Here is a 72,089-nt window from a genome sequence, read left to right as displayed (position 1 = left end):
CTGTCCGTCCACCGCACGGGCGACGGTCGCGCCGTGCGCGGGTCCGCCACATCCACGGCTTCTCCCGCGCCGCTGGCCGTACTGGGGGGGCATACAAGGCGTTGTACGCCATGGGGGTGGCGGCCACATTCTTGGATGGTCTTGTCCTCACTCCCGTGGGAGGATGGGAGCGAGGACATTTTCGCGCGCTGAGGCAGCCGCCGTACACCGGTGCGGAGGTGGCCGCTGCCGTCGGTGCTGAGGTGGTCACCGCCGCTGGTGAGGCTGCCCATTGCAGAGGTGGTTGCCTCCGCTGGCGAGACCATCTGAGCCACCTGCCGCTGAGTCTCCCGACTCTTTGGCTTTAATGGCCTCGTTGTCGCCCCCCGTAGGAGAATGGGGGCGAGGACCTTTTTGCAGTGGCGCTCACCCTGAGGTGGTCGCTGCTGCTGGCAAGGCGCTTGGAGCGGAGGTCGTTGTCGCTGCTGGCGCAGAGGTGGTCGCCGCCACTGGTGAGGCTGCCCGGAGCCAGCTTCCAGCGCGACTCCTGCTGGTGTAGCGTAGTCCATTCCTGCAGAAATGGAGCTAGGGCCCCGCTTGTAAGGGAATGTAATAACATATGTTTGCTTGAAAGCAGAATGTAATAACATATGTATGCAGGATTTTAGTCTGGGAAGCCAAGTTGTGTGTCCGGACCCCCTGGATGGTGGCTTCAAGTACTAAGACGCCTACCGCAGGGTGGTGGAGTGTGCAGGCTCACGATACGGGACCAGGCTGAGCGGCTACACGGTTTCCGGACCCCCCCAAGAGACAAGTGCCCGTTCTTTAGAGTCGGACCTCCAGGTTGTTGGACGCACAGGACTATAGTTCCAAATACTAGGGCACCCGTCATGGAGTGGTGGAGTGTGCAGGGTTTGGGTACGGAACCAGGCTAACCGGCCACACAGGCTCCGGACCACCCTATGGAACGGGTAACCGTTTTTAGAACCGGCCCCAAGCTTTTTCCTGTTTTTGTAAGGTGCTACTGAGTACTATTTATTAAGCAGTATTTAACACTTATTTGTGTATTGCTCATTCCTGCTGTGTGAGATGTTACGTTGTTGACTCCCCCTGGTACCTGACCCCTCGCTTGGGATGCAGGCTTGATGTGTCGAGATTGGATACCAGCGTGTCTGAAAGGGTTGTCAACAATTCTCGGGAGGCAGCCTCGCCGAGACCTGGATCTATATACAACTTTAGCTAAGGAGCGTTAGTAGTACACCCGTACGACTCGTCATCTGACACTAGACATCCTTTGATACACGCTCGGGACTTGCAGGGTCTAGTCTGGGGGAGCCAAGTTGTGCGTCCGGACCCCCTGGATGGTGGTTCTAGGTACTAGGACACCCGCCACAGAGTGGTGGAGCATGCAGGCCCACGGTACGGGACCAGGCTGAGCGACTACATGGCTTCGGACCACCCCAGGAGACAAGTGTCTCTTCTCTAGTTCCGGACCCCAGGTTGTCGGACCCACAGGACTTATAGTTCCAAGTATTAGGGTACCCGTCACAGAGCGGTGGAGTGTGCGGGCTTTCCAGTATGGGACCAGGCTAAGCGGCCACACAGGCTCCGGACTGCCCCATGGAATGGGTTCCCATTCTTTAGAACCGGTCCCCAGGCTGTCGGGCCCTCCTGCTTTCGCAAGGAGGTCCTAACCTGTAAGCCTGGCTGTCCAATTCGGATGTCATTATGCCTGATGGAAAGGGAACTGTTCGGGTGGGTTAGATAAAATAACATCCAGAAGTCTGCAAGGTAAGACCATGGAGCAGTAGGATAACACTATCATAGAGGCACATCTGAGAGGGTAGTTTTCCTTTGTAACTTATCATGCATGGGTGCGGACCAACAGGCCGGGTTTATGGGGACAGACCCCACCGGATTGGCGTACACGTATGCGTTACCTAGTTACAAAACGGAAACACTTCGACCCCTTAGACTTGCTCTATAGATAAAACTTACAGAGATGTTCCGGCACCGGGGGAGGCACTCCTTCAGTCGTAGCTAGACAGTTGCCCTCGGGTCGGAGTATTCCCGTTACCTTGAAGGGTCCTTCCTAGCTGGGGGAGTGTTGCAGAGCCCTAATTTGGTTTGGTACTTCCGTAAGGTTAGGTCCCGACCCCGGGTTTCCATCTGCGTTTGACGAAGGAGCCCCCGTCTTTGGCTGCAGTCATTCCTGGATGAACCTGTCAGAAGTCTAGACCCGTGGGGAATCTAGAAGGGTTTCCAGAGGAAGGCAGGCTTCAGCTCCGTAGGCCGGGGGACATGGGGTCCCGCCGGTGGTCCGTCTAGTCGTCGCCATCAGAGTGGGAGTCCCTAGTGAAGACGTCCTTTAGGTCCCCTTCAGGTGACTGATACCCAAGGTCTCGCTCAGCCGCGGCTACCTCGCCGTCGTCGACCTTTTCCTTGCCATGACGGCGACGAGGTGGGGAGCCGTCCTTGGAAGACTGCTCACGCCACTCGCTGATGCGTTCGCTGACGCGTTTCGCGAGATCAATGATCTCGCGACAATCCGCGGCGCTGTGGTGACTAATGGGGTATACAGGGCACGAGCCGCTGTTACCCCTTTGCGGGCGTGGGCATTTGTTGCGGTCGCCCCGGCCCCCGGTCGTAGCTGCAACGACTAGGGCGGTGGATCGCGGCTTTTGGTAGCCGCGATCCTCCTTCTTTTTCTTCTTTTCATCCCGGGGGACGGCACCCGAGCCGCCCAGCTGGGCAGCCCCGGCTTGTGGAGCCGAGTGCCATGCACGACCCTCGACGGCTCTAGCGCACTTGTTAGCCAGAGCAAAGAGCGTGGGGACAGTTTCCACGTCATGTGTGGCCAGCTTCTCCAACATTTTCTTGTCACGTACCCCCTGTTGGAAGGCCGTGATGATGGAGGCATCAGAAATACGAGGTATAGTGCCTCGTACCTTGGTGAAGCGGGAGATAAACGTCTGGAGGGTCTCTCTGGGTTCATGCCTCACTGCATGGAGGTGGGCCTCCACACCATGCTGTTGGTAAGCGCTGGCGAAGTTCGCAATGAACCGTGTGCAGAGCTCTTCCCAGGTGTAGATTGACCCTGGGGCGAGGTTCATGAGCCAAGTCCGGGCAGGTCCAGACAAGGCGACATGAAAATACGTCGCCATCACAGCGGTGTTTCCTCCTGCTGCCGTGATGGCGGTGACGTACACATGCAGGAACTTCGACGGGTTTGATGTCCCATCGTATTTTTCCGGCAGGTGCGGCCGGAACTTGGGCGGCCATGACGCCGCGCAAAGATGGTCCGCGAGGGCGGCGCAGCCCACGCCGGCCAAGGGGACACCCGTTTGGGGGTCCGGGTGCCCATTGGTGTCTGCGGTGCTGTCGCAGCAAAATCTTGATCGAGGTTGCGGCCCTCGATGTTTTGGCAGCGTTCGCGCACGCTTTCCAAAGAGATCCGGGCGTCCTCTCCCGTACGCCTGCGGTTGAGTTCTGCTTGGAGGTCGTCAGTCTGTGCACCCCTTACGGAGGGTAAGCGTATAGACGTCGTCGCCTCGCGTTGACACCGGGATGACCGTGGCCTAGACCTGGTTGAGATAGAATGCGCCATGCCGAGTAACCGGTCAACGTCGTCACGCCACTGCTTCATGGCCCCCGGTGAAGCCGTGGAGCTAGGAGGGTGGCGTAGCAACTCCCTGGCCGCAGACAACGCCGTAGGCGCTGCCCTCGACGAAGTCCGGGACACCTGTGCTGGCGTGTGCTGCTGCACGGCGTGTACAGTAGCAGCCCTAGACTTAGGGCGGTCGGGTACCCGCGGCACGGAGGATGCAGCTTCTTGCTCCATCACCAGATCTTCCGAAGTTTTGGCGCGGTGCTCGATGATCCGCACCATCATGCTAAGCGAGAAAACAAGCAAAACCTTCAAGCCTAGCCCCTACCTGGTGCGCCAAATGTCGGAGAGGAAATCTCTCCGGCCGGGTGGCGGATTGCACCCACCCTAAATCCTAAGAAGAGGAGGGGCCTAAGCGTTTTGCTTGTTACGAGATTGGTGGATGGACACACGAGAGCACGCGAGGGTTTAGAGTGGTTCGGGCCGTCGGAGCGTAATACCCTACTCCACTGTGTGATGTATTGCTTGAGAGCTTGTATGAACTTGTGAGTGTCTGAGTGAGCCTAAGATTGGCTCCCCCTTGTAACGTTGCATGCCTCCCCTTTTATAGCCGAAGGGGGGCATGTACAAAGGCACTGGGCCCTGACATGTGGCCCAGGGACATAAAGAATATATCACTTGGAGCTACAAATGTTTGCTGTTGGGGCAAGCTTCTCGTGCCCTGATGCCCGAGATCTCCGTATCCTCGGCGTACAGGGGAAGCTTCTTGTAGAAGGGATGATGAGCACAGTGCGCCGCTCGGCACGGGCGCACTGTTTGCCAACGGACTGGACAGGCGCGCCATCTGCTGGGTGACCCTGACGCCGCCTGCCAGCGGATTGGACAGGGCACATTAAATGCTGAGAGGGTACGTCGCTCGTCAGCGTGGTGGCAGGCGGTGCGTCCTCTCCGCAATAAATGCAGAGACTGCGCGGCGTTATGGGCCTCACGTCAGGCCCATCTCGTTGGCTCACGTCACGGGCCACTAGCCACGCGGCAGCAGTGGGTCTCTACCGTGAGCGGGGAGCATAGGGCAAGGCCTGGACACGTGTCAGCACCGGACCCTTGCATGCGCTAGGGTCCTCTCCATCCCAGGACCTTGCTAAGGCCCGAACCTTACTCGGAGGGACCTGGGGCCCTCCCGAGGGACCCGACATGTCTTCTTGGGAGCTCCGGACTCGTACGCACAGGGGTCCGGTGTCTTACTGTGGAGGTCTGGACCCAGTAATACATCCTGGGATGTATTACCTTTCCTTGCCACGCGGTGCCTTTATACCTGCCCATGTGGTGGGGTCGGGTGCCGTTCTCCGCGTGACCTGGAGACGTCGTATATGTACAGCACCTTCATACTGTAGAAGAGGGTACCCCTGATTCAGGGTACCGACAGCATGTTAGATCAATCCATAGCTCCAGTCAGAATGATGACAAAGGGAGCTAGTTTTAGAGGCCACAGCACAGCTCACAGTCTTCAGAACAGCAGCAAAGCTCCTTCAGGCCACCAGCTCCAAGGGGCAGAGGCAGCAGGGGCTTCGAAGGAAGGTATAGGGATCAGCCCAGAAAAATCTATTGCTTATTATGTGGTGAGGACAAGGGCCACATGACAAGAACGTGTCAGGTTACCATTCAGAAACAAAAAAAGATTGCCGAAGCAGAAGCCCTGCAGAATCAGCCGAAGCATGTTTTACATACTGCTTCGTGCCACTCTCTCTCTACACACCAGAATATGTGGGCAATCAACCTGCAGCTTCTGTTGCTTCGGCAAGCCATTCACAAGCTTCCTGGCCTCAGCTCCCACCACCACCACCATTGCAACCTACTTATACCCGAAGCCAGCAGCCAGAAGGGCGCCAGCACCCCCAACAACAACGTGACTTCAGGGAGGAGTCTGAAGCTCGTACAGTCAACAGCACTGTACTAGAATCAAAGCACATATACTGAGCAATATCCTACTTCTGAAATACTTTTACCTTTTACGCCATTTTACTTTTTGTATGAGGAACAAGTAATGAAAAACTTAGTTTTAATTTCTTGTAATGATTCTGCCTGCACCAGAATGAAATATATCTTCTTCACAGATTCACGAAGCTCAAAGGTCGTCATAAGGGAATGCAGAACCAAAATAAACGAAGTTATAAAAGCCGTTCCTAAGGGAGCGCAGCGTATGTTTTTTGCTCAAAAGTCATTCCTAAGGGAATGCAGAGCCAAAATTGACGAAGCTACCAAAAGTCGTTCCAAAGGGAGCGCAGTGTAAGTTTTCTGCTCAAAAGTCGTTTAAAGGGAATGCAGAGCCAAATACCGCCGAAATAGAAGGCGAAGAAGTTCAAAAGTCGTTCCTAAGGGGATGTAGAACTTATACTGCCGAAATATAAGGCGAAGAAGTTCAAAAGTCGTTCCTAAGGGGATGCAAAACTTATACCACCGAAATAGAAGGTGAAGAAGCTCAAAAGTCGTTCCTAAGGGGATGCAGAGCTTAGACTCAAAAGATGTTCCTAAGGGGATGCAGAGTCTTGTGTATTCCAGTGTGGGCGTGTGGGTGTGTGTGTCTTCGGCATCCTCATCATTTAGCATCATATCATCACATCATTTCGCATAACATTACATCATACATCATATTGCATTGACGACACAAGAATCGAATACGAAGCCAAGCTTCGGCAAATGCTTCATCAAAATGAAAATGTGCTAAGGCACGAAGTAAGCTTAGGGAAATACAGTTTTATAAGACTTGCCATAAGAAGGGATTTTTTTCTTTACGAAGCATGAAAAGAAGGGAAGGTGTTTTTTTGCCGAAGGCTCAAAAACGGTATGTATGTAAATTTCATGCATCGTAAAGGAATATATTAAGGTAATTTACATATCAATTGCTTCATACACCAAAGGTCACAATGTATTTTTACAATAAAGTTACAAAAATATTATTACAATAGAATCTATTCTTCTCTAAGGACTTTTTCTGCAACTTCGTTCAAAAGTTTATCAACGACTTCGTCAATAATGGAATCCGCCATGCTTATAATATCCAGTGCTTCCTTCATTTCTGGATCACCTAGGGGATCGTATGGCTCTGGTGGTGGGGATAGTTCAGCTGAAGTAGGTAAATTGATTAGTTTGAAGCCACAAAGCAAGTAACGAAGCTAAAAAAATCAAAAAAACAATACCTATACGCCTTTCGCGTTCAACAGCCTCTTCAGCTCGTTTTGCTTCTGCCCGGTGTCGTGGGTGTCTTTTTCATTCTTTTTTATAATTTTGCTGGCCAGCTCTCAGCCACCATTCACCCAGACATCAGAATAAAACTTCCACCTATTAAGGTCGCTTCGGCTGAAGGATCCTTCGTATAGTCTGTGGAGAAGGCAGCTTCGGCCTGGGCTATAGCCTTAACATGATCACATCCGGCCTTCTCCAGAATAGCTGCGATTCCCCGAGCGCCGGAGAAGGCACAAATATCCCCGCGATCACTTAATATTTCCTCGAAGGCTTCAGCTTCTCCACTTATCCATTCAACAACGCCCTTGGGGTCGCCTCGTATGAAATTTTCTTCAGAAGAGTAGGCGCCCACTTAGTTTTTAATTTCTTCACGTAATCCAAGGATTTCTCAAAGCACCTTTCCTTGGATTTGTGAAGTTCTTCAACATTTTTCTCTAGCTTATTTTTCCAGTATTCACTGATCTCTTGGTTAGCCTGTGCGAGCGCGCACCTCTCATTAGCTTCGGCCAGTTGTCTCTGAAGGTCTTCAACCTCATCTTCTTGGGCTTCGGCTTCAGCTTTGTATTGAGCTTCGTCTTCTTTTATTTTATTTACCAATGAAATCAAAATCTTGTCTTTCTCTAGACCTTCATTTCTTAGCTGAATCACCTCTGAGCGAAGGTTGTTAAGGCTATTGTACAGCCTTCGTCTTCGACGTTTTTCTGTGCCCTCAAGGCATTACTAAGAATTAAACCCTGCAAAGAAGAAGAAAGAATTGAGCATGACAAGTAAAATACTTCATTCCCAACTTCAAGGTTAACTTCCATACCTTTATACTGTTGTATGCCAGGCTATCAGCAAGATCATCCTTCGACATAACCGAAAGGCCTTCTTCAAGTTTCGGAAATCCCATACTTTTAGCTATCTCCCGGCAAACGGATATTTCTTTGTTGTCCGGGAGACAGTACAGGAAATTATCTTCGTTACTGTCGTTAAACACTAAGGCTCCTTTCGGATATTTCAGTTTTCGAGCATAATGTCTTGCTTCCACGATTTCTTTTTCGGATAATTTTTTCCCCGAAGCATGTTGAAAAATGTAATCAATATCTTCAACTAGGGCTTCGGGGATAGAAGGTTTTGCTTTTTCTGCCATGTCTTGCCTTGCTGCCATGCCGATATCTGCAGTTTGTTGATCAACTTTATCTTCAGGCGCGACAGCCTTTGTCCTAACGGGCGCTGAAGGCCCAGCTTCGGCCTCGTCTAGGACTTTGGCAGCTTCAGCATTTTTCTTAATAGGTCCAGGGCTCAAGGCCTTCGTAGTTTCCAAGACAGCGTCCAGCACGCTGGCCATTCTCCTCCTCTTGGGAGTTGCGGCATGAGCTTTTTGCACCTTTGGCAATTTTGCCTCAGCTGGTGGGCTCAGAATTTCAGGCATTTTCTCTATTTTCTCCACCTATGGCTCTTCGGCCTTATTATTCTTAGCTTCGGTTGGCCCGACTGTAGGTACCTTTGGCACTAAAGTCGGCTCTTCAACGCTCCGCACAATCAGAGCAGCTTGTCTTGCTTCGGTAGTTGAAGAGGCACCTTCGCCAAATTTAGGCACTACGGTCGGTTCAATATACCGCGGCCGGTGGGTCAGAACCTTCACTTTTTTGCCCTTCGGCACATCAGTGGTGGCCGAAGCAACAACTTTTCTCTTTTTCCCTTGCCTTCGCAGCGGGTAGTGATAATCAGGGTGTACGAAGCCGATTGCATCGAATACCCTGTTCAAACTTTTTTCCCCGACCCCCGAAGGCTACGGACAAGGCTTCATCTCTGGCCTTGGAATATGTTCCAAGCAGCTCGTCACTGGTAGCTTCAATACATTTCAACCAGTCATTATCTGGCTCATCAAACTTCTCCCTAAATCTGAAGGTATACTTCAATCGGACTAGACCACCTTCACTGGATTCGGCAGTAGTCTCCTTCGGCATATCCCAGCTCTCCACAAGTGGCCACACCCTGAAGGCTATGTGTTCTTGAATTAAATCCCTCATGCCAATGAAGGCACAAATAGTACTAAAGATCTTCTGACATGCTTCAACATCACTATCAATGTCCACCTTCGGCCTTCGGAGGCTGAAGCGAGACCAGATGGGGCGCTGGATAATCTCCTTGATGTCTTCCCTTTTAATCAGATCATTTTAACATAAAACCACTCCTCCATCCAGGCTCCGGGCCATCTTTTCCGGTATGTCGGCACCGGGTAGCTTGCATTAGAGCGGGCAATGAACCCGTAGCATCCGAAGTTATTATGGTATTGTTCTTTGCCAATAGCCTCTGTCTCGTATAAAAGCTCGTGCATACTACAGAAGCACTTCGCGCTTGGCTCCAGCCCCTGGCTTCTTACAGCCTAGACAAACATCCCCATCCTAATTATAGCTTCGGGGGTAATCTGATGGAGAAAAATCTGAAAAATCTTTAGTACCTCAATCACAAACTTTCTCAGTGGGAACCGGAGACCTGCTTTTAGGAAGCTTCGGTAAATAACAACTTTGTTTTCCTCAGGAGTAGGGGCAGTGTTGTCTCCTCCAACCCTCACAATGGACATATCACGGAAATATCTCCCCCTCATGGTGTCAATATGACTTTGTTTGATGCTCGATTTCCCGAAGATTGTATGGCTTGGCCGCCAGGGCCGATCCTCAAAATCTTCATCCTCACTCTCCACATCATAACTATCACTGTCATCAGAATGTTCAGACAAGCCCTCGATTATCTCCTTAGTAATTTTCTCTGTATTTGTCTTCGCCATAGATTCATAAAATCCAGCAATGAAAGGATCTGCAACTTTCTTTTCTTCATACAGCTTCTTCTCCTCAGTTGTCTTCTCCTCAGCCATCTTCTTATCCTCAGACATGGGTCAAACGTCTTTAAACCGAAGCTCGAAAAGCTCAAAAATCAGACAAGGGTTAGTGAGCAAAAGCTAAAAATTTGAGAAAATAACGCAAACAACAGAAATGGCGCATCAAATACTGCCGCTATGGGTTCATATTTATACGCCTAGTGCCCTACAACTCGGCGGGCCCCATCTGTCATTGACTTTCGCTATTCTAGCGAAGGGAAGGTGTTTTTTCGGACCTTCGGCTTAAGGCCTTCGTTCATGTCGCAGTCTGAATTTATTGTTATAACAAATTAATACTGCGAGGGGCTACTATTGGGGGCCTTCGTCTTCCGAAGGTCCTCAAAAACACTACTAACATGCTTTCCAAGTATAATATATGTACAGGAGCCTTCGGACATGGGATGAAATCGCACATAATATGAAGAGTGTGGTTTGGGAGAAGGATGAACCAGTGCCGAAGCTACCCGTGAAAAAGCTTTAGCTCAGCGATGGAAAGTGAAACCGACTTAAAGGAGAAAAGGTTGTCTAGTCCTCGATAGATTATCCTTAAGTCAATAGTAAATGTCAAGGGCATGAATGTAATTCTACACAGGTTGCGTCTTGTGTCTATAAATAGATGAACAGTGACACAGTACTGTTCACGCTGACTTGTATTCACTCACACATCACACTCGAATTTCTGCCTTCTGTCAAGCCGAAGGTATAAATGTAATTCGATATTGTTCATATTCATTGATAATACTATAATAAAGATATACAAATGATATTATATGATTATTCATGATACTTCTCATGTTTCGTATGCTTCTACTTCCATTATTATACACTGTGATGATGAAGGTACGTCCTTCACCACCTTCGTCCGAAGATCATTATATTCTAAGGGAGATAATGCTTCGAAGGACAAAGGACTTCATCCCTTAATGTTTTGTGTTGCATTGTTCTTGACTCATAGCATTTGAGAACAAGTCCCCAACAACATATAAAAAATAAGGAATATTACATCTAGATACCAAAGCATGGTTGGGAAATTTAGGTTTATAATTTTCACTAACACACTTGGCAATCTAGTATGATGTACCCCATGGTATACATACCCTTTTCAAGTCTCCAAATTCCCTAAAGTCTATTGGACTTCTCACTTCCCTCTCAGGACCCAAACCTTTTTGGTGCTCTTCATATTTGAAATAATATCCTTCGACATCCAAATCTGTTTGGACCTTTTTCATCTGTTGGCTTGCTTGTTGACCTTGATGACTATCACATTGTTGTTTTTCTTCTTGAGAAAGTATTGTGTGGTAGCCTTTTTGTCCACCTTGTTGGTATAGGTGTTGGAGACCTTGCTTGTTTCCTTTTTCTTTTCTCCCCTGGTCTTCACCATGCATTGATAAGACTTGTCACCTTCCTTGTGGCATAACTAACAAACCATGGTTTCTCCCTCATTCGTCTTCTTCACTCCCATAGTGGTGTTATCTTGATGAGGTTGGGTTTATTTGGCCTTGCCTTTCTTTTTATACAAGGTCTTACTTAGACGAGCCACTTCTTGCTTTAATTGCTCATTCTCCCTTGAAATTTCTTTTGTGTATATTTCTACAATTACATTCTTAACCAAAACTTGTTTGAAAGGGTTCAAGTTAGTACTAAATAAATCCAAGTAAGAAGTAGATGCATCCTTTTGAATAATTTTAGGGGCTTCAATGTTAGGTGCTCGGGGGTGCTATTGATGTTTTCTAGCTTTGTAGTTAACTCTTTATTATGTATAATAAACATTTTCATTTTTCTTAGCAAGTTGTCTATAGAATTTTCTAAGATAACTAATTTAGCCTTTAATTTTTCATTTTTTAATTATGTGTTCAATGGTAGTTGGGGTGGTGCACTAACTTCTAATTGCTCGATTTTAGTTGTTAGCTCAACATTCAAACTTGCAAAGGATTCAAATGTTTCAAACAATTTTTTGTAGTCATCATGTGAAATAATCAAATTTGAATTAAGCAACTTTAATTTAGCCTTTTGTTTAGTAAACCTCCTAAAAAATTGGATGATATGCACAAGTTCTTCTGTGGAGGGTTTTCATCATCACTATCATACTCACTTGATGATGAATTGTTTGTCTTACCTTGTGCTATAAGGCATTTGTGGATATGAACGTGATGAAGAGCGATGATGGTCATGGCTCCTTGGTGGGGCTTCAACATCACTTGATGAACCATCATGTGTCTTGATTGAAGTGAGCACTTGGCCTTTTCTCCTCTTCTTGGGTGCGGTCTTGTTTGGGAAATTATCCCTAAAGTGACCCTTCTTAGCACAAGTGAAGCATCCCATTTTTCTTTGTTCTTTCCTATTAATGTTAAAAAGAATATCTTCTATTGCAAGAGTATGCCCATGAGTTTAATCTTATGAATAATCGTATTACATTTCTGACTCGTTAGGTTGTATCATCACCCTTAGAGTATGATGTGGATGGTTGATCATCATCTTCTTCTTCATATTCCTCTTGTTCACTTGAGGAACTTGAGCTTTCAACCTTTTTATTTCCCTTCATCCTTTTATGTTCTTCTCATGTGAAAGAAAATGTTCTCGATGAAGCGGTTTCTTCATCTCAAATGCCACAATCTTGTCAATTAAGAGTTATAAGGTCATTTGGCTCAATTCCTCCATATTATGAAGGATGATGATGATGCTCCCATATTTTTGTTGTGGTAATAGGAAGATGATCTTCTTCACAATGCTCACAACCTTATTTATGCTAATAGAATTTAGCTTATTAATAATAAGATTTAATCGTGAAAATATATATTTAACAAGCCTATTATCTTTCATTGTAAAAGAATTATATTCATTTAAATCTAAGCAATGTTTTTCTCACGGACATTACTTGTGCCATCATGGAGCTCATGTAATTCTAGAGAAATCTCATAGTAGGTTTCAATGTAAATATTTGATTAAATATATCCATGCTAACAAATTCATACAAGTAATTTTTAGCTTGAGTATTAAAATGATCTCTTCACTCGTGATGAGCTTTTTGGGATTTCTAGGGGGTTTATCCCATCGCGACGGACTCTCCAAACACCTAGATCAACAACCTCTAGCACTATAATAGGGAAAGTTAGTGCTGCCAAAATGAGGTGGTCTATGGGTATCCATTTGTCCCACCCTTAATTTTGTTGGCTCCAACGGTGGGTTCTTAATGATCCACTGGCTCTAATACCAATTGAAAAGAACATAGATGGCTAAGAGGGGTTGAATTAGTACTTCTATTTTTTGCTCTAAATTAGGGCTCTAATTTTTATCTTGTTAAACAAAATCTATGCTAATAACCTAGCAAGCTAGTGCAATTAAGGTATTGTCTGAGTGTTGCTATCTCTACTACAAAAATGGGGTTATGCAACCTAGGTTCCGGTCCTACCAACCAGTCCATAATCTAAGCTAGGAAAGGTAAAGCACTCAAAAAAAGAAAGCAGTATATAAATAGAAGTTTAAGTATGATAGAGATGCAAACTTCCTATGATGCGCTAGTATTTTCACCAAGGTATCAAGAATCGTGCAAGGTTCTTACTAATCCTTTTTGGTACTCCTATGCAAAGGGAAGCCCACACAAGGGACAAGCATCCGATCAAGTAACTCCATAGAAAGTCGTTGGTCTTGTCCACGCGCTAGTGGTGCGTCACTTTTAGCCTCTCTTGGATGTTCCCCATCATCTTCACTATCGACCTTTCAGCTAAAATGTCGTGAGCCTCGTTTCCTCCAGTATATGGTGGCGGCCACACCACAAATATGGTTGATGTGATCTCGCAAGACTGTTGCCCCACTCTGTACAAATACAACAACACACACAAGCGTCGAGGGCTCCCCATCATCTTCACTATCGACCTTTCAGCTAAAATGTCGTGAGCCTCGTTTCCTCCAGTATATAGTGGCGGCCACACCACAAATGCGGTTGATGTGATCTCGCAAGACTGTTGCCCCACTCTGTACAAATACAACAACACACGCAAGCGTCGAGGGGTTTGAGGGTGTCTAACCTCACTATAATCAACTATGAGTAAACATATGTCAAGTGTTATGCATCGATCTAACTAACATAAGCACTTCACATAGCACCTAGCTAATCACTGACTCATTCTATTAAGCACTTGGGAGCTATGGAATGAAGCCTCAACTTCTTTCTAATGTTGTTGAGCTCCCACACATGATAATGGTTGGTTGGGTTGGTGTTTATAGCCCTCACATTTAGAAGAGTCATTTGAAAGTAGTAGGCTTTTCTACGTACCATCGGACATGCCTGGTGCACCACCTATGTCGCACCAGACATGTCCAGTGCCTTCCACGTGGACTAGCCATTGCCGACTATTTAGCCTTGTCGGTATCCAGTGTGCCACCGGTGATACACCAAACATGTCTGGTGCCTCATACCTAGCTCGATCACATTTTGCCAGCTCTCTGAGTGTCGTATTCAGTGCGGTATACGGTGCACCACTGGACATGTTTGGTGCATTGTAGTCGGTTGTGCCCCTAATGCAAACCTCTTTGTAAATCGTATTTGATGTCACCGATCCAGTGTACATGTGGGGTCTGGGGCACTCAGTCTTTAGCCCTTTCTTTACCATAGGCAACAAACATATCTAGTGTGATGTCCAGTGTGCCACCGGACACATTCGGTGCACTAAATTTTTTGTGTCTTCGCATTTCTTCGTTTGGGCTTCTTTTGTCTCGTGCCTTGGACTCTTGCATGATCTAGATAAGTCTTCAAAGAATCTTCTAAAGTATTCCTTTGATGTGTTGATCCCTTTGATCATCTCATTGCCTTTGTCCAAGTCCATGCTGCATCCTTTAAACTATAAACATAAAATCTGGCAAAACACATTATTCCAAATGGTTATGCTCATCATCAAACACCAAAACCTTTTAATCAAATGGGTTGAGGTCTATTTTCCTTACAGACGTTTCATCCACGTGGCTATATGTTCAAGTTGTGTGCAATGCATTGTGACAAGCTTGTAGGACAAAGTGTGAGTGCATTTGGCTCAGTTAGGTGGTCGAACGCTCACGTGGTGGCCAAGTGGCCATGATGTTGATCGGCTAGCAATGGATGTGGTCGTGTGGCCATGGTATGTTGCCATTAATCAACATAACACTTGATGTCCTAGATGCTTTATACCCAATGATTGACATTAGTCTTGTAGTTCACCTACATGCAAGGAAGATCAAGCTTAATGTTTAGGCACTCAAACTTGATGGAGCCCACAACCTTCTCAACCAAAGAATTAGGAACATAAATGTTTTAGATCTATTCTTGTTTTGTAGGACTAAAAATATGCTCTTGACTTTGCCACTAGCATTGTCTCTTATCAAGTAATGTGTATTGTAAGCAAATGGTCTAGCATGCTTGAGCAATGGGGTTAGTGGTGTAGGATTACAATTATGAGAAAAAGTGTCATTTTGCATACTCGAAGCATCTCTTTTACTTAGGTGTTTTTTGCTTGTTTTGTTGTTGAGCTTTCTTCTCTTTGAAAGTTTGATAACCAATACCACTATAATCCAATTTTATGATGGTGTTCATGAGCAATTCATATTGAAAGCTTGATAACCAATACAATTCTTTTCTTACTTAAACTTCTTATTTTCTTCCCTGAGCTTTTTCATTCTCAAGAACCATATCAATGACTTCCATTTATATGACAATCCTGTTTTTGGTTGCTACCACTTCAAATTATTTTCCAAGCTTCAAAATTTCTTTGTTTATGTTCTAAGTCTCATCAAGAAGCTTGTTATCTTCCACTTGCTTGCTTTTACTTTTAGTTTCCTGCTCAATTCTTTCAATCAAGTCATCACATGGCATTCCTACATCAATCTTAACAATTTGGTTAGTAGTGCCATGTGTTTCACCAAACAAGAGCTCTTAAGAAATTGCAAGATTATCATGATTAATCTTAACATGAGTATAGTCTTCTTCTAAAGAGCTAAGGGTCTATTTGGTTGGGGGAAAAGTTCTTGTGGGCTTTAAGATGTGAAAAACGTTGTTGTGGGCTGTGAGCTGTAAAAAACTAAAAACCATTTGGTAGAAGCTTCTAAAAGCCACTAAAAGTTCTTCCATATATATTACAATGTTCTTCCATTTGTAAGAAGCTAAAAGCAGGTTTAGAGTGTGGCAGAACCTCCCAAGGTATTAGGCCCACCTACAGATGTCCTTGTCCTAAGGACCTCGGACAACCATGTAGATGCACATAATCACTCGACAAGTTCAGTCATTTGTATCATCATCATATCTCCCAAGAGTGCATCACCCATCACGCAGACATTACACACATAGCCGGAGTATGGAAATAGCGAAAGTGGATTACAATAATATAATTTACATTAATAAAATATATAGAGAGTATTATTATAGTAGCGGGTGTTGTGAGTGCATAACTTATTAGACTGTCCGTGTCGGTGTTTTGGGTCCGACCGCACACCCGGGGTTGCCCCTCAAGGTGTTTTTAGGAGTAGGACGGTGTCGACGACTGTAGCAAAATGGTTCGTGCCGATCGCACGAGGGACAATGGACAAGATTTACAGGTTCGGGCCGCTTAGAAGTGCGTAACACCCTACGTCCTGGTGAGTTTACGAGCGTGGTTACAAGAGAATTCTCTGGATAGAGGGCACAGAGAGTTTTTTGTGGGTGGCTAAGTAGAACAGGGTCGATCGATCTGAAGGGGTGCCCCCTAGGCCTTATATACTCGGCCGTGGAGCAGTACATGTGATATGATAACAACAAGTAGCTAAAAGTTAGTGAACCTCTTGAGTTTATCCCTACGTAATCTTCGCCGACTTATCCTCGCATGGCTCTGTTGCATGAGGGCTTCAGCGCGGGAAAGTCGGGTCTCTGTTATGATCCATTCGTTCGACGTTGTGGGCCGCCTGTGTTTGCACTAACCAGTCTCACGTCTCCTTTGTTGGTTGTCTTTTCCTAGGCCCACGAAAGAATGACCTTATGAATTATTGGGCCCTTGGGCCGTTCGTGAGGCCTTTTACTTCTTTAGTGGACCCAGGGGATATCTATCCCCCACAAGCCCCCGATCTTTGGGTTGATTTAGAGGTAATCAACTCAAAGATCCAAGGTCCAAAAAATGATTCCCTGCTGTCTTCTCTGGTTTTGATCACTTGTCCGACCAAAGTTTGGCTTTATGCTTGTGCCTTAGAGGTCGGCATTTTGGATTGTAAGACTCCGGAATTCATTGGGTGCACCGGAGGTGCACCCAATGGGTGTAGCCCCCGACCTTTGAGTAGATTTTAGAAGATAATTTACTCGAAGGTCTTCTTCCAAAGGTTATCTCCATTCGCACTCCTGCATCTCGGTTGAGAATTAGTCTTTTCAATCTTGCTCTACGCCTTAGAAGTCGGCGCTATACCGGTTTAGAATAATATTCCATGGGGTGCACCGGAGGTGCACCCAATGGGTGTAGTCCCCGACCTTCAAATGGATTTTTTAAGGATAATCCATTCGAAGGTTCTCCTTTCACTTGCGGAAACTGGCATGAGGCTATTTTGCATTATGCTTTGGAGGTCAGCAGTATGTCATCCATATTTTGCTGCCCAGGTCAGCGTATATTTTGTCTTTAGCAGCCGAGTTTGCAATCCATCCATATCTTGCTAGGTAGTGCAATTTATTTGCTTCTGCGATTGATTGGACGTTTGACGGACGTTCTCTGTCTAGTTCTCACGTCGCTTCTGTCGGCCATATCTTGTACTTTGCTGGTTATATTTGGCTTTCCTCTGATCCTTACTGATATCTCATTTTTGTCTTGAGGTATTCACTGCATGCCCTGCACGGATGTGACCGTTTGAAAAATATACTGATAATTCCTGGGCGTCCCCCCCAATGGGTGTGGGCAAGGGACGGCTTGGTACGCTGAGTGTTTTAGCCGGTTGCCTCTGAGTAGTAATGCGATGGGACGGCTAGTGTGATCATATCCTTTGCGCTGTTGACTGGAGTCCCAATGGGTGTAGTGTTGCATGAAACGGCGTCCGCCGTCTGACGTGTCTTCGGGTGGGTGGAAGTGCTTATTGAATGCCTTGCGACTGTTCAGTGACCGCGGTTAGAAGTGAGCGGTTGCCTTTCCCTTCTATAAATAACCCCTTTGCTTCTCTGGTTTCTTCACATCTCTTCGCTGCTCCTTACTGCCTCTTCCCTTTCTTCTCTCCCAAAGCTTTAACCATGGGCAAGAACAACAAGCGCAAGCGTGAGCCGACTCCTCCATCGGAGGAGTTTGGTGACTCAGAATACTCGGAGGAGGAGTTCTCCTCCGAGCCCGAGGGGTCTCCGGCTCCCGTCTCTCCCCCGGCGTCGTCCGATGACTCGGACGACTCCCAGGGGATAGCCGCGGAGGTCTGGACATATATCCGGGCCGTCGAGCGCGCCGGGCTCGAAGGCTCGGATGAGTCGGAGTACTCCTCGGATGAGGAGGACTCGGACGGCGGCGACGAGGGTGAAGACGACGACGACGACGACGATGACGACGACGACGACGGCGACGGCAGTGGCAGAGGCGGCGACGACGGTAGCAGGGACAGCACCAAGGGCGGCAGCAGCAGGGACAACACCAAGGGCAGCAGCAGGGGCAGCACCAAGGGCGGCGGCGGCGGCAGGGGCAGGGCCAGTGGCTAGACGCCACTGGTCTTCTTAGATATTAGTATAGTTTAGTATAGCTAGAATAATGTAGTAGTAATTAGTTTAATTTAGTAGCAGTAGTAATGTAGAGTAGTATATTGTAGTTTAGTAGTAGTAGTAATGTAGAGTAGAATTAGGGAAGTACCAACTCGTAAAGAGTTGGTTTGTAAACTCGTTAACTTCCCTTTAATGAAGTGTGTCGTTTATCCCCTCTTTTTGATGACTTGCCATTGCTTTTGCTGAATGTTGAACTGATTCTTTTGATTTGGTAGAAACAACGCCGAGCGATGTGAAGATTGACATCGGCGTTTTAGAGGTAACCCTGAGCAATCGAACACAAGACCAGCGTTTTAGGGGCGATGCCGAATGATAGAAGGTCGGCATCGGCATTTTAGAAGTAATGCCAAGCGACAAAATACGGGGCTGGCATTTTAGAGACAACGCCGAGTGATTAAATGTCGGCATCAGCATTTTAGAAGTAATGCTGAGCGTTTGAACACGTGGTCGGCGTTTTAGAGGCAGCGCCGAGTGATTGAAGGTCGGCGTCGGCATTTTAGAAGTAATGCCGAGCGATTGAACACGTGGTCGACGTTTTAGAGGCAACACCGAGTGATTGAAGGTCGGCGTCGGCATTTTTAGAAGTAATGCCGAGCGATTGAACACGTGGTCGGCGTTTTAGAGGCAACACCGAGTGATTGAAGGTCGGCGTCGGCATTTTAGAAGTAATGCCGAGCGATTGAACACGTGGTCGGCGTTTTAGGGGCAACACCGAGTGATTGAAGGTCGGCATCGGCATTTTAGAAGTAATGCCGAGCGATTGAGCTCGTGGTCGGCGTTTTAGAGGCAGCGCCGAGTGATTGAAGGTCGGCGTCGGCATTTTAGAAGTAATGCCGAGCGATTGAGCTCGTGGTCGGCGTTTTAGAGGCAGCGCCGAGTGATTGAAGGTCGGCGTCGGCGTTTTAGAAGCAGCGCCGAGTGATAGCCAGCTTCTCAAGTTACTTTGAGGAAAATGACCGAGTGATGAGGTGGCACATTGGCTTTCTTGGAAATAACTGTTGGATATCCACGTGGCATGCTGGGATTTCGGAGATGACCGCCGGGTGATGACTGGGCACTTTTGAAAAGGTGTCTTGGCTCAAGAATATCCCTTAAGAGTCGCGCTTTTAGCCGCCTTTGCTTTCTGTGCCCTAGTTCTTGCATTTCCGCATCTGAGTCTTCTCTGCCACTCGCCTCCTGCTCTGTTTCGCCAGCGAGAAGCAAGATGGCGCCCAAGAGGAAAACCGCGAACTCGTCTGCTGCAGTGATCCCCGCCATCGACCCCAACAGTCAGTTACCCTTCGCAGGTAACCATATGTCTGTGATTTCTGAAGTTGAGCTTCTCCGCCTTGTTTCCATCGGGGTTCTCCCTCCACGGGAACTCTGTTCTTGGCGTTCTTGCCACGGGACCACTGTCCCAACCGAAGATACCCACGAGTCAGTGGTTTACACTCCTTTCCTTCTTCGCGGCCTCGGCCTTCCCATATCTCCTTTTTTCCGTGGTATCCTTGATTTTTATCACATCAACCTGACTCACTTGAACCCTAACTCCATTCTCCAAATCTCTATTTTCGTTCACCTTTGCGAAGCTTATCTTGGCGTGCTGCCGCATTTTGGCTTGTGGAAGTATCTGTATCACTGCCGTCCTGGGATGGCCGGGGGGCAACATCAATTGGTCGGAGGTGCCAGTTTAGAGATGCGCCGGGGGCGGAAGACCGAGTATCTCGAGATACCCCTCAAAGACAGCATTAAAGGTTGGCGTCTGGAGTGGTTTATAATGGATAATTATGGAAATTCTCTCCCTTCCCGCTCAGGGAGACAGGCAGACGTTCGTACTCCGAGTTGGACTGAGTCTCCCACGGACCAAGAAGTAGCCGAGGCGGGCGTGTTGCTTACTGAGGTTGGATTACTGAAAGAGAGAGGTCTGACTGCCGAGGCCGTGGTCACAGATTTTGTTTTCAAAAACATTCAGCCGCTGAAAGACAGAGCTTATCCGGCATATCTTTACCGAGGGCTGGCCGACTCAACCCGAGTTACTAATAGGAGAATTCCTTCTGTGGATTTGGTGAGCCGACTCGAAATGATCCTCAGGGGTAAAGTTTCAAACGTTGGAGCTCCAGTGGCATACTCGGCTTGGAACCTACCTTCTTCCCAAGCCTTCACTCTTTTCGTGTCCAACCCGCCCGTGACAGATAGCAATCTGGGTCTTAGAGTTCGACCTTCTGCTGAAGAGGTCCGTTCCTTAGTTGCTTCGCTCGGGGAGATACCTGATGATGAACGGCAGATTTATTTTGAAGTGCCCCTGAACCCTAGTGACGCAGACATAAATGACATGCTCGATCTGCTAGCTGAGGATTCATCTGATACTGCTCCTGATGGTACATTGGCAGTGGTGCCTCTTCCAGAAGTTGATGCGACCTTGGATGTCTCGAAACCTGTCAACACTCGCCCGAGGCGTCCTAGCCGAACCAGTCAGCCCGAGCCTTCTGCTGATGAGCAGAAGAAGAAAAGAAGACGCCTCCGGCGAGTGTCCAGCTTTGACGAGGATGCCAGCACCTTAGCTCCTGCTGCCGAAAAAATGACTGCAACTGGCCTTGCTGACATTGATCCCAATGGGTGTGCTTCGCCTGCTGCTGACCCCAATGAGGATGCTGTTTGTGCTGTTGCTATGGAAGATGAGGAGGAAGAGAATGAAACTCCATTAACTCGGAAAAACAGTCGGCAGTTCGTCGCTAGCGGTGGTAGTAGTGGGGTTCCTTCTCCTGCCTTGTCTGCTCTTATTGGTCTGCAAGAACTGTCCATGGCCAATTTTGATCAAGCTCTAGAGGATATGGTCCCTGAGAACTTGCTGTTAGAACCTGCAGACGCTGATGTAACAGAAACTTGTGCGGCCGTGCCAGATGCTGGGTTGAGGTCGTCCCGTGCCTCGTCGACCTTAGAGCGCGATCTCGAGGGCTGGGATGATGACTTGGATCGTCCTGATCCTATGGAAGTAGCTGAAGGCCCGTCGACCTTAGAGGTGGTCACGGCAGAAAGCTTGGATCCCTTGAATAGCGCTGACATGTGCCCGGCCCCGAGGGTGTCGCCGGGGAGGACTCAACTCAGGTGAGGAGTGTAGGCCACTACCCAGCCCCCGAGGGTGTTGCCGGGGGTGACCCGGCTCAAGTGGGCAGTGCCAACCCTGACCCAGCCCCCGAGGGTGTCCGAGCGGAGTCTCCCTCCTGCACTTCCATGGATGTTCATGTGGGTTCACCTCCACACTCTGGCGGCATGATGGTGGCTCAAACTCCAGATCAGGGGGTCGCTTTGGAGGGCAGCATCCCCACTGGTCTGGCGTTAAGCTCTGCTGAATGTACTGAGCTCGTTCCTGCCGGTCTGCTGCAAGCTGCTTCGAGTGGTGGTCTGGCACCTGGTCATCAGCTGATTTCTCCTGACTGGGGGATCCCTTCGCTTTTCTCCAACCTCCAGGTGTTGTGCTGTGCTTTAGTTTGATCTTTATGTTGCATGAATTGTTGCCATTATGCTCATCCGCTCTTCTTATCAGGCTTTGGTGGATGGAATGGTCGGCCAGCTGAAGTCGCAGGGCGCTTCCCTCCCGGAGGTGGCTTCATCTCTTGAGCGTTGGAATCCGGTGTTGCTTCGGGGTCGTGTATCTGAGTTGGAGGCCGCCAATGCTGGTTAGTGTCCTTTCTTCTTCTTCTTTGTTCTTGCCCGTGGGTTGTTTTATTTTCTGACCTCATTTTGTTGGAATACCTCTTGATAGGGATGACTCGGCAGATCACAGTTCTTGAAGAAAAACACTCTCAAGATCAAGCTGAAATGGCTCGACGATGCGCTGACTTCGAGGAGAAGTATTCTCAAAGTCAGATCGAGCTGAGTCAGGTCTCTGCGGCTTTGGATGATGCCAACGCTCTGAGTTCTTCTCTTCATGCTCAACTTGACTCTGAGAAGGTAGCTTACGAACCTGTGCTTCGCCTTATCGTGCTCTTGGATTCTGAATGAGTTGACTTCTGCTTGTAGGAAGAGAAACACATCCTTGCTGCTTCTCGCGACAACTTGGACAGATTGTACCGAGATTCCAGCAACTCGCTGACCATCTTGGAGAGGAGCCACCGTTTTACGATGGAGGAGCTTGACAATCAGCGCCGTCAACTGCAAGAATCCTCGGTCGAAGTGGCCCGCCTTACACAGTTGCTATCGGCAAAGGACGCCACCATCAAGGGACTCCGAGTTTCCAAGAAATCCATTGCTCAGGAATTAGAAACTGCTCAGCAGGCTGTTAAAGTTGCTGAAGAAGCTGCTGTCACTTTCAAAGCTCAGCGCGATAAGGCCCTGGACAAGGCCATTCGGGCGGGACGGATCTTGATGAGAAGACCCGGCGTGGTTGTCCCTGAAGATATAAGAGCCGACGTGAATGCTGCCCCTGATTCCTCGAATCGCCCTTCTTCGTCAGTCGTTCCTGAGAAAGACATTGAAAAATAAAGAAACAGTTTGCGTGCTCTGGGCGCGCAGTTAGCATGATCAAGTACTCGCTAGAGGTTATCGGCTTGTCATTCGAATGACGCGATTACTCCCTTATTGTATCAGAATTTATTAGTTCGCAAGTTTGTGGTTACGCTGTCCGATGATTCATGAAGTTTGTTTGTGGGATATGGAGGTCATCCCTTGAACTGCATAAGCGCAAGTATGCTATACTGGTTTAAGCCGTCAATTACTTTTAGCCGGTAACTTCCGTTAGTAGGGCATAGTGGCCACCCCCGGTAGAGTAAGCGTGAGCATGTTGCACCGCCTTAAGTCGTTGCCGACTTAAGTCGATTGCTCCGTTTGTAGGGCATAGTGGTCACCCCGAATTAAGTAAGCGTGAGCATGTTGCACCGCCTTAAGTCGTTGCCGACTTAAGTCGATTGCTCCGTTTGTAGGGCATAGTGGTCACCCCGAGTTAAGTAAGCGTGAGCATGTTGCACCGCCTTAAGTCGTTGCCGACTTAAGCCGATTGCTCCGTTTGTGGGGCATAGTGGTCACCCCGAGTTAAGTAAGCGTGAGCATGTTGCACCGCCTTAAGTCGTTACCGACTTAAGCCGATTGCTCCGTTTGTAGGGCATAGTGGTCACCCCGAGTTAAGTAAGCGTGAGCATGTTGCACCGTCTTAAGTCGTTGCCGACTTAAGTCGATTGCTCCGTTCGTAGGGCATAGTGGTCACCCCGAGTTAAGTAAGAATGCAAGTCAATCATAAATGAGCCAAGTATCTTTGAAATCTCTCTTTATTGATGACGTATTTCCATTATACAGAATACATGGTCGCTTTGGCTGTTTTGAAATACAGCTAGGGGTAGAACTTTCGGAGGTGCTCTATGTTCCAGGAGTTCCCAACTTCCGTGCCATCCATTTGGGTGAGGCGATATGATCCGGGACGAGTGACTTCTGCTACTATGAAAGGTCCTTCCCATAAGGGTGATAACTTGTGCCGTCCCTCCCCCGTTAGAATTCGGCGGAGGACGAGGTCTCCCATCGAAAAGAAACGTTGCCGCACAGCTTTGTCGTGGTAGCGCCTTAGAGTCTGCTGGTATCGTGCTGATTGAATCACTGCGTTCAGTCGTTCTTCCTCAAGTACGTCAATATCCTCCAGCCTAGTGGCTTCGGCTTCTGCTATGCTTTCGAAGATCAATCTTGGCGCCCCAAACTTGAGATCAGCAGGTAGCACTGCTTCCGACCCATAGACCATGAAGAAAGGAGTGTTTCCATGCAGGGCCCGGCTAGGTTGGGTTCTCAAGCTCCAAACAACATAAGGCAATTCTTTTATCCATTTTCCTGCGAATTTTTCATTTTTATCAAAGACCCTTTTTCTAAGTGCCTCCAATATCATTCCGTTGGCTCGCTCAACCTGCCCGTTGGCTCTTGGATGGGCTACAGATGCATACTTGATCTGAATGCTTTTTTGCTCGCAGAAGTCAAAGAATTCTGAACTGGTGAAGTTGGATCCCAAGTCAGTGATGATACTGTTTGGTATCCCAAATCTGAATATTATGCTTTGTATGAATTCCACAGCTTTAGCAGAGGTTAAGGAGGCAATGGGCTGAAACTCTATCCATTTAGTGAACTTGTCAATTGCCACCAATACATGGGTGTATCCTCCTTGAGCTTTCTTGAAAGGTCCAATCATATCCAATCCCCAGCATGCGAAAGGCCAAGTTACTGGTATGGTTTGTAGCTGCTGTGCTGGCATGTGCTGTTGTTTTGACAGGTATTGGCAAGCTTCGCATCTCTGAACTAGCTCGGCTGCATCATTCTTCGCCGTCGGCCAATAGAATCCTGACCTGAAAACCTTCCCGACTAATGTTCTGGATGCTGCATGTACTCCGCACTGCCCGGCATGGACTTCCTCCAGAAGTTGCTTCCCGGTGGACGGGAGAACGCACTTCATGAGGACGCCTGACGCGCCCCTCCTGTATAATATCTCCCCAATGAGTGTATAGTGAGCCGATTGTCTGGCAATGCGCTCTGCCGAGTTCTTGTCATCTGGTTCTTCTTCATTCTTTATATATTTAATAATCGGTTGCCTCCAGTCATCAGAGTCTGACTCGGGTTGGTCTATGATGTTGCACTCTTCTATTTGATCCGTCGAGATGCTCGGCTGAAGGATTTCTTGCACGAAGACCCCGGGCGGGACTTGAGTCCGACCGGATCCGAGCTTGGACAGTACATCAGCCGCCGTGTTCCGATCTCTTTCTATATGATGGAACTCCAGACCTTCGAATTTATCTTCTAGCTTTCGGACGGCGGCGCAGTATCTTCCCATTGAATCACTTGAACAATCCCATTCCTTGTTTATCTGACTGATGACTACCAGAGAATCTCCGTACACCATCAGTCTCTTGACACCCAGCGATATGGCGATGTTTAATCCGTGTATCGAAGCTTCATACTCGGCTGCGTTGTTAGAGGCCGGGAATAGCAATTGGAGAGCGTACTTGAGGTGTTCGCCTCCAGGTGCAGTGAAGAGAATTCCTGCTCCTGCTCCCTGCAGCTTCAGCGAGCCATCAAAATACATTCGCCATACTTCTGCGGTTTCTGGATTATCCGGCACTTGCTGTTCTGTCCATTCTGATACGAAGTCGACCAGTGCTTGAGTTTTGATGGCAGTGCGAGGTCGGAACTCGATATCATGGGACCCCAACTCGCAAGCCCACTTGGCTATTCGGCCAATGGCTTCCTTGTTGTGAAGAATGTCCCCTATTGGAAAGCCAGTAACTACTATGACTTTGTGGTCGTCAAAGTAGTGGCGCAGCTTGCGGGCAGTTAGAAGTACTGCATATAATAGCTTCTGAACTTGAGGATACTTTTTCTTCGATGGGCCTAGAACCTCACTGATGAAGTAGACGGGATGTTGTACCGGGTAGGCATGCCCTTCTTCCACTCGCTCGACTACCAACGCAGTGCTTACCACGTGAGTCATGCAAGAGATATATAGCAGCAAATCTTCAGTTGGCTGAGTCGGCGTAGCTCGCCGGGGCGGTTCTTCTCCGGGCGCGGTCGGTTCATCGTCGGAGACGGCGGGCGACTCTGCCCTCCCGATGAAGAGGACGTCGGGGTAGAACGGTATTACTGCCGCGGCGACTTTCTTTCCGTTCTCCTTTGAGGTCGGGGGAACGGGAAGAACGACCGGCCTCTCCCTGATCTCCTTCCTTCTCATGATCTGTGTCCATTCTTTCGTCGGGGAAGTAGACAGCGGAGTCTTCCGGGTCAGCGAGCTTCTAGCTCCAGCCTCCCCGGAGACGATCTTGTTCCAAAGAGCCGGAGGTAGCGTCTTTCCAGCATTTTCGGAGTTTGTTGGAGGAGACTTCTGTTCCGGCAGATCCGCGAGGCGGTGTAGGATTCCTTCTTCGTCCGCCACGGATGAGATTGTCCCGAAGCAGAATATGGATCCGGGACGCATGGTGATCTTGCTGTGGAAGGTGACGGCCATTGAGCTAGCTTGGATCGTCGACACACCCCCTACCTGGCGTGCCAGCTGTCGGTGTTTTGGGTCCGACCGCACACCCGGGGTCGCCCCTCAAGGTGTTTTTAGGAGTAGGACGGTGTCGACGACTGTAGCAAAATGGTTCGTGCCGATCGCACGAGGGACAATGGACAAGATTTACAGGTTCGGGCCGCTTAGAAGTGCGTAACACCCTACGTCCTGGTGAGTTTACGAGCGTGGTTACAAGAGAATTCTCTGGATAGAGGGCACAGAGAGTTTTTTGTGGGTGGCTAAGTAGAACAGGGTCGATCGATCTGAAGGGGTGCCCCCTAGGCCTTATATACTCGGCCGTGGAGCAGTACATGTGATATGATAACAACAAGTAGCTAAAAGTTAGTGAACCTCTTGAGTTTATCCCTACGTAATCTTCGCCGACTTATCCTCGCATGGCTCTGTTGCATGAGGGCTTCAGCGCGGGAAAGTCGGGTCTCTGTTATGATCCATTCGTTCGACGTTGTGGGCCGCCTGTGTTTGCACTAACCAGTCTCACGTCTCCTTTGTTGGTTGTCTTTTCCTAGGCCCACGAAAGAATGACCTTACAAATTATTGGGCCCTTGGGCCGTTCGTGAGGCCTTTTACTTCTTTAGTGGACCCAGGGGATATCTATCCCCCACAGTCCGCAACCGTTCCCCCTAAATTTTTCCCCCTAAATGTTACTATGCAGCCACGTCAGCAAGATTCCATCCCCTATATTCACTCGTCCCGCAACCGTTCCCTCTATACTTTCCCCTATATATCCCTCTACTCATTAAAAAACCATTTCCATATAACTAACTTTAACCAACTTCAATTTTGATTTTCTTTCATTATTTTGCACACGTCCGACATGTTACGCATGTATTCAAAAATCAAATTTATAAAAAATAATTACTTTACAATTACTTCCACAAAAAATATATAACAACTATTATTTTACAATACATTCGAATTTGCATATTTTCGTGATGACGTTTTATCCGTCCTGGGAAAACAAATCAAATTTCCTGCAAACCAAATTGCACTAGTCGTATGCGGCAAGCCGCACTTGTCTTGCAACGAAAGACATGCGTCTTTCGTGGGAATCCACTAGCTTGCACCTGAAGCCGCATTCCTCTCCCCTATATATATGCAATCCATCTCTTCACAAATGCAACAACAAACTTCACTACATCAACAATTCAAACATTTCACAGTATGTCTCACAGCCATAGCGATGAAGACTCTTACTCGAGTGATAGTGAGGACGAAACACTTATGCTTGTCAATCTTCTTGTCCTCAACATAGAGGCCAGACGCCACCTCCAACGACGGTCCCGTTTGCCTCGGCGGGTTATTCATAGAGATCATTTTCGTGGAGAAAATCTTATCCATCATCACTACTTCGCCGAGAACCCTGTGTATCCACCCCACGTCTTTCGTAGAAGGTACCCACTACTTATTATTCAAATACGGTTTAATATTTGCAATTTCATTACAAATATTCTTTATTATAAACTTAGGTTCCGCATGAGTAGGCCTCTCTTCCTGAGAATCTTGCAAGGTCTTCAACAACATGATTCGTACTTTACACAACGGGTAGACGCAACTGGTATGCCTGGTCTAGGTCCACTACAAAAAGTATGTGCGGCAATGCGGGTACTAGCATATGGGTTACCTTCAGATGCTGTAGACGAGTACATTCAAATAGGGGAGTCGACAGCTAGGGAATGCCTTCATCATTTATGTCGAGGTATCATTGCATACTTCAGTGGCTGGTATTTACGAACTCCTAACGAAGCTGACATAACACGCATCATGCACCATAGCGAATCAAGAGGTTTCCCAGGGATGTTGGGTTCTATAGATTGCATGCATTGGGAGTGGCGGAACTGTCCTACCGCATGGCGTGGTCAGTTTTGTGGCAGAAATGGTCGAGCATCTATGATCCTAGAAGCTGTGGCAACGTATGACCTTTGGATTTGGCATGCTTTCTTTGGCATGCCCGGGACAAACAACGACGTCAACGTGCTCCACCGATCACCAGTTTTCGACCCCATGACATCTGGCCGAATGCCACCTGTGCATTACACAATAAATGGTAATGCATATAACTTCGGATATTACCTTGCTGATGGTATTTACCCGAACTGGCCAACTTTCGTAAAAGCTATAAGGCACCCATATGAGCAAAAGAAAGTGTATTTCACACAAATGCAGGAAAGTTGTCGAAAAGATATTGAGCGTGTATTTGGAGTTCTTCAAGCTAGGTGGGCGGTGCTACGAGGTCCAGCATATGGTTGGGATCGAAATCGTTTAACTGAAATTATAACAGCTTGCATCATAATGCACAACATGATTGTTGAAGACGAAGGGCCGTTTGCAGCTAATACTGATTTTGGAGATAACACTTCAACCAGCCAAGCACCACAACTAATTGCTGAAGGAAGGGCAGAATGGGTGATTAACCACTTCGATCTTCGTCGCCAAGAAAGATTGTGCTCCCTCCAAAATGATCTTGTCGAGCATTTGTGGGCTCGGCGTGGAAGCATGTAAACTTCACCAGTCGTATGCTAAAGTTTATTGAAACTTGATTCTACTATGTGTAATTTCCATTCGCAAGTCCTACGTATCGGTTCTGAAATAAAGAAGTTCGTCATTGCAAACCTGTACTTGTTCGTTCAACACAATAACATGAACACTTCTAACGATTTGTACACATCACAAGCGATTCCAAGCTCAACACGCAGCAAATATATGAAAATTAAAGCAAACATGTTCACAGCAACTGGAAATAATTATTGTCAATTACAACACCTTAGAACAAACAGAACTGCACGATTGTCCTTGACGACTTATGGTTCGAACAAATTATATAATGGTCTGCCAAACAAATGTAACGTTCTCACATAACCAAATAATACAAACAGGTTCGGTAAAACAAGATCAAGTTACGAGTAACCGAATATATCTTTCACTCGTAACCAAATATGAATTCTTGCAACTTCTGTTTTTGTTTTTGCATCATAATCCAAACTTGGGGTTGGACATCTTCTTCATTCGTTGCCTCCAGCCTTTGTAATCTTTTTTCAGCAGATTCTAGTTCTTGAAGTTTCAATTCCCTTTTTCGTATGATGACCTTTTCGGCTTCCAATTCTAACCTCTTTTTCTCCATTTCCCTGTCTTCTTCTGTGTACTTCTCTTTTTTTGCACCCTTTTCTATGGACCTCTGAATTTGTTTTTCAGTTATTTCTTGCAAACGGCTGAGGTACTCTGGAGATGAAGAAGATGCAGGTTTGTTTCTCTCTAATTTACTGAAATCACGACCACGCGGCCGTTTTCCTGTCAACCCTGCTGATGAACTATCATTTTCAGTTGTCGGAGCAGACGGAGTACCTGTTGACCCAACTGGATTTGCATTCAATCCGCGGAACGATTGTCCACTACAAATGCTCTCCCATTTCGGTTCTCCCTTTAGTTGGTGCCAGCAATGCATGTACTGGAAATTTTTGTTCTCCTCGTGTGCAAATAATGTTGCCGCCTTCGAAGTCTGTACAAATTATGGTTTAATTTTACAAATGTGGTAACATGTATATAGAATCATTTGTAAATGATTTAAAGTCGGGAAAATTTGGGTTACCTTGTCGTCATCAGTTAACCCACTTTGTTTCTCTCTAAGAACTCTTGCATAGTACCCAGCAAACTTACTTACATCTGCTCTTATCTTGTCCCATCTGCTGCTAAGCGCTCTGTTCACTCGGCAAGGAAAGTTCCCCCTCTGTTCGTTGTATCTTTTTTCAATTCTAGCCCAAAGGCCCTCCCTACGTTGCCCAGTGTGCACAACAGGGTCACTGCTAATTTGCAACCAGGTTGTGCAAAGTAGAAGATCTTCAGGGCCAGTAAAGTTTTGTTCCTTAGCCTTTTTGGGTTTTTGTATAGGAGGTGCATTCTTTTCAGGACTATTGATGTCTTGAACACTATGTTCTGCATCTGAGTCCAAATTCACAGGTATGGAAAGTATAGTATTGGAACCATGCAATGGTGTACTGGTATTGGATGGTGGAATGCAATCAGGAAATGGGTTAACTTCAGGTGGCCCAAGAGGATTCCTGACAAAATTCAAGTAATGATTCCAGTACATAGCTGATTGAGAGGCCGGAATCATGGAAGATTGGGAAGAAGTATTCCCTGTATGCATGGGTGCCCACATTGTTGTCGGACCTTGAGCAGGGTTTGGAAAATTCAGGTTTCCCACGAGGTTACAATCCATAGCACTCTGCTGCATGTAAGCCGTGGGCCACATAGGGGGTGGAGGAACAAACTGCTGGCCAATAGATGAATTTGACATGGGCTGAGAAGAAGTCGCATTGTTTGATGGGTCCATTCTAGTAAGGGTGGACAGGGGACAGATTAAGTCAGATGGTAATAAGAGTTACATTTGAGCATAAGCATTTGAACTAATGATTTAGAAATCAAACATAAAAAGCAGTAACAATTATAATAAAAGGTTCGCATTAACGGTTACAGTACTAAACCAAACACATGAGAGTTACTACTGAGCAAAGTTCACAGACTACAATTATTCCTTACATCGAACTAAGTACTTCTTCGGACAGTGTACTGCTTAGACATAGACATACATGACATATGGGTGTTCAAAAGGATGGCATGTACCTTTCACTGGCAACATAACCCTAAAACATATTCCAGTAGCTATTACGGGTAGACCTATCTGAATCACTGAAATACCATTCGTCACTCACGTCGGGGCAGTAGAACTCCTCTTCGTCAACAGAAGGATCAGTAACTGTTGGAGGGGGTGACGGAGAGGGAGGATCAACAGTGATGTCATCCCACTCGTACTTAGCTACTTCTGGAAAGGCTTGGACTTTTGCCTCTAAGGCATCCTGCTGAAGCAACTCTAGTTTATCTTTGATAGCAAACAATGTCCTAGCTAGGATTTCTTCATCATGCATGTGGTCTAATGCATGCTCAACTAAACCCCCCAGGGATTTTGTGGCATCCTCTGTACAGTCGACAAGGACTTTCATCAAAGCCTTCATCTTATCTTCTTGGGAGGATGCCATTAACAAATGGGCTGCAAACATTTAATTTATGAAGTAACATGTTCAAACCCTTTAAAAGCATATGCATTCTTGTAATGACAAAAGTTTGCATATAAAATTACATACAAATTTTGTTTCAACCACAAGGGTGTCATAAAAACATGCAATAACATTACAAACTTGTAGCAAATATAAGGGATGTAGAAACTAGAGATTCGAAATCATAACTGATATGTACAATCACTTACCTAAGATCTATCATAATGATGATCAAATGTAACAGATAAATTGTATCGTTACCCATATGAAAAACATGAACATGTCCAAATGCAACATAGGATATTCAGTAAACTGAAGATGAGGTAACACATGTACACTTCGAATCATAAAAAAACAGACAGATGCAAACTTGGCAGTTCTACTTATCAGTAAAATATTTGTTGGCAGGTACATGGGAATGAACCTGCCAAGAACATTTTATACACATTTCAAGCTTACGAAAATAATTGCCACAGAAATATAAAGGAAACAAGTAAGTGCAGAGACAAATGGTAGAGGTAATGTCCCTAGAGGAAGACAAGTTTAAGTCTGAAACATTACATATCCTGGCACAGTAAACAAGTGATTTAGTATTGTCGGTTATATTGGTGGATACTCATATAGTGGCAAAGGGTAACATTGCACATAAAAGGCACAAAAACAATGTCTTCAGTTCAAAAACATGAAGGACAGTCGAATCAACAGCACTGGATGCCATGGAACATAAAGTATGGTATACCAGGCCCATAAATCACAGGTTGAAAAACTACCTAACTTCATACCTACAACAGTTTTGTGCTTGTGCTAAATCCTATGGGCTTGGCAACGAAAAATACGAATTTTTAATACCGCAGCAGTGGTAATGTTAATTTTTCGTCACTGAACTTTTCGTTTCAAGAGGAAGAAGAACCTATACCTCTAGTAGGTATGGATCTGGGCCGCAAGACGGCGAATGAAGCACAATACGACTTGAGTTGTAAATCTATCGGAACATAAACAATGATTTGCCATGGATTTGTAAAGCAAATTACCTTAAGAACGGGAGATTTAGTGCCCACCAAGTCGAATCGAAGGGGATGCGTCTGGATCTGATGGCGCCGTTGAGGGTCTGAGACGGTAGCCAACGAATCGGACGCGACGAACCTCGGCGGAAGCGGATGTGACCCCTCTTTGTCTTCGCTCGCGAACGGCAGTGCGTGCTCACGACGTCGACTTCGTCTTCTGCGCACCCGAGCGGGGCCGGTGCCGAGTCCACCGGCCGATGGGAGATCCGCCGCCGCGTCGCCTCCAAAAATCGCCCTTCCGTGGACGGGTGGAGACGGAGCGAGGTGGAGCGAGAACTTTCCGGTGTCTGGCGCGGGCGGCTCCTTCCGCGCGAAGAAGCCGAGGGGGCGGCTACAGTGAACCGCTGCATCTGGCATGAGAGAGAAGAGTGTCGCGAGGAAGGGGAGAGGCGAGCGCTCACCGCTGCGCGAGGTAGGGGGAAACTGTAGCCCCTATACGGTGAACAGTTTTAGCGTAGGGGAGGTGAAGAGGCAAGCGTTGCAGTCAGTCTTATTACAAAATAGGGAGGTAAAACATCCTCCCACACAAAAACTTAGTGTTTTAAATTGGAAAACAAATCATCCTCCCCTAACAGTTTACTGATTGGCCTCCTCCTTTGGCACCACCTTCGAGCAGAAACAACAAAACTCTATTGTTTCATCACCTACAACAACATGGGTTCGAAAACCCTGAGTACGGAGTGTACTTTTGTAAGTCTTACTCGATAAAGGAAAATACTCTCAAGGATATGCTGGCTTGTGGGATTCAAGGTAAAGCTCATCAAGAATCAAAGACTCTATTTGCAGGAATGCTTACTAACAATGGATCCTTAAAAATCCACTTTTATTATCAGGTTAAGTCATTACCTACATCTAGAGTTCTTTCTATCCTAGTTCAAGCACTTGGCCTACACTAGCCATCTTTTATCACCCTTTGAGTTCACTAGAATGCTACGTGTAAGTCAGTGACCAAGTCTTCATGTTCGAGAAGTAACGGCGATCCGAATCGATTTATACTCAGCTGAGGATCTCCAACCACACGACATATGTAGCACTTAACCCTTGCATATGTCAACTCACCACCGGGTTTCTCAAGACCAGAACGGGTTCACGCCAACCGAGAGTATAGATACACCACTGTCCAACCTCTTGCCACGGAGGGTACACGCTACTCTTGCCATCTCTCCACTCCCATTGCGTGTTGGCCTTTCTAATATTGGTCCAACCGAGGCAAAGCTTACCCATGACGAGGCATGTAGCTAGTTAAAGGGTCCTCGGTCAGCAGGCCCACATCGACATGTGAGAGCACCTAGAGGGGGGGTGAATAGGTGATCCTGAATAACTTCAAAACTTAAGCCACAAAAACTTGTTAAGTGTTAGCACAATTATGGCCAAGTGGCTAGAGAGGAGTCAAAACACAATAACCACAAGAAATCAATCACAGAGATGACACGGTGGTTATCCCGTGGTTCGGCCAAGTACAAAACTTGCCTACTTCCACGTTGTGGCGTCCCAACGGACGAGAGTTGCACTCAACTCCTCTCAAGTGATCCAATGATCAACTTGAATACCACGGTGTTCTTGCTTTTCTTTTCTCAATCCCGCTTGCGAGGAATCTCCACAATTTGGAGCCTCTCGCCCTTACAAAAGATGTTCACAGAGAATCACGGAGCAAGGGAGGGATTAGCAACTCACACACGACACAAAGATCACAGCGAATACGCACACACAAGACCCAGACTTGAGCTCAAAAGACTAGCACACTAGAACGGAGCTCAAATCACTAGAATGTCGAACAAGTGCGCGAGATTGATGTGTGAGTGATCAAGAGTGCTCAAAGAATGCTTGGTTATATCCTCCATGCGCCTAGGGGTCCCTTTTATAGCCCCAAGGCAGCTAGGAGCCGTTGAGAGCACATCTGGAAGGCTATCCTTGCCTTCTGTCGTCGGGCGCACCGGACAGTCCGGTGCACACCGGACAGTGTCCGGTGCCCGATTCCTTTCCTTAATTGGCGAAGCCGACCGTTGCCGACCGTTGCAGATCTGGCGCACCGGACAGTCCGGTGCACACCGGACAGTCCGGTGCTTCCTTCCGACCGTTGGCACGGCCACGTGTCGCGCGCCGATCGCGCGGCCGACCGTTGGCCCGGCCGACCGTTGGCTCACCGGACAGTCCGGTGCACACCGGACAGTCCGGTGAATTTTAGCCGAAGTCGCCGGAGAAAAACCCGAGAGCGGCCTCTTCGGCCGAGGCGGCCTGGCGCACCGGACACTGTCCGGTGCACCACCGGACAGTCCGGTGCCCTAGACCGAAGCAGCCCCTTGGCTGCACACAGCCAAGTCTTCTCTTCTCTTCTTCTTTCTGTTTCTAACACTTAGACAAATATATTAGTACACAAAACCAATGTACTAAGACTTAGAAACATACCTTTGTTGAAGATTTGCACTTTGTTCATCCATGGGCATTGATTTACATTTAAGCACTTGTGTTGGCACTTAATCACCAAAATACTTAGAAATGGCCCAAAGGCACATTTCCCTTTCAATCTCCCCCTTTTTGGTGATTTATGCCAACACCACATAAAGCAACTAGAACAAGTGCAAAATCACTTCAAATAAAAACTCAAATTGGTTTTGATTCAATTTTGGCATATATGGATCATCCTTTGCCACCACTTGGTTTGTTTTTGCAAATCAAACTCAAATCTCTATTTCTATGTCAACCACACATGTTGAGGCATAAAGAGAGTCATTCCAAACGAGATTGATCAAAGATTTCAAAAACTCCCCCTAAATCCCAATACTTCTCCCCACACGAAACCAACTTTTGGCAATAGACAATAAGAGACAATAAAAGCTTTTGACAAAACAAAAACTCTATTCTATTATTTTCAAAAACTCTCAAGTGGTAGCTGATCCATTTATCACTTTGGCCTTTATTTTCTCCCCCTTTGGCATCAAGCACCAAAACGGGATCAATCTTGGCTCTATAACCCCATTGCCTCACCAAAATCTTCAATTAAGAGCAAATGGCAATAAGAGTTCATGAGATGGACTTGGAATAAGTTACCCTCTCATCGGAGTGCAGTGGAAGTCTTTCATGGTCCAAGTCCACCTTTTCCCTTTCAAGCCTCCTTTGAGACTAAATCATCAAACTCAAACACATGGTTAGTCTCAAAGGGTCAAGTTGTAACACATCTCCCCCTTAACATGTGCATCACTTTGCAACGGACTTGTGAGGTCCAGGGAGTGTTTGTACAACTTGAGCACCACAATAAGCAACAAAATGCAAAAAGGAACATGATCAAAAGCATAAATACATGTATGCTACAATTCAATCCAGGTTCCGTGAATCTAAGACATTTAGCTCACTACGCAACCTACAAAAGGTCTTCTCATCTAGAGGCTTAGTGAAGATATCGGCTAGCTGGTTCTCGGTGCTAACATGAAACACTTCGATATCTCCCTTTTGCTGGTGGTCTCTCAAAAAGTGATGCCGGATGTCTATGTGCTTTGTGCGGCTGTGCTCAACAGGATTCTCCGCCATGCGGATAGCACTCTCATTATCACATAGGAGTGGGACTTTGCTCAGATTGTAGCCAAAGTCCCGGAGAGTTTGCCTCATCCAAAGTAGTTGCGCGCAACACTGTCCTGCGGCAACATACTCGGCCTCAGCGGTGGATAGGGCAACAGATGTTTGTTTCTTAGAGTTCCATGACACCAGGGACCTTCCTAAGAATTGGCACGTCCCCGATGTACTCTTCCTATCGACCTTACATCCAGCATAGTCGGAGTCTGAGTATCCAACCAAGTCAAAGGTAGACCCCTTTGGATACCAGAGCCCGAAACAAGGCGTAGCAACCAAATATCTAAGAATCCGCTTCACCGCCACTAAGTGACATTCCTTAGGATCGGATTGAAATCTAGCACACATGCATACGCTAAGCATAATATCCGGTCTACTAGCACATAAATAAAGTAATGACCCTATCATTGACCGGTATGCTTTTTGATCAACGGACTTACCTCCTTTGTTGAGGTCAGTGTGTCCGTCGGTTCCCATCGGAGTCTTTGCAGGCTTGGCGTCCTTCATCCCAAACCGCTTCAGCAGATCTTGCGTGTACTTTGTTTGAGAGATGAAGGTGCCGTCCTTGAGTTGCTTTACTTGGAACCCAAGGAAGTAGTTCAACTCGCCCATCATCGACATCTCGAATTTCTGCGTCATCACCCTGCTAAACTCTTCACAAGACTTTTGGTTAGTAGAACCAAATATTATGTCATCGACATAAATTTGGCACACGAACAAATCACCATCACATGTCTTAGTGAAAAGAGTTGGATCGGCTTTCCCAACCTTGAAAGCATTAGCAATTAAGAAATCTCTAAGGCATTCATACCATGCTCTTGGGGCTTGCTTAAGTCCATAGAGCGCCTTAGAGAGCTTACACACGTGGTCGGGGTACCGTTCATCCTCGAAGCCAGGGGGTTGCTCCACGTATACCTCCTCCTTGATTGGCCCGTTGAAGAAAGCGCTCTTCACATCCATTTGGTACAACCTGAAAGAATGGTGAGCGGCATATGCTAGCAAGATTCGAATTGACTCTAGCCTAGCCACAGGAGCAAAAGTCTCCTCAAAATCCAAACCTGCAACTTGGGCATAACCTTTTGCCACAAGTCGAGCCTTGTTTCTCGTCACCACCCCGTGCTCGTCCTGTTTGTTGCGGAACACCCACTTGGTTCCCACAACATTTTGCTTCGGACGAGGCACCAGCGTCCAAACTTCATTTCTCTTGAAGTTGTTGAGCTCCTCCTGCATGGCCAACACCCAGTCCGGATCTAGCAAGGCCTCCTCTACCCTGAAAGGCTCAATAGAGGAGACAAAAGAGTAATGCTCACAAAATTAACTAATCGAGAACGAGTAGTTACTCCCTTGCTGATGTCACCCAGAATTTGGTCGACGGGATGATCCCTTTGAATCATTGCTCGAACTTGGGTTGGAGGTGCCGGTTGCGCTTTTTCCTCCATTACATGATCATCTTGTGCTCCCTCTTGATCACCCGCCTCCACTTGAGGTACCTGTTCGTCATCTTGGGTTGGGGGATGCACTATGGTTGAGGAAGAAGGCTGATCTTGCTCCAAGTGTTCCTGTGGTCGCACATCACCAATCGCCATGGTGCGCATAGCGGCCGTTGGAACATCTTCTTCATCTACATCATCACAATCAACAACTTGCTCTCTTGGAGAGCCATTAGTCTCATCAAATACAACGTCGCTAGAGACTTCAACCAAACCCGATGATTTGTTGAAGACTCTATACGCCTTTGTATTTGAGTCATAACCTAACAAAAACCCTTCTACAGCTTTGGGAGCAAACTTGGAATTTCTACCCTTCTTCACTAGAATGTAGCACTTGCTCCCAAATACACGAAAGTAAGATACATTGGGTTTGTTACCGGTTAGTAGCTCATACGACGTCTTCTTGAGGAGGCGATGAAGGTAGACCCTGTTGATGGCGTGGCAAGCCGTGTTCACGGCTTCCGACCAAAAACGCTCGGGGGTCTTGAACTCTCCAAGCATAGTCCTCGCCATGTCGATGAGCGTCCTGTTCTTCCTCTCTACCACACCATTTTGCTGTGGTGTGTAGGGAGCGGAGAACTCATGCTTGATCCCTTCTTCTTCAAGGAATTCCTCCACTTGAAGATTCTTGAACTCGGACCCGTTGTCGCTCCTTATCTTCTTCACTTTGAGCTCAAACTCATTTTGAGATCTCCTGAGGAAGCGTTTGAGGGTCCCTTGGGTTTCGGACTTTTCCTGCAAAAAGAACACCCAAGTGAAGCGGGAAAAGTCATCAACAATAACTAAACCATACTTACTTCCTCCTATGCTCAGATAGGCGACGGGTCCAAAAAGGTCCATATGCAGCATCTCCAAGGGTCTTGATGTCGTCATCACATTTTTGGTGTGATGAGAGCCTCCCACCTGTTTCCCTGCTTGACAAGCTGCACAAGGTCTATCTTTTTCGAATTGAACATTAGTTAGACCTATCACGTGTTCTCCCTTTAGAAGCTTGTGAAGGTTCTTCATCCCCACATGTGCTAAGCGGCGATGCCACAGCCAGCCCATGCTAGTCTTAGCTATTAAGCATGCATCTAGACCGGCCTCTTCTTTTGCAAAATCAACTAAATAAAGTTTGCCGTCTAATACACCCTTAAAAGCTAGTGAACCATCACTTCTTCTAAAGACAGACACATCTACATTTGTAAATAGACAGTTATACCCCATGTTGCATAATTGACTAACAGATAGCAAATTATAACCAAGAGACTCTACTAAAAACACATTAGATATAGAGTGCTCATTAGAAATTGCAATTTTACCTAGCCCTTTTACCTTGCCTTGATTCCCATCACCGAATATAATTGAATCTTGGGAATCCTTATTCTTGACGTAGGAGGTGAACATCTTCTTCTCCCCCGTCATATGGTTTGTGCATCCGCTGTCTATAATCCAGCTTGAACCCCCGGATGCATAAACCTGCAAGGCAAATTTAGGCTTGGGACTTAGGTACCCAACTCATGTTGGGTCCTACAAGGTTAGTGCAAATATCCTTAGGGACCCAAATGCAAGTTTTGTCTCCCTTGCATTTTGCCCCTATCTTCCTAGCAACAATTTTCTTATCCTTTCTATAAATAGCAAAGGAAGCATTTAAAGCACAATAAATTGTAGAAGATTCATTTACTACTTTCCTAGGAGTACTATGAGCATCATTTCTCCTAGGCATTTGATGAACAACATTTCTTCTAAGCACATTTCTACCAGGCATAACATGAGAACTAGAAGCAGTCATAGCATAAGAGTCATAAGCATGTGAACCAAAAACATCATGACCTTTAAAAGCATTTCTAGAATATCTCCTATCATGATATAAAAAGGCATGGTTCTTTTTAGCACTAGTAGTCATAGGAGCCTTCCCTTTCTCCTTAGTGGGAATGGGAGTCTTATGGCTTGTTAAGTTCTTGACTTCCCTCTTGAAGCCAAGTCCATCCTTAATTGAGGGGTGTCTACCAATAGTGTAGGCATCCCTTGCAAATTTTAGTTTATCAAATTCACTTTTGCTAGTCTTAAGTTGGGCATTAAGACTAGCCACTTCATTATTTAACTTTGCAATAGAAGCTATGTGTTCACTACAAGCATTAATATCAAAGTCTTTACATCTATTGCAAATAACAACAGTTTCACCACAGGAGTTGAATTTATTTGCTTCTACGAGTTTAGCATTTAAATCATCATTTATGCTCTTTAAGTTAGACATAGAATCATGGCATGATGACACTTCACAAGCAAGCATTTCATTCCTCTTAATTTCTAATGCAAGGGATTTTTGAGCCTCTACAAACTTATCATGTTCTTCATACAACAAATCCTCTTGCTTTTCTAAAAGTATATTCTTTTCATTCAAGGCATCAATTAATTCATTAATTTTGTCTATCTTAGATCTATCTAAGCCCTTGAATAAACATGAATAATCTACTTCATCCTCACTAGATTCATCATCACTAGAAGAATCATAAGTATTAGCATTACGAGTGATTACCTTCTTTTCCCTTGCCATGAGGCAAGTGTGATGTTCGTTGGGAAAGAGAGATGACTTGTTGAAGGCGGTGGCGGCGAGTCCTTCGTTGTCGGAGTCGGACGAGGAGCAATCCGAATCCCACTCCTTTCCAATATGAGCCTCGCCCTTTGCCTTCTTGTAATTCTTCTTCTTTTCCCATTTTCCACTCTTCTTTTCCTGGTCACTATCATTATCGGGACAATTAGCGATAAAGTGACCAATCTTACCACACTTGAAGCATGAGCGCTTCCCCTTCGTCTTGGTCTTGTTGGGATGCTCCTTGCGACCCCTTAACGCCGTCTTGAAGCGCTTAATGATGAGAGCCATTTCTTCATCATTAAGCCCGGCCGCCTCAATTTGCGCCACCTTGCTTGGTAGTGCCTCCTTGCTTCTCGATGCCTTGAGAGCAATGGGTTGAGGCTCGTGGATTGGACCGTTCAACGCGTCATCGACGTACCTTGCCTCCTTGATCATCATTCGCCCGCTCACGAATTTTCCAAGTACTTCCTCGGGCGTCATCATCGTGTACCTGGGATTCTCACGAATATTGTTCACGAGATGAGGATCAAGAACGGTAAAGGACCTGAGTAGTAGGCGGACGACGTCGTGGTCCGTCCAACGCGTGCTTCCGTAGCTCCTTATTTTGTTGATAAGGGTCTTGAGCCGGTTGTAAGTTTGAGTTGGCTCCTCTCCCCTTATCATAGCGAATCGTCCAAGCTCGCCCTCCACCAACTCCATCTTGGTGAGCATGGTGATGTCGTTCCCCTCGTGAGAGATCTTGAGGGTGTCCCATATTTGCTTGGCATTGTCCAAGCCGCTCACCTTATTGTACTCTTCCCTGCACAAAGATGCTAAGAGAACAGTAGTAGCTTGTGCATTTCTATGAATTTGTTCATTTATAAGCATAGGACTATCCGAGCTATCAAATTTCATTCCATTCTCCACAATCTCCCATATGCTTGGATGGAGAGAGAATAAGTGACTACGCATTTTGTGACTCCAAAATCCGTAGTCCTCCCCATCAAAGTGTGGGGGTTTGCCAAGAGGAATGGAAAGCAAATGCGAATTCGAACTATGTTGAATACGAGAATAATCAAATGAAAAGTTCGAATTGACCGTCTTTTTGTAGTCGTTGTCACCATCCTTTTGGGAAGAAGTAGATTCATCACTATCGTCGTAGTAGATGATCTCCTTGATGCGCCTTGTCTTCTTCTTCTTCCCATCTTTTCGCTTGTGGCCTGAGCCCGAGTCATTGGACTTGTCATCCCTTGGCTCGTTGACGAAGGACTCCTTTTCCTTGTCGTTGATCACAATTCCCTTCCCCTTAGGATCCATCTCTTCGGGCGGTTAGTCCCTTTCTTGAAGAGAACGGCTCTGATACCAATTGAGAGCACCTAGAGGGGGGGTGAATAGGTGATCCTGAATAACTTCAAAACTTAAGCCACAAAAACTTGTTAAGTGTTAGCACAATTATGGCCAAGTGGCTAGAGAGGAGTCAAAACACAATAACCACAAGAAATCAATCACAGAGATGACACGGTGGTTATCCCGTGGTTCGGCCAAGTACAAAACTTGCCTACTTCCACGTTGTGGCGTCCCAACGGACGAGAGTTGCACTCAACTCCTCTCAAGTGATCCAATGATCAACTTGAATACCACGGTGTTCTTGCTTTTCTTTTCTCAATCCCGCTTGCGAGGAATCTCCACAATTTGGAGCCTCTCGCCCTTACAAAAGATGTTCACAGAGAATCACGGAGCAAGGGAGGGATTAGCAACTCACACACGACACAAAGATCACAGCGAATACGCACACACAAGACCCAGACTTGAGCTCAAAAGACTAGCACACTAGAACAGAGCTCAAATCACTAGAATGTCGAACAAGTGCGCGAGATTGATGTGTGAGTGATCAAGAGTGCTCAAAGAATGCTTGGTTATATCCTCCATGCGCCTAGGGGTCCCTTTTATAGCCCCAAGGCAGCTAGGAGCCGTTGAGAGCACATCTGGAAGGCTATCCTTGCCTTCTGTCGTCGGGCGCACCGGACAGTCCGGTGCACACCGGACAGTGTCCGGTGCCCGATTCCTTTCCTTAATTGGCGAAGCCGACCGTTGCCGACCGTTGCAGATCTGGCGCACCGGACAGTCCGGTGCACACCGGACAGTCCGGTGCTTCCTTCCGACCGTTGGCACGGCCACGTGTCGCGCGCCGATCGCGCGGCCGACCGTTGGCCCGGCCGACCGTTGGCTCACCGGACAGTCCGGTGCACACCGGACAGTCCGGTGAATTTTAGCCGAAGTCGCCGGAGAAAAACCCGAGAGCGGCCTCTTCGGCCGAGGCGGCCTGGCGCACCGGACACTGTCCGGTGCACCACCGGACAGTCCGGTGCCCTAGACCGAAGCAGCCCCTTGGCTGCACACAGCCAAGTCTTCTCTTCTCTTCTTCTTTCTGTTTCTAACACTTAGACAAATATATTAGTACACAAAACCAATGTACTAAGACTTAGAAACATACCTTTGTTGAAGATTTGCACTTTGTTCATCCATGGGCATTGATTTACATTTAAGCACTTGTGTTGGCACTTAATCACCAAAATACTTAGAAATGGCCCAAAGGCACATTTCCCTTTCAACATGGTCCTTAAGCGACTCAGACGGATACACTACATCGAGACTTCCTTCTCGTGCAAGTCACTTGCCCGGTCTCAGCTTTATTATTTAAAACCCAAAGTTTGGTACCTGACAGAGGTACATCTTTTCAGATGTTGAACCCACCACAGTCATGATGGATTCACCATCAAGTCTTTTCTTTTGAAAACTTCCCATCCCATATGAAGCATCATCTTTTGTTTAAAACAAAACATTTTGTTTTCTAAGGCAAGGCTAAGCATCATAAAACTTTTAAGTAAACAGGTATCAAGGAATGGTAAACAGTTCTAAGGAAGGAAATGCAGCAATTGTTTATCACTCAACTCCTATCACCTAATGCATCATTTCAAGTGGTAAAGAGTTTGAAATAACAAGGAAAGGGTAAATGCACCGGGGCTTGCCTTGTGTTGTAGGAGGCTCAGGGTCTGTCCCACAGATATCAAAGTAGAAATTGTTCTCGACAAGTGGAATTTCAGCTTGCGGGGCCACTTCTTCGACTACTATTTCTTCTTCGTTTTCTATACATAACAATACATATACATGAATGCTCATGTGATGCTATGAATATGCAGTTATAATAGAAACACACTAAGTTGTATCTTGAATACAACTTTCCTTCATGGTGCCCACTAGACACTAGAGTTTCCTAGTTTAGTGCTTTATTAGGGTTGGGTATTTAAATCCTAGAAAGCTAGTTTCTTGGGTTTGGGATCAAACAATGTCCAAAGCATGCTAAACTTCACCCAAGGATTTTAATCATCATATTAAGCTCATCCAAAAAGTTTTACTATTTTTGGAGCTACCAATTTAATTCTAAAAATCTAAAGTCTAGGTTTAGGTATCTTTAAATATTAAATAATTCCAGGTTTGAACTAAAAATCTTGGAACTATTTTTATTAAATACTAGATGAATTTAGGAGTCTAACAAAATTGGTCCCATAATTTTACTATTTTTCTAGAATTTCCTATAAACTTCTAGGTCTGGCAGAAAAAGAAAAAGGAAAAGAAAGAACAGTATTGGGTTGAAACCAGCCCAACCCGACCCATCCACAGGGGAAACCCGCGCCCGTGTCGGTAGCTTTGCGCAGAGACCCCTGGCGATTTGAAAACCCGTAAAGAAGTTGTGGTACTATTCATGTGTCTCTCTGACATTTGCATAAAACCCCTCCCACTTCTGTTTCTTCACAGCGTTTGGTCCACGATGGAACCGCGTCGAGCACCAGGCCGGAGTCGCGATTCTACGGCGATGGCGACCCGAACAAGAGATGATAAGCATACGAATAGCGTGCGCAAGCCTACCCGGGCAAAAGCCCTCACTCAATTGGATGGATTTAACCCTAATCGATGCTTGTCCACGGTCAGGGCGGCGCAAAGGCTCCGGTGAGCGCGTTTTGGGCAACTAAACACAGTAGCGCCAAAATTGAAGCTAGGGTGGGCTTTACTGGTTCACCATAGATCGTGTACATGCACTAATTTGGACTGAACGAGGATGGAAGAGTGGGTCAACAGAGGGGGTGTCCGCGGCGGCGTTCTATGGTGGCAACGCGGTGTTCTAGGATTTTGGCTGCGGTAGAGTTCAATTGGCTGACACAGTAAGCAACCCGAGCTAAAGGTATGCCAAAACAAGAGTTAGACTGGTATGAACTGACCCGAGGAGGGCTGGCCACAGATGGATCCTTCACGTCAGCGAAAATGACCAATCCTAGGGAAATCTGATGATCTCCATCGATGGTGGATGAAAAGAGATGGTAGTGAGCCGTTAGCTCCGTAACTAAGAGGCGAAGACCAGTACTCGGTTAATTTGGACGTCGAGGGTAAGGGCACGGTTAATTTATAGGATTGGTGACCCACGGCGGCGGTCTTGGTGATAAGCTTCATCGGACCCCGTTGGCCATCAACGGTGACATCGAGCGCGGTCCTTTTCTAGGAGTTAGACACGTCTCGCCGCGGCAGTAACATGGTCAAATCAGCGATGCTGTGGATCAACGGAGGGAAGCGACGCCGACGGCTAGGTATGGCCACAAGGGCCAGCAGCCGCGTGGCGGTCGGGGCATTCGCGCGCCACGGCGGCGATCTTACCCCATCCGTAAATATCTCGGTGAAAAGATGCCCGCCGAGCACCATCCGGGACGCTGCGTGAATCACGACGCTGATCAATGCCAGCGACGAGATGCATCCCCTCCCCCCGCGAATATTTCAGTTACTGTACCATCACATTCTTCTTCAGTTCTTCTGATAGAGCAGATTGAGAGGCCAAATTATCTAATTTTCATGTGGAGATCTACCAATTCGACTACATGAAAGTTGTTGTTCAACATACCAGCTCTGATTTTGGTATAAAGACCTTGATCAAATTCTCACCGAATTATACAGAATTCAGCCTCTAAAGTTCATCCAAACTCACTGTCAACCAAGTTTCAGTCTTCAGTGGTGACTGATAGTCCAACTTCATGTACATTTATCTCCAATTTTTGTACAACACCAATGCTTAGTCACTTAATCAAAGTTGTACTCCTATCATAGCTCTACAAGTTTGATGTATTAACCTAGGGCAAAATCCTCATAGATTAAGAAATATAAGGCCTCAAACTTGGCCAAATTACACTAAAATTTCAGAGTTAGTCACATAGATGCCCTTGAGGATTTTTGCACTTAAGTCCAATTTGCTCCACATTACTTGAAAATCCTCCAATGTAAAAGTTGCTTGGTTTTTTTATGTTCTACCACTTTGATATTTACATTTTGGCCAAAAGTGTATAGAATTTGAAATCACCCCCTAGGGTACAAATTAGGGTTTTCTAGGGTTCATTTTAAGGTTTTGAGCACTTTAGGGTTTTTGTGCCACTCAAATCCATCAAACTTGATATCTTATGAACATTTCCAATGACTTTTTGAGGTATTACTCATTTTGGCTTCCCATTACCCACATGCCCTAATCCCAGGGTTAAGTACCCTACCCTAGGGTTAAGAAGTATTTCAAGCCATCACACACTTGTTTTGAAGTTTTACCTAGTGGATGCATTCTAGGTGTAACAAATATAATGACATGTCCATGCATATGATGTCATGCTCAAGTTCTAGTTCTGGTAACACCAGGGGTGTTACACAGAGGTACTTTCAATTTTGTATTGGGAGAAAGCTTGCTTTTGGAAAAAGCTGTTGGCTAGATTGAGCCCTTTGGTTTAGCTTTTGGGAGGCAAAAGCCATAGCCAAAAGCCAAACAAACACACCCTAAATCTAGTGTTGAGATCCCTATGTATCCCCTCAAGTTTATCACATTTTCTTTTATCTCGCTTATAGAATATTTTAGCTCCTTGATATTGGAAGACAATTTTATTTTCATCTCTTTGCTCATCACTAGTTTTATTGGCTATGTCATACTTAGAAATAAAAAACTTGTTCTCATATTTACATTTTTCATTTTTTTCTCATCTTTCTAATTATTTAAGTGTACTCCTTAATAAGACAAGTAAATGACTATATGAAGATGTGGTAAATTCCTCATCACTATTACTACTATCGTCATCACTTTGTACCTCTTGATCAACCTTGGCCATAAGGCATGGGTGTGTAAAGGACGATAGAGGTGAAGAAAATCCCATAGCAAGAGCGGCCACCTTGTCTTCTTCATCGTCACTATCGCATAACTATGATCCACTTGTGGAGTCAATGTCAGTGAGCCAACCACCGACAATTTATGCATTTTCACCTTTCTTCTTGTGGAATTTTCGTTTCTTGCTATGCTTTCTCTTGGAGGCTTTGTTCTTCATTTCATCTTCAATTGTGTCATCTTTCTTGCCCTTGAACTTATTCTTATTGTACTTGGTGGTGAGGAGTAATTTGTCTCATAGGTTCTCAAGATTACCTTTCTATCACTCAGTGGACTAAATTGTTCATGAGGTTTTGATTTTCCTCACATCTATTCTACTAAGACATTTGTGGAGCTGTAGGTACAGATAGATATGAAAACTTCTTATCATGTATATTTGTCAAGTCAAACCAAGTGTCACAAAGAGAAGTTTTCAAACAAGTAACATGGCCAAGTGCATGTGTATAAGATGGATGCCTCCAAGGTGACTTTTGAAAAACTTATATTTAGAGGCATGAAATTAAACTACTTTATTTAAATAATGATAAAATGAGAGGCACTTGACTACAAACTAAACCTAACTAAACTAAGTGCCTCTGTTATTTGGAAGCACTGGACACTTAAGGCATTAATGGATTCTACAATTTAGTGTGCCTAGTGGCTTCTGCTAGTCAGTGGACTTTAGCATATAAAGTCTTCCTAAGGGTATCTATTGTATCTTCTAACTCCATTCGCCAAAGCTCTCCTTTCGCGCAACGCTCTAAAACATTACTAGATTTTGCTTCGAGTGTTGTGAGCTCTGCCTTTAGGTACTCCATTTTGTCTTCCTCCTTGTTGGATTCTTTGAATTGTCCTAGAGGTCCCTTGATACATGTTGATTTCAACATCCTCTTCATCATCCTTTGGGACGGTGTCAAGTCGATGGACTCATCGATTGACGTGTCTGTTTGCAGGTGCCTAGGAAATAGTACCTTCTCATACCCTGTTGGAGTTATCACTCCTTGTTTGGTGTAGTTACTGATCTCCGCACTTGTCAGGTGTATGGAAGGGCTCCTCTCCCTTGGCTAGGAAGAGGCTCTGCACCACCACTTTCTTGGGGCTCAGAACACCCAGTGGTGTGACGAGTGGGAGTCAGTCGATGGACCTGCTTCCTAATTCGCCACGCCGACGACAAACAGTGCACTAGCCTATCCACACTATCAAAAGGATGTGGGTGTTAGTGTGTCCCCGTGGGAGACCGATCGGCCTAAGTAGGGGTTGGGCGACCATTTCCGCTAGCTAGTTCGCCACTGGGATGTCATTATCCCATGGTATTTGTTGTAGAGGCGAGATTTCACCCCTAATGAATGATGGCGATGGGTTTGGTTCACCCGTGGTGGCGGAAACAATGGCCTTCGAAGGAGAAGGGGTGTGTGAGTCCATTGTTCCTGAGAATTTGACTAACTCTGGATTTGTGTTGAAGAAGGAAAAACACTTCTCCTTATAAAGAACAGGGTTGCCAAATCCACTCATCGTTGTGATGGATATGGTTCTCATCTGTTTAGCTATTCAAATTTTAATTTAAAACCGTGAATGGACTCAGCGATGGCTAGGCGTCTAGGGGATGGCCAACTGGCCACAAGGGGAAGTCGGTCAGACTAGATGTGGGCCGGGCAGCTAGGTTGAACCTAACTAGTCTAGCCAGGTGCAACATTGAAAGGGAAATGTGCTCTTGGGCCATTTCTAAGTATTTTGGTGATTAAGTGTCCAACACAAATGGTTATGTGTTAAACTATGTCAAATGGTGGGCAAAGTGCAAATCAATACAAAGGTATGATTCTAGACTTAGTACATTGGTTTTTGTGTGCTAACATATTTGTCTAAGTGCTAGAATCAGAGAAAAGACAAATGGAAAAGACTTGGCTCGAGCAGCCAAGACTCTGGTCAGTCTGGGTGCACCGGACTGTCCGGTGGTGCACCGGACAGTGTCCGGTGCGCCAGGCTGGCTCTGGTGAAAAGGCCGCTCTCGGGATTTCGTCGGCGGCGTACGGCTAAAAATCATCGGACTGTCCGGTGGTGCACCGGACTGTCCGGTGAGCCAACGGTCGGCCGCGCAATCCACGCGTGACGCGTGGTCGGGCCAACGGTCTGAAGGGGGCACCGGACTGTCCGGTGTGCACCGGACAGTGTCCGGTGCGCCAACGGCTCCAAATCGTCAACGGTCGGCTGCGCCAGAATAGGAAAGAAATCTGCACCGGACAGTGTCCGGTGGTGCACCGGACTGTCCGGTGCACCAACCGACAGAAGGCAAGATTTGCCTTCCTGGATTGCTCTCAACGGCTCTTAGCTGCCTAAAAGGGACCCCTAGGCGCATGAAGGAGCAGACCAAGCATTCTTTGATCATCTCTTAGCACCAAGATCTCTCTCTAGCGCATTTGATTTGTTGTGATAGCAATTTGAGCTCCTCTTGAGTTGAGAACTTCGTGTGTGATCTTAGAGCTCGAGTTGTGACTTGTGTGCATGTTTGTGCTCGTGTTTTGAGGCTTGTGTGTGTTGCTCTTCCCACTCTGTGCTTCTTTGTGATCATCTCATTGTAAGGGCGAGAGGCTCCAAGTTGTGGAGATTCCTCGCAAACGGGAAAGAGTAAAGGAAAAAGAACACCGTGGTATTCAAGTTGATCATTGGATCACTTGAAAGGAGTTGAGTGCAACTCTCGTCCATTTGGGACGCCACAAAGTGGACTAGGCAAGTGTTGTACTTGGCCGAACCACGGGATAAATCTATGTGTCTCTTGTGCTTGTTCTCACTATGTCAATTGTGGTTCACAAGAGCTCTCCTTAGCCAATTGATTTTATTGTGCTAACCCTTAATCAAGTTTGTGGCTTTAAGTTTCAAGTTTTTACAGGATCACCTATTCACCCCCCCCCCCCTCTAGGTGCTCTCAATTGGTATCGGGGTCGTTCTCTTCATGAAAAGGACTAATCGCCCGAAGAGATGGATCCTAAGGGAAAGGGGATGGTGATCAACGATAAGGAGAAGGAGTCCATCTTCAACGAGCCAAGGGATGACAAAGCCACTGACTCCGGCTCGAGTCAAAAGAAGAAGGACGGGAAGAAGAAGAGGCGGATTAAGAAGATAGTCTACTACGACAGCGACGAGTCTTCCTCTTCCTAAAAGGACGACGAATACGAGGAAAAAAAGAAAATGGTTAACTCGAACTTTTCTTTCGATTATTCTCGTATTCCACAAAGTTCCAATGCTCATTTACTTTCCATTCCACTTGGTAAACCTCCTCACTTTGATGGAGAGGACTACGGATTTTGGAGTCACAAAATGCGTAGTCACTTGTTCTCTCTCCATCCAAGTATATGGGAGATAGTAGAAAATGGAATGCAATTTGATAGTACGGATAGTCCCACATTTATCAATGAACAAATTCACAAAAATGCACAAGCTACTACTGTTTTGTTAGCATCATTGTGCAGGGAAGAATATCATAAGGTGAGCGGCTTGGATAACGCCAAGCAGACCTGGGACACCCTCAAGATCTCGCATGAGGGGAACAACGTCACCATGCTCACCAAGATGGAGTTGGTGGAAGGTGAACTAGGAAGGTTCACGATGATCAGGGGGGAGGAGCCAACTCAAACTTACAACAGGCTCAAGACCCTGGTCAACAAAATAAGGAGCTATGGAAGCACGAGATGGACGGACCACGACATCGTCCGACTTATGCTAAGGTCCTTCACTGTCCTTGATCCACATCTGGTAAACTCTATTCGTGAAAATCCTAGGTACACCAAGATGTCGCCCGAGGAAATACTTGGAAAGTTCGTAAGCGGGCGAATGATGATCAAGGAGGCGAGATATGTTGATGATGCGCTAAATGGTCCAATGCCGATCCATGAGCCTCAAACTGTTGCTCTCAAAGCAAGAAGTAGCAGGGAGACGCTACCTAGCAAGGTGGCGCAAGTTGAGGCGGCCGGGCTTAACGAGGAAGAAATGGCCCTCATCATCAAGCGCTTCAAGATGGCGCTCAAAGGTCGCAAGGAGCATCCCAACAAGAGCAAGACGAAGGGAAAGCGCTCCTGCTTCAAGTGTGGTAAGGTTAGTCACTTTATTGCTAACTATCCCGATAATGATAGTGACCAGGATCAAGAAAAGAAGAGGGAAAAGAAGAAAACTTACAAGAAAGCGAAGGGCGAGGCACACCTTGGCAAAGAGTGGGACTCGGATTGCTCTTCATCCGACGACAAAGGACTTGCCGCCTCGGCCTTCAACAAATCGTCACTCTTCCCCAACGAACATCACACCTGCCTCATGGCAAAAGAGAAGAAGGTAAGCACTCAAAATACTATTAAGTATGCTTCTTCTAGTGATGATGAAATAGACTACACAAGTTTATTCAAGGGCTTAGATAGAACTAAAATTGATAAGATCAACGAATTAATTGATGCTTTGAATAATAAAAATAGATTGTTAGAAAAGCAAGAGGATCTTTTGTATGAAGAGCATGATAAATTTGTAGATGCGCAAAATTCTCTTGCTTTAGAAGTTAAAAGGAATGAAATGCTTTCTTGTGAATTATCGACTTGTCATGAGACTATTTCTAGCTTAAAGAGTATTAATGATGATTTGAATGCTAAGCTAGAAGTAGTTAACAAATCTAATTCTTGTGTAGAACATGTAGTGATTTGTAATAGGTGTAAGGACTTTAATGTTGATGCATGTGTTGAGCACCTTACCTCTATTGCAAAATTAAATGGTGAAGTGGCTAGTCTTAATGCCCAATTTAAGACTAGCAAAAGTGAATTTAATAAACTAAAATTTGCAAGGGATGCCTACACTATTGGTAGACACCCCTCAATTAAGGATGGGCTTGGCTTTAAGAGAGAAGCCAAGAACTTAACAAGTCATAAGGCTCCCATTCCCGCCAAGGAGAAAGGGAAGGCTCCTATGACTAATAGTGCTCAAAAGAACCATGCTTTCATATACCATGATAGGAGATATTCTAGGAATGTTCATTATAATAGAAGTTATAATGCTTTTGAATCACATGCCATGATTGCTTCAAGTTCTTCTATTATGCATGATAGAAATTTGGCTAGGAAAAATGTTATTCATCATATACCTAGAAGAAATGTTGTTCATGTACCTAGGAAAGTAAGTAATGAACCTTCTACAATTTACCATGCTTGCAATGTTTCCTTTGCAATTTGTATAAAAGATAAGAAAGTGATTGCTAGGAAATTAGGGGCAAAATGCAAGGGAGATAAAACTTGCATTTGGATCCCTAAGACTATTGTCACTAACCTTGTAGGACCCAACAAGAGTTGGGTACCTAAGACCCAAGCCTAAATTTGCCTTGCAGGTTTATGCATCCGGAGGCTCAAGCTGGATTATCGACAGCGGATGCACAAACCACATGACGGGGGAGAAGAAGATGTTCACCTCCTACGTCAAGAACAAAGATTCTCAAGATTCAATCATATTCGGTGACGGGAATCAAGGCAAGGTTAAAGGACTAGGAAAGATTGCTATTTCATCCGAGCACTCTATTTCTAATGTGTTTTTAGTTGAGTCGCTCGGGTATAACTTGTTGTCCGTTAGTCAACTTTGTAATATGGGTTATAATTGCTTATTCACAAATGTAGATGTGTCTGTCTTTAGAAGGAGTGATGGTTCACTAGCTTTTAAGGGTGTACTAGACGACAAACTCTATTTGGTTGATTTTGCAAAAGAGGAGGCCGGTCTAGATGCATGCTTAATTGCTAAGACTAGCATGGGCTGGCTGTGGCATCGCCGTCTAGCACATGTGGGGATGAAGAACCTTCACAAACTTCTAAAGGGAGAACATGTGTTAGGTCTAACAAATGTAAATTTCGAAAAAGATAGACCTTGTGCAGCTTGTCAAGCAGGTAAACAAGTGGGAAGTACTCATCATAACAAAAATGTGATGACCACATCAAGACCTTTGGAGTTACTTCATATGGATCTCTTCGGACCCGTCGCTTACCTAAGCATAGGAGGAAGTAAGTATGGTCTTGTTATAGTTGATGATTTTTCCCGCTTCACTTGGGTATTCTTTTTGCAGGACAAAACAGAAACCCAAGGGACCCTCAAGCGCTTCCTAAGGAGAGCTCAAAATGAATTTGAGCTCAAGGTGAAAAAGATAAGGAGCGACAACGGGTCCGAGTTCAAGAACCTTCAAGTGGAGGAGTACCTTGAGGAAGAAGGAATCAAGCACGAGTTCTCCGCTCCCTACACACCACAGCAAAACGGTGTGGTAGAGAGGAAGAACAGGACTCTTCTAGACATGGCAAGGACGATGCTTAGAGAGTTCAAGACCCCCGAGCGGTTTTGATCGGAAGCCGTGAACACGGCTTGCCACGCCATAAACCGGGTCTACCTTCATCGCCTCCTCAAGAAGACGCCGTATGAGCTTCTAACCGGTAACAAACCCAATGTTTCATACTTTCGTGTATTTGGGAGTAAATGCTACATTCTAGTGAAAAAAGGTAGGAATTCTAAATTTGCTCCCAAAGCTGTAGAAGGGTTTTTGTTAGGTTATGACTCAAATACAAAGGCGTATAGGGTCTTCAACAAATCATCGGGTTTGGTTGAAGTCTCTAGCGATGTTGTATTTGATGAGACTAATGGCTCTCCAAGAGAGCAAGTTGTTGATCTTGATGATGTAGATGAAGAAGATGTTCCAACAACCGCAATACGCACCATGGCAATTGGAGATGTGTGGCCACAGGAACAAAAGGAGCAAGATCAACCTTCTTCCTCAACAATGGTGCAACCCCCAACTCAAGACGATGAACAGGTTCATCAAGAAGAGGCGAGTGATCAAGGGGGAGCACAAGATGATCATGTTATGGAGGAAGAAGCACAACATGCCCCTCCAACTCAAGTTTGAGCGACGATTCAAAGGAATCATCCCGTCGACCAGATATTGGGTGATATTAGCAAGGGAGTAACTACTCGCTCTAGATTAGTTAATTTTTGTGAGCATTACTCTTTTGTCTCTTCTATTGAGCCTTTCAGGGTAGAAGAGGCCTTGCTAGATCCGGACTGGGTGTTGGCCATGCAGGAGGAGCTCAACAATTTCAAGAGAAATGAAGTTTGGACATTGGTGCCACGTCCCAAGCAAAACGTTGTGGGAACCAAGTGGGTGTTCTGCAACAAACATGATGAGCACGGGGTGGTGACAAGGAACAAGGCACGACTTGTGGCAAAAGGTTATGCCCAAGTCGCAAGTTTGGACTTTGAGGAGACTTTTGCTCCTGTGGCTAGGCTAGAGTCAATTCGCATATTGTTAGCCTTTGTCGCTCACCATTGTTTCAGGTTGTTCCAAATGGATGTGAAGAGCGCTTTCCTCAACGGGCCAATCAAGGAGGAGGTGTACGTAGAGCAACCCCCTGGCTTTGAGGATGAACGGTACCCCGACCACGTGTGTAAGCTCTCTAAGGCGCTCTATGGACTTAAGCAAGCCCTAAGAGCATGGTATGAATGCCTTAGAGACTTTTTAATTGCTAATGCTTTCAAGGTTGGGAAAGCCGATCCAACTTTATTCACTAAGACGTGTGATGGCGATTTATTTGTGTGCCAAATTTATGTCGATGACATAATATTTGGTTCTACTAACCAAAAGTCTTGTGAAGAGTTTAGCAGGGTGATGACTCAAAAGTTTGAAATGTCGATGATGGGCGAGCTGAACTACTTCCTTGGGTTCCAAGTGAAGCAACTCAAGGACGACACTTTCATCTCCCAAACGAAGTACACGCAAGACTTGATCAAGCGGTTTGGGATGAAGGACGCCAAGCCCGCAAAGACTCCAATGGGAACTGACGGACACGTCGACCTCAACAAAGGAGGTAAGTCCGTTGATCAAAAAGCATATCGGTCTATGATAGGTTCCTTGCTTTACTTATGTGCTAGTAGACCGGATATTATGCTTAGTGTATGCATGTGTGCTAGATTTCAATCCGATCCAAGGGAGTGTCACTTAGTGGCCGTGAAGCGAATTCTTAGATATTTAGTCGCTACGCCTTGCTTCGGGATCTGGTATCCAAAGGGGTCCACCTTTGACTTAATTGGATATTCAGACTCCGATTATGCTGGATGTAAGGTTGATAGGAAGAGTACATCAGGGACGTGCCAATTCTTAGGAAGGTCCTTGGTGTCTTGGAGTTCTAAGAAACAAACTTCTGTTGCCCTATCCACCGCTGAGGCCGAGTATGTTGCCGCAGGACAGTGTTGCGCGCAACTACTTTGGATGAGGCAAACCCTCCGGGACTTTGGCTACAATCTGAGCAAAGTCCCACTCCTATGTGACAATGAGAGTGCAATCCGCATGGTGGATAATCCTTTTGAACATAGCCGCACAAAGCACATAGACATCCGGCATCACTTTTTGAGAGACCACCAGCAAAAGGGAGATATCGAAGTGTTTTATGTTAGCACCGAGAACCAGCTAGCCGATATCTTTACCAAGCCTCTAGATGAGTCAACCTTTTGCAGGCTGCATAGTAAGCTAAATGTCTTAGATTCGCGGAACTTGGATTGATTTATAGCATACATGTGTTTTATGCCTTGATCATGTTATGTATGCATTTTGTTGTTTATTTATGGTGCTCAAGTTGTACAATCACTCCCCGGACCTCAAAAGTCCATGTGTAAGTGATGCACATATTTAGGGGGAGATGTGCTACAACTTGATCCTTTGAGACTAACCATGTGCTTGAGTCTTCTTAAATTAGTCTCAAAGGTGCATTGAAAGGGAAAGGTGGACTTGGACCATGAAAGACTTCCACTGCAGTCCGATAAGAGGGTAACTTACTCCAAGTTCATCTCTATGATCTTATTGCCTCTAAGTTGAAGATTTTGGTGAGGTAATGGGGTTTAAGGGCCAAGATTGATCCCGTTTTGGTGCTTGATGCCAAAGGGGGAGAAAATAAGGCCAAAGCAAGAAATGGATCAGCTACCACTTGAGAATTTTGAAAATAGTAGAGTTAGAATTTTTGTTTTGTCAAAATACTCTAAGTGTCTCTTTGTGTCAAAAATTGGTCTCTTGTGGGGAGAATGTTTGATTATAGGAAAAAGGGGGAGTTTTTGAATCTTTGATAAATTTCTCTTGGAATACTTCTCTCTATGCCTCAACAAGTGAATTTGACTTAGAGTTAGAAAACTGAGTTTGATTTGCAAAAACAAACCAAGTGGTGGCAAAGAATGATCCAAATATGCCAAATTTGAATCAAAACAAATTCTTGTTCTCATTTGCATTGATGTTGCACTTCTATATGTTGCTTTTTGTTGTGTTGGCATAAATCACCAAAAAGGGGGAGATTGAAAGAGAAATGTGCCCTTGGGCCATTTCTAAGTATTTTGGTGATTAACTGTCCAACACAAATGGTTGTGTTAAACTATGCCAAATGGTGGGCAAAGTGCAAATCAATACAAAGGTATGATTCTAGACTTACTACATTGGTTTTTGTGTGCTAACATATTTGTCTAAGTGCTAGAATCAGAGAAAAGACAAATGGAAAAGACTTGGCTCGAGCAGCCAAGACTCTGCTCAGTCTGGGTGCACCGGACTGTCCGGTGGTGCACCGGACAGTGTCTGGTGCGCCAGGCTGCCTCTGGTGAAAAGGCCGCTCTCGGGATTTCGTCGACGACGTACGGCTAAAAATCACCGGACTGTCCATGAGCCAATGGTCGGCCGCGCAATCCGCGCGTGACGCGTGGCCGGGCCAACGATCTGAAGGGGGCACCGGACTGTCTGGTGTGCACCGGTCAGTGTCCGGTGCGCCAACGGCTCCAAATCGTCAATGGTCGGCTGCGCCAGAATAGGAAAGAAATCTGCACCAGACAGTGTCCGGTGGTGCACCGGACTATCCGGTGCACCAACCGACAGAAGGCAAGATTTGCCTTCCTGGATTGCTCTCAACGGCTCTTAGCTGCCTTGGGGCTATAAAAAGGACCCCTAGGCGCATGAAGGAGCAGACCAAGCATTCTTTGATCATCTCTTAGCACCAAGATCTCTCTCTAGCGCATTTGATTCGTTGTGATAGCAATTTGAGCTCCTCTTGAGTTGAGAACTTCGTGTGTGATCTTAGAGCTTGAGTTGTGACTTGTGTGCATGTTTGTGCTCGTGTTTTGAGGCTTGTGTGTGTTGCTCTTCCCACTCTGTGCTTCTTTGTGATCATCTCATTGTAAGGGCGAGAGGCTCCAAGTTGTGGAGATTCCTCGCAAACAGGAAAGAGTAAAGGAAAAAGAACACCGTGGTATTCAAGTTGATCATTGGATCACTTGAAAGGAGTTGAGTGCAACTCTCGTCCATTTGGGATGCCACAACGTGGACTAGGCAAGTGTTGTACTTGGCCGAACCACGGGATAAATCTCTGTGTCTCTTGTGCTTGTTCTCACTGTGTCAATTGTGGTTCACAAGAGCTCTCATTAGCCACTTGATTTTATTGTGCTAACCCTTAATCAAGTTTGTGGCTTTAAGTTTCAAGTTTTTACAGGATCACCTATTCACCCCATCTCTAGGTGCTCTCAAACATGCACCCCCTGAAACACGCTCAGAACTAGGGATGGCAACAGGCACATATTATCTACGTGTTCGCGGGCACAAATACTATAAGGTGAGAGTTTGGGTATGGTTTTGTGCCCGCAGATAAGGGTATGAGTTTAGATCTATACCCAATGGTTTATTTTTGTGGGTATAAAACATCCTAACCTGTGTCCGTATACCCACAAGCCCGCTTATATATATACTTAAAGGGCTTATAAATATTCTTATCATGAACCTTTACTTATTATGACATTTTTTCTATGAAATCGATGTCTGATAAAGTTATAGTTTGAATGACATGTCCAAGTGCTTGTAGAAATTTATTCTCATTTAGTTATCTTTCCATGTGCTTGATTTAGATATTTTGTTTGAAGGGATGTAATTAGCGATATGGCTTGACTGTTTCTTTCATAGTTAGTGACAATAATGATACTTTTGATTCACTATAGTAAACTTAGTTTATTAGTCATGTTCACCATTTATGGTTTAATAAGAACACTTATGATGGAACTTATCTTAATCACAATTTTTTCCATGTTTTTGCGTTTTATTTTGTTGATTATATTCGTGCTTGTCAAAAAAATATGTTTGTGATATCTAGGGAAGTGAGAAACTTGTATGACTATTCTGGAGTGCTCTTGTGGATTATATCAGCGCTTACTATCCACAACAGGACTGGTAGAGAAGTGTATGTTGTTCGAAGAGGAGGCGAGGCTTCAGCAGCTTATCCATCTTTATACCCATATTCAAACTCCACTCTGTAAACAATATAGTCTATAATAAAAAAGTGTTTTGATTGACCATATAGATGAGCTGCTAGACACGGTCTGATGCAACTTCATAATTTATGATATAGAGATAGTGGATATGCATATACATTGCATTTGCAATCTTGAAGATTTATTTGTATTAAATTTTATGTTGGTATGCTGTGGATACGATGAGTATTATATTTATTTATATAAGGATTATTGCTTTATTCATATATGAAGGTGGTTATTTATACATCGTGCCTTTTAGTTTTTTAAGGACATTTCATTGGATAAATATTCTTATTATGAACCTTTGTTTATGACATGCATTCTTCTATGTTTAAATCGATGTCTAATAAAGTTATAGTCTGAATAACATGTTCAGTGCTTGGAGAAATTTATTCTCACTCAGTTATCTTTCCATGTGCTTGATATAGATGTTTTGTTTCAAGAGATGGGATTAGCGATTCACTAGGAGTAGAAACGGGGTACTATCTATCTACAGAAGATTTCACTAGGATTAAAGATCTTTATGAATATAAACCATAGAATACGTTATTTGGTTTTGAATAAAAAAACTGAGCTCTTCACAGTTATTAACTACTCCCTCAATCTCAATTTATAATTTATTTAACTTTTTTGTGCCAAGTTTAACGGGCCCATCTTATTCAAAAAGAAATTAAAAAATACAAAAAATACAAAACTATATTTAAAATATATTATATAATAGACGATACCACAGTAAAAAGTAACAATAATTATGATTTTTTAATAAGATGAGTCGGTCAATCTTAGGACAAAAAATTCAAACGAATTATAAATTAGAATTGAGAGATTATTTTTCAAAAGCAACAGGGGTGCCATGGGTCATAGCGGTTCAGCCGTTGACAAGCCATGCCAACATGGCCCAACAAGGATCTTCGCGTAAATATATAGACTAATTTGACTTGTATAACTTGTGGGTCCAGAACAATTTCGTGTGAAAACCCTGCAACATTTCTAACAAAACTCATGCATCCAATAGGGATCACAGCTCTTTCTAGAACAGAATGAAACTTACATTTGTTTCCTTTCACTGATCTAGAGATCTGTTCCTTGTCAACACAAATGCTATGAACAATGACCAAAATGCTAGAAGAGAAGCAACTGCCAGCCTACAGCTAGAAAATAACTAAGTGACTAAAGAACTAACGAACTACTTGCTTCATTTTCCTTGGTAGTTAAAAGAAACAGGAAGAGAGGTCTGAAAAATGGGACATGATGGGCAGTAAACATATCGCATGGCATAGGTCGATATGCAACACCAACATTGGACAGCTATTTGCAGAAACATCCGGCTCAAGCTCGCTGAGTACGAACGGTGCTCCAAAATGGCACCGATGCTGCTGTGGATGCTCGGCAACACAGGCAGTCGCCGTTACAGTATTTGCCAAGCTCCTTTCGTTGGACACCCCCTTCCCGCTGGTCTGAGAAATAAACTGCTGCGGTGTGCAAACCTCTATGCTTCAAAGAGAACGGTGGCTACAGGATTTAGGTTCCCAAGATGAGCCCGTTGTTTTATCCCTAGGAGTTCAACGGTCTTTTTAGTCCACCTTCCACCTGTTAATGTAAATGTTAGGATCATGTCCACATGTCCAAGTCAATAGAACTGCAACCCTATAGAAATACAATGCATTTGATGTGAGGTAGTTTTACAGTGTCATTTTGCAATGCGCCAATGCCATTGGTTTGTGACTAGGCACTAAATTCAAACGAAAAAAAATGCCACTAAGTTCAAATAGAAATTCTGAAAACACTGGGGAAGGTAATCTATAGACTGTCAACAACACCCTGAATTTTTTCAAAACGTAAACTTGCAATTATTGCCCCACAGAAAATGTTTGCAAATAACTAAAAAATGTCCATAATGTTCATTCCAACAAATATGTGCAGATCCAATCCAACTCCATAACATGAATGTTAACCAGTAGTTTCATCAGTATGCTGTATTGGCAGTCAGCCAAAAATGACTCATGTGTTAATGTCAACAAAAATTTGTCTTTGCCAAGCTGGCCCAAATTTTTCATCATGACATTATTTATGGCATTGAAATTCCAGTCATTTCCTTTTCACCAATAAGCCAGTGAGTTTTCCTAAGGCTCAGAAGACCAGTCACTAGGCGGGTCTAGGCACCCCACCTGGGTATTTTTTTTTAATGTCACTTTCAGTTTGACCATGTTTGCTAGAAGAAAAGGATACAAAATTTGGCCTTACGACCAAGATATCTCCACAAGTGACAAAAGAACCACCCTAAGTATTTATCATCGATGTTCACAATTTGATCTAATATAAAGTTTAAATTAGTCCTCTTATACCACCTAACTGATGGATTTAAGCCTAATAAAGGAGTGAAGAAGTGCTGAGGACAGACAAAGCAAATAAACAAAACATGGAAAAACAAAAGCAAAATTTCAGGAGCACAGCAGACGTTCACCCTTAGTGGTAAACCACTACGTTATTCTTTGTAATAATGGGCAGCACAGAATAGGGGCATTCTCATCAGAACCCTCAGCCAATGGGCGGGTAGCAAACAGAAGATGGCTTGAAATTGGAGAGCACATGATTCACATTGCATTAAGAGCATCTCCAAGAGAATCTTTATTTTTAGCTCTCTATTTACGTTTTTATAAAGATTGCACTCTATATGCAGCATCACACTCCAACAGACTGTCTATCTAGTTTGGCTAGTCAGGTGGCTAGCCAAATTTGGCTAGTGAGGGAGCCAATTTGAAGAGTCGGATAGCCAGACGAGTCAGATAGATAGTCTGTTGGAGAGTTATTTTGCTGTTTAGTAGTCAAAATTTGATTTGACGAGCCATTTGGCTAGTCTCTTAGAGATGCTCTAAGGAACATTGGCTGACTGTAGTGTTTTTTCCTAAGCAGACTTACGAATGCTTAGATGTCAGAAACAGGCACTGTAAAAATTGAGTTAGCATAAACTAATATAAGACTCCTATATCCACACTTGTAGTATATCAAGTCAGAAATCAGTTTCTCCATCTGATTATTAAGCAGTACATGACATTTAGTACTGGATATCCGCGAACTAAAGAAACCAGTTCAAGATAGCATCACGGAACTAGGGATCTATAGCAATGGCATATTACTAAGTTTTCATCCTATCATACTGATTTTTTGAGAATACAAGAGTAATTGTGTTCACATTTTATGCAGAACCAGCAAGCATTCATACACCCAACTCTAGCTTAAATTGTCATAAAGGTCATAACAATTTGCTGGGGGGTATAAGGCCCGGATTCCAATTTCCAATACATAAAAATCCTCTAAGAATGAACTGATTGTTTAGCAATTTCAAATATCAGGTATCACTTACATCATTAGCAAAAGATTTAAGTCGTGGTGTCTGGCCTGCAGATGTTGAACCACTGTCATTACTACCACTTTGTTTATCACCCTGCAAACAGAGGATTAAATTTGTAAATTAAAATACTACAGCATTGTTAGTCTATATGAGAGTTTACATATTGGCCATAAAAACGACTTAAGAGAACTCTATACAGACTCATATTTACAGTCAGAGAAAGTAACTGAGATAATACATTGTTTTTTCTTGTTTCTGTACCAGGGAAAAATCCTAACCAGTTTTTCAGTGCCCATATCCATATGAAAAAGCCCCCTCTATCCCAGGGGAAAACAATTTGGGTGGAGTAGCTAATAAACTTTTCCCATGTTAACACATATTAAATGTAACTACAAAATCAGTGGAGTAGTGAAGTATACACACTTAATTCTTACAAACCCGAGTACTACATAAACTTGGCCGAAAAGGTCCATTATCTTAGAAGCAGTCCAAAAGTATAGTACAAACATGAATTTATCTTATCTTATTTTTATGCAAACGTCTTCGCGGAGAAAAGAGCTACTTACATGAAAATAGTGCAATTCAGTATGTCAGTATTACCAGAAGAATCAAATAGATATTTTATACTCTGAAACTATCTTGTCGGTACTTCTTCAGACAAATAAACGTGTCAAAAGCTGTACATCAAAGATTTTGCTATGTAATACAGTGACACTTTTCTAATGAGCCCATAACACATTCAGATTTTTTATTTATTTGTCACTGAGATTAGAAGTAGGTAGTCTAGAGAAGACAAATTTATTGAGTTAGAAAGCCACACAAATTTGACAGAGGTATTTAGTCATCCTATTCTTTCCCCTAATAAGTTAAACATTGAATGAAAAAGAATAGTGTGGATGTGGCAGAAACTAGAAGGTAATACCTGATGATTGCATGCATTGTTTCGGACATCCTCGAACAGTGACGAGTAGTAAGAAGGATCATAGATCGAACCTCCCAATATATCATCTGCCGTAGGACTCCGTCTAACTGAATCAGATCTAGGGCTTAAGAAACTAATTCTTGCTTCATGGTTGGTTTCAAAATATGTTGGCGTGCTGGAAGAAGCCCCTAATCTATACATTTGAATCCATAAGAATGAAGACAAAAACCTAACTGAAAACCCAATTATTTGCATCCACAATGCTAGTCTGAGTGAGAAAACAAAAAGTTCACCATACTTCTCATCAGGATTAATAGTCCTGTATAATTAGAAGACAAAGTTAGGAAACAGATTATAACACTACAAGAATGTTGCCGTGCCTAACAAAAATTATATAAGAAAAATTCTCTACACTTGTCCAATAGAACACATGCACTTTCCAGTCAGTCATGTCACAACAAGTAATGCTTTTCACACTGATACATGATGCCAAACTAACCTCTACTGTAACAACTTTATTAAACCTTGCAAAATTAGAATGTTACCAAAATAAAATTTGACGACAAATCTATACATATAATTTTGCAAGTATAATTTAAATGTTCCTAAACATATGAAAGCAATGGTTTAGAATATATGATCACACATGCTAAAGCTTCACTTGATGGAGTACCGAACAACTTGTGCTTCAAAGTTCTAAGTTTCAATGATCATAGTAATGACTCTAGTGATATATTAGAACTCAGAACCTATATAGGTAGTCATTGCATGACAAGTCATTGACAGATCAACTGTTATACAACATTGAAAACAATTAGTTATGTCATGGTGAAAGATGAATAAAGAAACCCAGTCAAAAAATCAGTCAATTAAGCATTCGAATATAGAGAATACAACATTCCTTTCTAGGTGCCAAACTTCACATTGTACCAAATGAAAACATCAGGGTAACTAAACTGATAGATGGTGGCTACCGAAGACATACCAGATAGCATGGGAGAAGAGTATAAACCAAGCAACGTCAAGGACGACAGCAAAGAAGAGAAGGACAGCATATGTCCGGCCAAGTCTCTGGCTGCTGCTCTCGATTGCAACAACAGCAAATAGACCAATCACTAGGTTGATCACAAGAACCCCATTGAACAATGCCCCAAGTGACCCAATCAGCGCACAACCAATCTAAAACAAAAATTGATGAAGTAATTATGAGCATGAATATCACGACTTCATTAAATTCAACTTCTGCCGAATGAAGGCCCATTTCAAGGATATAAGAATTAAAGTCGCATAATGATCAAGAGAACCAAACAAAAAGCAAGTACTCAGCCGAGCTAACTATGTAAAATGCTAATAATAGCCAAGCGTCATCACATTGTAAACCGACCAGTTTCCGTTCACTGTTTCACCAACTTGGTAGCTAATTCAACATAATCACGTCTAAGGGATTCACTTAGGTGATGTTTGGTTCACAAATTTGTAATGTAATAGGTATCAAATAAAGTTAAATCATGTTTGTTTAAGTCCAACCGTAATCGGATACCACACTAGAATTGATACCAGCCTATTCAAATTTGTTACCGCTAGTAATCGAATGCAAACCATTACCGTTACCATTTACGTTACATTTTAGGAACCAAACGGCACCTTAGTTGCATCTAACAAAAGCTGACGCATGATTGTCTCCAACAATGTAAGAAACACAAAGACAACAACAGAAACTGACCAAATTCAGAGAACATAAACCACAGTATTAAGCTGCAAGGCGCAGTTATCTCTAAACGTAACTGAACCTTGAAACTTCATCCAGAAGCCTACTAGTTCAAAACCCAAGCATCAAGCAACCTCACGCCTAAAATATAAAATAAGCGGAACCCTATCTGAATTGCATTCGACCAAACTACAATTCCCCGTCGCGTTCAACTACTAGAATTACTGACAAAACTGAGGCAGCTAAAATATCGCCCACTACGGTAGGAAACACTAGAGGACGCTCAAACCCGATACCGTCACCAGGTTTCACATCACAGGCGCTAACAGCAAGAGCAGCAGCGAGTACAAGAGCAGAAGTTGGCCGATCTCGCGGGGAGCGGCAAGCCGCCGGTGGGCCAGGCCGATCCGGCCTTCTGAGGCGACATACGAGGGGAATGCGCACCTGGAGGTAGATGAGTGCGAGGGCGAGGGACTGGAGGGCGTCGTAGTCGCGGAGAAAGGAGCGCACCCGCGGCCCGACTCCGAGCAGCGACGGCGAGCAGCAGGGCATCCCGACCCCCGGCGAGCCCGGGCGGGCGGGGGCGCCGGAGCCTGGCGGTCTCTGGACGACGCGATCGGGGCGGGGAGGAGAGAAGGAATCCGAGAGGGGGGTTCGCCGCGGATTCGCGTAGTGAGGGTGGAGTGGAGGCGATGGTGGAGAATCTGCCCTCCGGCCTCCGGCGGATGGTTTTTTTCTCTGTTATTACAATCGAGGGAGTTTGAGAGTCTGAACGGTGAAAGGGCCCTGACGTGATGGGTGCTAATCGGGGCTTTCTCTGGCTTGTTTGGGAAATTATTTTTATTTTTCTGATTTGTTTGAAATGGGGGTTTTTCCTTTGCGCCGGAAAGCTTTTTCTGATTTGATTTCGGATGTTTCCTTTTGCGCCGAAATTCGAAATAGAAACTTTCTTCTCATTGTCGCTTCTATACGTTTTAATGTGGAAACAAAATGAAAATCGTAAACAGCCAGAAATGGAAAAAAAATACATGATTCAAATCAGAAATAGATCAGTTCAAAAAGAAATGTATAAATAACGATAAAGATACGGACAAACAAAATAAAAATGCATGAGTATAAGACCAATCTCATTGTCGCTTATATATTGATCTACCAATCTCATATCATATGACAACAAAGATTTATAAGATGACAAAAATACATGAGTATAAGACCATAAGATGACAAGGCTACTTTGATGTGATATAGATAATTGTGGTGCACCCATGCACTTATGAAATCGAGATATTCTTAAATTAATTCTATATATCATGTTCTATTTATACGATACAGTCTATGTTAACGCTATGATCTCACAGAATGAAATGAGTTTACGGTAGCGACGACGCGAGTGAGAGAGAGGAGAGTGAGAGGCTGAGGGCGGTGGGTCACGTGGAGGTGGCGGGGACGCTAGGGCAGTGGTGTCGCAGGGAGGGATGATCCAAATAATATTGTTTATTGGATTTGAGTAAGAGAGGGTTATCTAACTATTAGTTTTGATGGTATATTAAGTTAGGGGTGTGATTTATTTGGTGTATTTAGTAAAGGTTATGGCTTGGGGTGATTTGGTTGGGTAAGTTTTCAAAATTTAAACCAGTGGATTATATAGTGATATAGACATAATGCACTAGTTTCAACTTTGCAAAACTCACACAACCAAATCATCCACGCACCAATGACATTGCCTAAATCCACCAAACGAATTACACCCACACATCACATACCTTCAAAATCAAATGGTTCAGATTGCTAAATAACTTTACTACCTCTTAGGCTATCTCCGGCAGATTACATATCCTCATACCCATATTCAAACTTAACTCTGCGAATAGTGCAGTCTACAATGCAGAACATTGTAAAAACAGGTTTTTTTGTAACTATTGGTAGACTACTGCAGACGGTCTTAGAGCAACTCTAAGAGCTTATGTATAGATTCTAGTTAAATATAGAATTTAGAGATGCCTATGGGAATTTCTGCATGTTTTCATGCGATCATGTCTTCACGCCAGAAGGAGCGAAAGGAGTGGGAGGGAGCAGGAGACGGGAGAGCGCACGAACCTGCAGATGGCGAGTCCCAAGGGCTAGCTAAAGATGGCTAGGGACGGGGAGCCGATGCCGAGCTAGATATAATAGCGAGGCAGATGACGAGTCTGTTGCAAGCTGATTTCGCGACGTTTTTCTTTCCTTTACCAAACGCGTGGTGTTTCGCCAGTCGTTTGTATTGCTCTTACCCACTCAAATCCAATAACCAATGTAATTTAGATCATCCTCCTCCCTCATTTCTCACACATTCAATAATCTCTAGCTTATCTCCCTCCTCCACGACCTCGTCGTCCTCTCCCCTCACTCGTGTCGCCTCCGCTGGCCCTCCCTCTCGCCGCCGTCGGCCCCTCTCCCTTCTCTCTGGGGCCGTAGAGTTAGCACGGGTATTAAAGTAGTTTTGTAAAATTAGGTAATTTATTTATTATGTGGTTAATTTATTTCGATGTGTCGTGAAAATAAACTAGTTTCTAATTTTTCAAAATTAAGATGATATATTTCTAATTCACCTAGTCTTTTTTAGGGAGAAAAAAGCAGGATATCCCGGCAAACCATAGAAAAAAAGCCAAAAAAAAGGACGCAGAGAATGAGTATAGACAGACGATTACTGTAGCTCTTACGTGACTATACGTGCATACACAGCACAAGTCTGTATAATGGAATTACACGTGCTTTTGCCTAACCTGCTGCCACGAAACGAAGCCAGGCCCAGCTCTTAACATTCCCATTGATGATAACCGCTGGCCTGTTTGTCACGGCTCGTGCACGGCAGGGCACCTTTATTGACACACGTGTGAGGCTATACATGGCTAAATAGGCGGCCCGGCCCGGGCACGTCCCAGGCACGATCAGACACGGTTAGGACACGACCCGTTTGGTCTGTTTTAATAGCCGTGTCGTGCCGACACGGTAGTAGTACCTAAGACCAGGCCCAAACACGGCACTAAGGTAGTGTTTGGTTGATGAGCCAAGTAGAACGGAGCCGTTCCATCCCTGATTCTAGGAACGGAGCCGCTCTGTTCTGTGTTTGGTAATCTATAACGGAGCGGCTCTGTTTTTTGTTTGGTTACAGAGTGAACAGAACGGAGCGTGACTGTGAGAGCGGGATGGGAACGGAGCGGCTCCGTCCGGTTGATTTTTTGGAGCGGAATGGTTCCGGATCTGAGGAGAATATTCCCTAATTGGAGCCATTCCGTTCTAGTTACTTTGTAACCAAACAGCAACAAAACTGGGACAGAACGGCTCCATTCTACTTGGCTCTTCAACCAAACACTACCTAAGTCTGCTTAGCCGTGCCGTGCCGGCACGGTAGGCCGGTTTAGCCTGTTTAACCCGTTTAGCACTACACCATAAAATTTTAGTCAGACATTCACAACACAGTTAAAACATACTAAAATAGCTAATATCAAGCTGTTTAGTGCAATGGATGACTCATTAAAAATTTATCTAGGTAAAAACTCACCATTGTGAGAAAACCCTAGATAGGAAAAAAGAGTACAGCACACAGCTAACTAGTCGTGCTTGGATCTAATCATGCATAATCGTACCTAATCGTTTCTAAGGACTAATTGGGCCGTGCCCGTGCCGGTCCAGCGTGCCCGGTGCTCGGCCCAAGCACGACACTACCCATCGGGCCGTGCCGGTACGGGCCTAGCTCCAGTCGTGTCATGCCGTGCCCAGGCACTATGGGCCGTGTCGTGCTTTGGGCCGACCCGATTAACCCGACACTATTGATCATCTATATGTGAGGCCAGCGTCCCACATGGACATGGACCAACTCCATGACGCATCGGATGAACGTACCTGCTGCGCACGCGGATTTTACATTGATATTCTCGCCTCGGTTCAGGCCCGTCTAGTGTCGAGTGAATTTTGAATTTTCTGAATATAAATATTATAAGAAGGTAAATATTGTGTGATGTTTTGCAAAATAAACTGCAAAGTCTTGACTTTAAATAGATAACACTAGTAATGTGTCTATATGTAGCACTCAAAATCTTATTTTTTGAAAGTCTAGTATAATTCTCTAAGGATTTCGAGATTAGAATACCTGCCAAAAATATTTTTTGAAGCTAAATCACTTAAAATAAACATATTATTCTTAAAGATTTAAATAAAATGATCTCTATATGAATTGGTCATCCATTTGTTTGAATTACATATATTTTTGGGTATGAATTGCATATTTAAAAGATTTGGTTTAAATAGGATAACTAATAAATTAAATAATAAAACTATATTTTTGCATACATGTTGGAGTTTTACTGGTGCATAATTGAAGTTAACTTTGCTTTGAATTTAAAATTTGAATTTGAAAGCAAAATAGGAAATATGAATAAAAAGAAAAAATAAAAATAAAATAACCCGCACATGGGCCGCCTCCTTCTCCCAGCCCTTTTTACTCCACTTCTCCCTCACGCGTGCGTGGCCCGGATTGGATGAAACTCGCGCCCGCTGGCCCACTACCGATTTCCCCAGTTGTAGGGTCGAGATGGCAGACTAGAGGGGGTGAATAGTCCTTTCTAAAACTAATTATGATAGCTAACACAAATAAATACGGAATTAATACTATTTTGATTTAGCCAAGACTACACTCCTCTACTATAACAAACACCTGACAAAAGATTATAATTAAAGCAACTAAGGTGCCAAAATAGTGAAAGAGTTCTCCCATACAAATCTAGTTAGCAACGTTATACAATTTATACAAATGTAATTCTAAGCATACCGATAACTTCTAAACATACTAGTAAGCAAAGAGCACAAAGCACAAGCACTACTAGAGAGAGACAACTACTTAGCTACACAAGCTATGTAAAACAAATTAGCTACACAAGCTAACAACAAGTGAGCAACTATTTTATAATAGGTATGATTAGATTTACAAGAGCATACAAGAGCACCAAATACTCACTAGCATAAGTATATGAACAAGTAAATACAAGATAGTGAGGAAAGCTGCAAACCAACGGGAAGATGATGACACTTGGCACAATGATTTTTTTCCTGTGGTGTCGATGACTTGTCGGTCACCCCTAGTCCACGTTGAGGTAGATTCAAAGCACCCAGCCGCTCCTCTATCAAGTCTCCACTTGATCTCTTGAGCCGGATTGGTTAATGAACCCTAAAACCACGATTCCACTAGAGTTGCTTTTCACCGCTCCGGCGAGGCAAGCACAACGCCTCTCACAATCACCACCGCGGCCTCTTCACAATCTCCGTTGAAGAGCTCATGGGGAACTACCACCAAGCCGTCTAGGAGGTGCAACCTCCAAGAGTAACAAGCCAACGACCTCACTTGATGATCTCCCTAGTGCCTCAAAGATCAACAACTTGATGCAATGCACTAGATGGCTCTCAATCTCACTAGAATGCAATCCCAACCAATATGAGTGAGAGAGAGGGAGAGGAAGGGCTCCAATATGCTCACAAAGTGTTCCAAATGGCCTCCTACCCCCTTTCAACTCGGGCAACACAAGTATATATAGCCCCCTCTCCAAAAACTAGCCGTTATGGGCCAATTGCCCCTTTTCTACGCACATGCAGACGATCTGCAATACAAGCCCGACCGTCCGCACAAGAATCCCAATGGCTATAAACGATTATAAAAAGTCAGAGCATTCAAAAATGACTTGCGGACGGTCTGCCCCTCAAGGTCGGACGGTCCGCGATACATAAAACTGAGCCAAAACGAAGTTTTGCTGACTCTGCACATTTGCTGAAATTTGTACCGCGGACGGTCCACACCTGGACCCCGGACGGTCTGCAATACAAAATATTTATACTGTGGACGGTCCACACTCAGGCCCCGGACGGTCCGCAGTTCAAAAAAGAAAACCAAAACAGAACTTCTCGAGTTCCGTCCAAACACCAGTCCTTCAACTACGGATGGTCCGCCACCTGGGACCAGACGGTCCGCAGTACAAAAACTTCGTGAAACACATAAACTCCGTGTTTCTGCCCATCACCTGAAGTTAGACCTGCGGACGGTCCGCCATGCTGGCCCGGACGGTCCGCGATACCTCAATTCAGCCCACATTCAAGAAATCGCTTTTGAATAAGTTTTTCTTTCATGAACCAAAGCGTTGTTATCCCTCATGCAAATGCACCAACTATATGAGAAATGAGGCACTAAAGACATGTCAAGTAAGATAATTGACCCCTCTTGATAGTACGACTATCTAGCCTACTAACCCGGTCAATTATCAACCTATAAGCACCTTTTGACCGGTAAAACAAAAACCTATTGTTATACCTTTGCCTTGATCATTCAATTCCATCTCCTCAAATGATGAACAATGGGCATCCATAAGTGTAGCCAACCATGATACCTTTTACCATTTGTCCATAGCATGAAGTTCCTCCACCATCATCATCAAGCCACTTGATCAATAGCCCAGATCAACACGTGGCTTGATAATTCTATAATGATATGATCCACTCCATGTTATCACATGGCCTTCTTCGTTCATCAATCTCAACATAGCTTGCTCTTCACCATTGCTTTATGTCCATCGGTGCTAAGTCCTTGCTCTTGCTTCACCGCGTGACCCTCACACATGAGCCTTTGACTTGCCCTTCACACTAGCCACTCGGTTCATCGAAGCAAAGCCATATCTCTTGATCTTCTCCATATAGCCACATGACACCATGTCATGTCTTCATATGCAATGAGCTCCTTTATCACACTAGTTGAGCATCTCAATATCACCAATCCACATCACCACCATGGCTAAAATAACTCACACTAGTGTACCTGTGGACTAATCACTTATGTATCTCAACATAAACACTTATTAGTCCATATAAGTTGTCAATCAATTACCAAAACCAAACAGGGTCTCACACCAGTCAGCCTGCTTCTCTCCTCTGGTTTGGCTGACGGCTGGGTCCCACCCGCCAGAAGCTCCTTCCCCAAACCAACTATGGCGGGCTCTGCTTAATTCGCACGCCAGACGTAGGGGCAGATAATGTCGCGCACCCGTGATGCGCAGACATTGCTACCTCGATTTCCTTCGGTGTGGAAACAGGGCATCCGCATCACCCGAATAACAAACCTTCCCTCTCTCCACGTGATCCCATCCGGTGTGCTTCTCAACAGCCGAATCGGATCCAATCCTAACAGACTCGCGAGGTTGTTGGGGATTTGGCATCCGCGATGTATAAAAGTGAACCTTGGACTCCTCCTCCTCGGCATAGCTCTGGTAGGATCTCCACCAACCCTCTGTGTGCCCCGGGCGTGCTTGCAGAATGGTGACCGGAGCACTAGCGCGGGCGCTCCGCCATGCATCGTCCCATTCGCATGGATAACCTTATCGGCCCCTTCATCTCCGGTAAAGAAACACACACGAATCGCCCTACCCTCTGATGCGCGTAGAGCCATTTGGGTTATAGGATGGAGCCCTGGCGCGGGGGGTTGACGTTCCCCGATGATGGCACCGCCGTAGGTAGATTCCGGCCGTCGTGGGGCGCGGTCGGGCGTGGGGGTCCCTGTCTGTTGATCGGTAAACGGGTCGCTAGGATTTAGTTGGCCACGTATCGGATGCTGGTCGTTGATCTTCGAGCAGACAACCAGGATTAGATGAAGCATACCCCTTCACCTATTTTGAATCTGGGCCATTGAATGTAATCTGGTCGGTCCCGATGCGATCTTGCATAATTGAAAACTGGGTCGTAGATTATTGATCCTGCGGTCCTTGTTGTGTACCCGTTCGGGGCCGACATGATTTAATCTGGGTCGTTCCTATCGATCGGATGGCCGAGATCGAACCATACCCTTTCGTCGTGGCAAATTTGCAAAAGAACCCTCGGACTTCTATGAAATAAACCCGGCGTCCCCTGGTATTGAAAGAGTTTTGCGCAGAGGTCCTGAAATTAACGAAAACAACCCTGGCCTCTCTAGAAATTGTATCCATAGTCCATAGACTACCAGAAAATAGTTAATTAATATTTTAAATGAATTTTTAGTATAAAAATAATTCCAAAAACTTGTTTAATTCATATTTAATTCATTTTAACTTCTTTTTGGTCTATTCCAGTTGCATTAATCTCATATTAATATCGTTCTTCATCTAGTAACCTTATTTTGTCATGAAATATAGATTGAAATTATGCACTTAATTTCTTTTGTATCCAACACTTAAACCTTCAGAAAATCATAACTCACTAACTGTAACTCCGATTTTAGTAATTCTCGAACCTGCGACCTCGTAACAGCGCATAGAGTACTCTTATGTTGTTTGTTCTCATGTTTGGTGTGATGTTAATTTTTCATATACCATGTTTGTTTGTATTGCTACGATTAGCAGCAAGGTTACGAGAATCTAAAGATCATCGTGGTACCTGGGAATCTTGAGTCTTAG

At 45.0% G+C, this 72,089-nt stretch overlaps 2 protein-coding genes across 2 annotated transcripts; one reads left to right on the top strand and one right to left on the bottom strand.

Annotated features, from left to right (window-relative positions):
* The first annotated feature begins 27,551 nt into the window (after positions 1-27,551).
* Positions 27,552-29,002, top strand: LOC103649045 (protein ALP1-like). The gene is made up of 2 exons (XM_008673395.2): positions 27,552-27,801; positions 27,877-29,002. The coding sequence occupies exons 1-2, from the start codon at positions 27,572-27,574 to the stop codon at positions 28,907-28,909; spliced, it is 1,263 nt and encodes a 420-aa protein (XP_008671617.1). The 5' UTR covers positions 27,552-27,571; the 3' UTR covers positions 28,910-29,002.
* Positions 29,003-58,590: 29,588 nt separating this feature from the next.
* On the bottom strand, positions 58,591-64,425 carry LOC100277635 (uncharacterized). The gene is made up of 5 exons (NM_001151147.3): positions 64,093-64,425; positions 62,926-63,119; positions 61,941-62,259; positions 61,031-61,111; positions 58,591-59,256 (listed from the first exon to the last, which is right to left on the bottom strand). Exons 1-5 carry the CDS (start codon positions 64,198-64,200, stop codon positions 59,221-59,223), a joined length of 738 nt encoding a protein of 245 aa, NP_001144619.2. The 5' UTR covers positions 64,201-64,425; the 3' UTR covers positions 58,591-59,220.
* Between the last annotated feature and the right edge of the window lie 7,664 nt (positions 64,426-72,089).

This window comes from Zea mays, chromosome 2 (genome assembly GCF_902167145.1).
Source record: "Zea mays cultivar B73 chromosome 2, Zm-B73-REFERENCE-NAM-5.0, whole genome shotgun sequence".
Lineage (NCBI taxonomy): Eukaryota > Viridiplantae > Streptophyta > Magnoliopsida > Poales > Poaceae > Zea > Zea mays.
Note: the sequence above shows the minus strand (reverse complement) of the source record. Positions and strands in the feature narration are given on the sequence as shown.

Bases quoted from the DNA above. Each gene is read 5' to 3' on its own strand.
- LOC103649045 (XM_008673395.2), top strand. From the start codon at position 27,572: ATGTCTCACAGCCATAGCGATGAAGACTCTTACTCGAGTGATAGTGAG. The intron at 27,802-27,876 runs GTACCCACTACT...TTATAAACTTAG, and splicing joins CCCCACGTCTTTCGTAGAAG to GTTCCGCATGAGTAGGCCTC.
- LOC100277635 (NM_001151147.3), bottom strand. From the start codon at position 64,200: ATGCCCTGCTGCTCGCCGTCGCTGCTCGGAGTCGGGCCGCGGGTGCGC. The intron at 63,120-64,092 runs GTGCGCATTCCC...TTTTTGTTTTAG, and splicing joins TCGCACTCATCTACCTCCAG to ATTGGTTGTGCGCTGATTGG. The intron at 62,260-62,925 runs GTATGTCTTCGG...CTAATTATACAG, and splicing joins CTCTTCTCCCATGCTATCTG to GACTATTAATCCTGATGAGA.